We start from the raw sequence: 72,089 nt of genomic DNA on the forward strand, positions 1-72,089 counted from the left end.
ATTCAATTTAATGTTTTCGTAATTTATAGTCAGTATTTGCAGAAACAATTGTTGTCAGTTCGGTCCATTTTTGTGGGGGATGCGCACGTTTAGGAGGTTATGAAAGGGCTTCTTGTAATGCACTAACTGATACATGCAGCGCGTAAAGAAGAATCCACATTAAATTCCCAAATGTTTTTATTCTCATGTACATTTTCATTTCATAAAGATGAACCTCTTTGACCTTATTTTTGTTGTTTGTCTCTTAATTGTGCCCCTTTCTATATTTAGATGCATTACGAGACTCAGGTAACCGATCGATAATAGAGTCGCTAGCTGTATTCAGGCCGTTGCCTAGACGACAGTGCACGTGCTTGTAGAGCTGGACGTACAAATGTTTAACGCCCAACTGTTTTACTGTAACGGAGACACTTTGAATTGTTTCAGTACTGGGAGATGTGTTAATAAAATGGTTTCAATGCATGGTAATTAAACTCAACTTTTGTACAATACACGGCCGTCATACAAAGCACAATGTGTATTTCTGACATGACAAATGTACGCTGGCAATTTTAACGAACACGGGATTGCTTCCGATAGAACATTTCTTTTAAAGCAAAACAAAATACTGATTTACGATGAAGATAATATTATCATCGTGGAGATGATTTTAAAAAGGGAACTAAATATTCGTGTATAATATTATTTGAATCCAAAGCTTTATAATTGTACTCGCTATCTTCCATGAAAAAAAGTGGCATGGAAAATATGTTGTTCAATGTTCATCAAATACGCTGTAGCCTTAGCAATCGAACATGATTAACTCACTGTATCACCCCTGCGAATGTGTTCGGAATGTTTTCTTTATCGTTGCTAAGTATATAATAAATCAAGAAGTTCTCGAATGAAAGTTCACGAGACTTCACCGAGATTTGTTCAGTTCCTGTGAAATTTCGAGCGGAAGTATATATGTTCGGATAATATTCTCAAAATACGTAAGTTCTAGTAGTTTTCATATCATATCCTACTTTGATTTATGTTAAAACATGAAAATCTTTTAAGATGTATGTTTTTTTCACCATCTAGCGGTTATTTGATATTCAGAACAGAGTTATCGTTCGTGTTCAGCCATGTGTAGAGTGGTTGAAAATATAAACATTGGGTTGCTTAAAAAAAAACATAGCCATGTTTGATGCTTGTGGTGTGCAATATCATGGTTTAAAAAAAAATGGGTATCTGTTTTGCATAAGAACTTAGTATATCAAGACATTTTCAAGGAACATTCTGCATAGAATAGTATATTCTGTTTCACTATTGATGCTATTACTAGGTCAGGCGCGGATCGAAAACTAATCCTCAGGGGGATCTCTACAAGCATGTTAATTGTTGCAACAGCAGACAAAAACAATTTTTTGTATTGTCACATTTATATTTTCTAGAACACATTTTATCCATCAATTAATGAAGTTTAAAATCAATAAACCTCTAGATTTTATATTTGACTACTAGTACATGAACCTAGATTCTATGAAATAGACTATAAACACGAGGCACGATTTTTACTGCAAAACTGAAAGGGTCAAATAAAAACACGTGTCTAAAATTTAAATGACAATAACATTCGCAGGGGTGTGTATATTGATATGTATATGGCGAGGGTCGTACTGATACTGGTTCTGCAGTTCTACCCCAGATAGCATGACTACGTTGGGCCAACGTTGGCCCTTAGTTGTTCATTACGTTGTACCAACGTTGGCAGACTACGTTGGGTCAACGTAATTTTGCTCATCGGCCCTACATTTGTCCAACATGTTGGGCCTACGTTGGTCCAATATGTTGGACCAACGTAGGGCCGATGAGCAAAATTACATTGGCCCAACGTAGCCTGCCAACATTGGTCCAACTTAATGAACAACTGAGGGTCAACGTTGGCCCAACGTAAAGATTACGAGGAAAATTACATCGACCCAACGTCCTCTGTCAACGTTGGTCCATCCTAGTAAACAGGTGAGGGCTAACGTAGTGACAACGATCAAACTTTCAATGGCTAAACGTAGCATGTCGGCACTAATTCAATGTAATCCCAATTTAATTTCAAAACTCTTGTTCAATTAATTCCTGTTTGCTGTTTGGCTATTAAGATGCAGGAGTTCAAATATTCTATGCAACGAAAACATAGTATACAGATTTTATTTTTTCTTAGTAAAAATTTACAATACATTTAAACACTTTTTAGAAATAAAAAGAATCGCTAGCATATTTCTTTGTCTATGTAAATTCCTTAGTAACAATCGAACTGTAGGGTCTGATCACTGTCCGGGTAACTGGTTTCAGTGGCTTGGGTTACCTCCTTGCTTTTTTTCTTTCTTCCGTTTTTTCCCTTCACCTTTACGGTCTTTGAAAAACGGAACCCGTCCTTCCCTATCTCTACATCTGTTGCAGAGGCACACAGTCTGTTTTTTTCTTACTGCGGCTGAAAATGTAAATTTTAGTTGTTATTTTTATTGTGCAATATGAATTAACGTTATCTGTTATACTGTAAACTTAACAAACAAAACTGATCCAGATAAATATAATTACATGTATAAAAAAATAAACCTAAAAAACAAACTACACATTCATCCTTCACCCACAATATAGCCTTTTAGATATTTGTCATCGTTGTGTACCCGTGTAACAATCTATTAAGAAGGTGCTTGCACGACAAAGAACCCCTTGCTGTTCTACGTTTTCATTAACGCATATAAAGAAAAAATATATTTTAATTTATTCTTGAATTTCATTTGATGTAAAAAAAGGAGAACAAATTAGTTCTCAGTCTCTCTTTATGCCTGTTTGCTAGCAGTTAATCTAAATTCATTTTGTATATCCTTTTGTAATTTATAAGAAAATGCGATGTAAATCTTTTTTTCCATGCAATATTTCGGATAAAGCAATGACGAGTTGTTTCTTAAAATTTTATTAGACTATGAAATTGTAAAATGCTAACATTGAAAATTGTGCCCGATTTCTTTCTTTTTTTAAGGTAAAACTTTATTGATTAAAAAAAATGATTCTTTCAGACAAAACAAATTGACATAATCAATAAGTGTTTGACAATCTCTAACTGCAGGTCTGTACATTGTAGCTCTTAGTCTGAAAAAGAATCGGATGGACGACCTAGGACCTATTTTTTTCGTACGCGGACGCAATACTCACCGAAACTAAATGGTTCGTATCTTAAGTTTTAACTGCTTTGAAAGGTAATATTGGCATTCCGATAATTTTGAAAATGAATAATTAAATAAAAATGGTTAAAATTACAATAAAATTTCCGGCATCGGTCTTTCCAATGCCCGGATCTAGAAGGGAAGGGGAAGGGTTCAAGCCCCCCCCCCCCCGCAAAATTTCTTTCAATTTCGTGTACATTATAAACTTACCAAAAATATGCTTCCGACATCCCTTGGCAAACTCAAATAACCGTCAGACCCTCACCCCCCACCCCGGAAAAATTTTCTGATCCGCGCATGCCCCCCCCCCCTCCTTCAAAAAGAAAATTGTTCTTCAAAACCCCCTATAAAATTTCCAGGATCTCTGCATATATACTTAAAGATTCATTGGCGCTTGCATTCGATAAAAATGCGTGTAAAATGTTTGCCAATGGTCTTTTTACCTTCATTCCGGGCATAACCACAGTCCCACTCTGTGAATAAAATGCGGTGAATCAAACTAAAGACAACGTGTTAAGATCTATATTTGCTTATAAAAATGTAGTATAATCTTGGTTTCTTTTACTCAATGTTTATACATCTAATATTGTACTATTGTCAGCTATCAATTTTTTGTATTACGTCACAAGTATGACGCAACTACGACGGAAGACCTAATCGTTGCTTGCAACGAGCTCGTCTCTAGTTTCTGATGATTTTTCAAGCGGTTTGTAGTCTCGTTTTGTAACGGAATATGAGTATATGTCTCTATAATTTCCGGAAAGCACTCGTATATATAGAACACAATTATAAACCATAGAATACTTTTAAAATGACATAGGTGAATGAAGAAGAAAATATTCAACGACCAGTCAACTCGGGATACATATTTTGAGTCTCCACCATATCGATGTGAGTATGTATGTATGTGTGTGTCTTTAAAAAGTATTTTTAAATTGATACAACGCATGTTTTAATTTATAATACACAAATTTAAAATGTCAAGCGTTTAATAGCATTATGTTTACGCAAAATATTATTAAAGTTTTTTCGTTTTGTTGTTTGTGTGTAAGTTTAATTTGACTGTGTAAATGTACGTATAATGAAATAAAAACAGTTTGACGTAACCAAGCATAAAAAAAACAGGCAATCGTGTCTGACATATGTATTTTAATATTTTTTTTAAATTCTTAATGATTTCATAAGTTTTCTTGGCTAGAAAGTACATTTAAATTTAGAAACTTCAAAACCTGATGCAAAAATCATTAGCTAAAGTGTACTGTAACATCATTTGACTAATCTTATAAATCATTCATTATGATGGCATGCTTTGACAGAATTCGATAATCTTTGCATTATCAATTTGCTTAAAAATACAAAAAAGGTTTTGATATGTAACTTGCATTATGTCTGTAATAGTGTTCTTTAATTAATGTATCTATTGGTACACTTGTAGTTACCTCTGAATCAGACATGGGTATCATTGGATTGTCGGTCATCATTTTGATATCAGCTTTTGCGTCATGTATTTGTTCTGCCTTCTGCTTCTGTTGTTACAAAAGGTAAGACATTTTTTTTTCTTTGAGATAAAATATTGTAGAATGACATCAAACAAATGAAGTCTTTTACAAGTGTACAAATATCTGTGTATGATGAACGTAAACAAAGGTTTCCCAGATTAATTCAATAATGTTATATATATATATATATATATATATATATATATATATATATATATATATATATATATATATATATATATATATATATATATATATATATATGTATATATGTATATATATCTATCTATCTATCTATCTATCTATCTATCTATTCTCCGTGGGCTTTTTCTAACTATTGCTGTTTTTTCAAGGGGCTTTATACAGGCTCAAACATCAATTCAAAAGAATGATCAGCAAGAAGAGGAAACTCAGTACCAAGGTCAAAATACTAGTAATGAGATTTCTGATGAAGACCACGCTTACGAAAAACCTCGCCCACCGACGAATGAAACTTCACAAAACCATGAATTAGAATTATCAGCGTATGAGGAGGTCAAGGAAAACCAAATTGAAGAGTGTCAGTTTCAGAAAACTGATGAAGGTGTGTATTTAACACCAGTTAATCGACAACACCCTCTTCCATCCGTTGGAGCTGGGAATTAAGAGTCTGCGTATACACAGGCTACGTGTCCACTATACACATGGAAAACAACAAACAGTTTTTCGCATCAGTTTATATTCTGTTGCATTTTTGTTGCTTGAAGTTTCGACAAGAAAAGAAATCAAGAAAGGATTAGTTGACTGTTTATTCACATATATATTGGAAAAAAAAATGTATACATAAATATACAATGCAGATTTTAAGGAACGCTGGAATACGTTTTTTTGAAAAGTCTTAAAATAGTTCTATTGTTGTTATGTTGTATATTGTACATAATTTGTGAGTCTATTTATGTATATTATTCTTGAATATATTTAAGAAGCTGATAAAAGTTTCATTTAAATAAAAAAATCAAAAGGTGTATAATGTAAAACGTTTGATGTCATTAACTATATTGAGCGCTGTCAAAAGTGATACAGTAAATTATCATCGGAAGTGCTGAACATATATTAGCATCTTAATTTTCGTGCAAATTGGTCAAAATCTCAAAGTACAATGTTGTTGGCATTGTACGACCTAAGACTAAATTTTATAAATGGTACAAATTTTAGTCTTTTACTTAGAAGAGATTGTTCAGCACATGTCAAACAATGTTTTGACAAGTTTAAAACTTGCATTTCAGTTTCCATTAAATTCTTTGGCTGCAAGTTAGGAGCAGAAATAGATCGTACTATAACAAAGCAGTTTGTGGCTGCAAGTTACGAGCACAGATATATCGAACTCGTAAAAGAGTATTTTTGGATTTCTGTTCTCTTTAAACGTATACACATTTTGATTGTTACGTGGATAAAACTTAACTGAAACAAGGAAGTTAACACCAATGCCAATTTGTATGTAGCGCAAGTGCAAGTTATGGCACGCCTACAATGATTTAAATCAAAAGATGATTGGTTGAGCAAATACACAGTTTCAATCATGTTAGAAAGCAGTATAGAATGCTAGTATCATTAGATAAAAACGTAAAAATATGTTCAATCAAGAGTCAATCAAAACAAATGTATACATGTATTTTGATATACTTCAAGTTCCTTAAGTGATAATTTGTTAAATCTTAGTAGCATTTTTTTTCTTTTAACGGACTCTCGTTATTATATTGACTTTATATCTCTCTCAAGACCCACTTCTTTTTGAGAATGTTTGGTTTTAGTGGGAATCACACCTTGTGACTCACAATTGAAAGGTCTTTGATGACAGAGATTTCCTGTGTAATTTTTTGGGTAGCACGAAGTAATCATTTTTCTCAGAAATGGGAAAGTGAGAAAAAATTTTAACCAAATGAACTTCGTGAGCAGAAGAAAGTCCCAATAATTTCAGAAATGCCCATCGCGTTTAAAGAATGTGATACACGGGCGGATGCCGGTTGGGACATTGTCCAGAATCACAAGTGCAAAAAAACAACAACAAAAAACGACGACATCCTTACATCCAGACAAATCTTAAACTTCGCAGCACCGTTATGGCTTACTTTGAAAATATCAGCGAATTTAAACGTTCATAAAACAAACTGTTATTACAAAATATTTATTTAAAGTTATTTTTATCCTGATGTAAATGTAATATAAAATGAAACAGTATAGTAAATGCTACTTTGTATGACACTTACTGTGGTCCCCTGAATTGATAATCATGAGACATATGTTGATATTTCTCCCGAATTAAGATCATTAACAAATTTCAATGTTACAAAGGCATACCCTTATTTAAATTAAACATTTAAATGATAACTAAATTCTATTTTTCTGGTAGATTCTGAAAAGTGCTGCTGCTTTGTATAGAGTTCTTCTTTTATTAGAATAAATATTAAAGAAATGAGCTCCGGTAAGGATTTATATGACCCTCGACTTATATTTTACGTTATTATTAATTCATTCTATTGATTTCATCGAAGCAGCAGCACTTTGTAATTAATCAATATTAATATCAATTAACATTCTCTTAATTCATATCCAAAAGATCGTAATGATCTGTTAAGTGTATGCTCTTGTAAAACGCAGATTAAGATAGGCTCCCCGATGTCAAACACATCGAACTTGTACAGTAAACATTCTAGAAAAGAAATAGTACACGCTCTATAAAATAATCATATGCTAAATCAAAACAAGCATAATAGATAGGATTTAATGGTGTGATAAATGTTTTTAGGTTATCTTCTGTTCATTTATAAAATGCAATTTTCCATGTTAAAACATTGATTGATCCGCCTCTCTCTACACAAAATATGCGTCAAAATTAACAGTATGACGTCACATCCACAAGTGCAACGCGATCAGTCAGTTCTTTATATTTATCATTGTTGGACTTATTTGAGTACAAAGTTGCAAGCATAGGTAATTTTGAATTTATTTTAATCTTTTCGTACCCATATCATATTATTTGCTAATTACTTTGTTTATTAGCATTTTTGACTGACGACTTGTTGTTTTGTGTGATGTCATAGTTAGTTAACATTTCTCGCAATTTCTGGCGGCGAGACCACAACGTAAACCTTAACAGTGCTGCCTTATTAGAACCCGACACTCTTAATGAAGCATTTTGTCAATTGCTTATATGTCATAGCTAGTTAAGAGTGTTTCGGTGATATTAATAACACATGTCATTTCAAAATTGTAATAAGGTCCGCTTCGTCAGGAAATCACATAATCATAAACAAATAATTTTTGTGAACTTCATTTTGTTTTAATTTGGATCTAATGACTAGACCACCTATATTTTTGTGTTTATTGTATGCATCCAAAGTTAGAATACAGGTATCCAAAATCTTCATATGCATCATAATATGGTATATAAATTGTATATCTGATCATGTCTTGCATTGCAATTTTGCAAACCTGATACCAACAATTTATTTGATTGCAAGTTTTATACTTCATAAAAAAAGATTTTTGTATAAAAAAAATTTGCGGTAATAAAATATTTTGTATATAATTTAAATTGATTTTATAACTTATTTTATATTAAAGTAATAAATGCGTACATACTTAAAAGTAGCTGTGGTAATAGAGAAAGCAAGTATTTTTATTGATGTTGTAGTTTAATTTTTGTATTTTTCAATGAATTATGATATTATTTGTCCATTATTCTAGGTCAATGTCTTTTTATCTAGCGTAATACTATTGAAAGAAACCACCAACAACTCCCTTTTCGCTTGGCGAAAACCGAGTGCACCAATTTAACAAGCTGCCGCATTATGAGAGTGAGTTTTACATGTGTTTTTGTTACTTGTTCTTAAAGGTCTAGTGGGTTATAATTTTGCTCACACATATATAGTTGCATTTCAAATGAGAATTGGAAAATACAAATGTGTTCTTTACTTTATATGATTCTATTTTAGGTGGGTTCAATGTTTCAGCATTTTCTTTCAAATATGGTATCAATATTATACCATTACATGTGTCATCTATCTTTATCTAATTTATAATTGATTTTTGAAGAGGGCTTTGACAGGGTAAAAAGTATAACCATTAAAAATAAAAAAAAAAAGTAAGAAAGAACCGATTGCCAATGTTGTTATATTATTAGAAACCAAAAAACCCACAGTTATGAACAACATACATGTAGCCAGCCAACTAGTAAACCTTCACAAGAAACAACTTGAAACCAATGTCACAATAATGAATCTGACAAAAAACAAAGTTATGCAAAACCCTGCCCAACAAATCGAGCAGAGTCTGCATCGTATGAAGAGATTAAGAAATAGCGTATACAGTAATTTCATGCATATCTTTTACAATTTTATGCTATGCTATGGTATGCGATTTTAATAATATGCTATGGGATTTGTATGCTATGCTATGAGATTTGTATGCTATGCTATGAGATATTGAAATGAAGGGCTTAATTATATGGTATGCTATGCTATGGGATGCTATGAGATTTAAACAAAAACGCCTCCATACACAGAAGAGTTCCACATATATCGAGGTAAAATAATAGGAAGCCAAAGTTACCACAAATCTATAAAGTGAACATTTATTTTTTGTCAAATAAAAACATTTAAAACTGAGTTAAAATAAGGTTGTATGCTATGCAACGGTATGCTATGGTATGATATGACGAATGCGATTTTATGAGATTGTATGCTATGGTATGAGATTATAATGCTATGCTATGAGATTTCATTTCTATGCTATGATATTTCAATGCTATGCTATAGTGTATGATGTAAAAGATATGCTTGAACCGACTGTAGTGGGATTTGAGAATCCTAAAATGAGTACAGAATGAATGTAACAGATGATTCACATTAATTTGACTTTCGGGTATGCTCTGGAATGAAGGGAACATGTACATTTTAGCATCTTATAAAGATTTTAGAATCTTATAAAGAAAACTAAAGATAAGAAATAAAGAATAATGTCATGTTTTAGTTCGTTTGTAAAGTGCTTAAAACATAGGATCAATGAGACACTTTAAAATTAAGTTGTAATTAGCTTGTGGTTGCTCCTGGTCACTGCACTAAAGCAAGTTTGTCAGCTTACAGGGAGTAATCTAATGATGACATGAATTAGAAAAAAGTTATTTCTGTTTATTTCTCGAGTGGTTTCTCTTTTTTTATAACGGAATATGAGTATATATCTCTATTATTTCCGGAGAGCACTCGTATCTATGCCTTATCAAAGAAAAATTGACCAGAAAACTTCACCAATGCGCGTTGAGTTGAAAACAAAGTATTAAGAATAGTTTTCGAATCTCGATGATGAGCAAAAACATTTTATTGATTAATTACTTTTCGTAGATCACTTAACATTTTTAACAAAACATTTAAGAAAAATGCAGGGTTTGATGAAAGTGACATTGTATGATGAAAATGGGATAATGAATTTCGGAAGCTATTCGTTCCTTATATTTGTATGAAGCATCTGTATTCGTTATTTAAACCACAGTGTAATTACGTAAAATATGATTTATTATAGGGGGTATATTTTACATGTATTACCGTCAAGAATACTTGACCCAAGTTGGTACATTAGCATAAATTGAAAATAACTTCAATTTGTGTATTTTAGTCATTTAACCACATATTTCCTTTCTTTAAATTCAAGTCTCGCTTCACTGATTTATTTCTGCAACGCTATTCTACGGACATTGGTAATATCAGATTTATTTTCCTCTTCGCGTACATATATATGTACATTTTCAGAAAAAGACTGGTCTAGTTTTAAAACAGAATATCTAAGATATTCAGACGCTAATTTTATGCATAATTACCTAGCGTCTAGGACCCCACAGACCGCGGTTTTAATTTCCTCCTTTGGGCTCTGTCAGTAGAAATATGATTTGTTGAATATTATAAAATTGGCAGAACATTAACTGCATGTACGAAACATATTCATTTCAGATGTTTCACTTGTTAACACAGTAAAATTGGTATTCCTATTCAAAATTGCCTTTAAACTTACTTAGACGATCCTTCAATCTTGATAAAAACATGACAAAATACATGCACATCCACTTTTTGTTACAAAATTTAAATAAGCTGTTTTAAGGATTACGTTTACCCAGGAAGAAAAAAAAACAATCCACAGAAGATAATGAAAAATAATCTATTGTGTTTTAGACCTTTCCTTGTAGTGTTATTTTCCACTTTTATAAAAGTTGTTCAATGGCCTACTTTTTAAAATAATGGTAATTGAATATTTTTGAAAATTTAGGGAAAATCTCTTAACATTTTAGTTTATGATTGAGCTTTTCTTAAGTGTAAAAAAATACAAATTAATAAGATCTTTTAAAAATAAAATACAGTTTACAAATGGCTGTGGCACAAATAGAGACATAATATTAATTTTTCATTGACAATTTTTATAAATATTCCATTCCAAATTTCCTTTATCATTTTTCAAAGACAAACAAATAGAATGTTTTTTTTTCTTTTGGTAATTTGCATGCAATTAAAGCTTTACATGAAGCGGTCACTGCATAGTAAACAAAGTAGTGCGAGGAACAATGCGTGGGCAAATTGTAAAATGTGACGGATTCCTCATATGGATACAACACTGATCGACCGAAGCCGAATACAAATAACATATTTGTCAATGTTACAAGGAATGCCAGATTTTGCTTTTTTGTGTTTTCTACAGTTACAGAATATCACAAAATATGTTTGTTATGTCTTACATTTAATAAAAACAAATGACAATAGAATAGCAAGTAATGATATATCACATCAAGTTCATCTTTGTTAAGAATATTTGGCAACCAAAATATCTCTTGAAATTTTTTGCATCCTCAATCTCAAAGAATGACAAAAAAATGGTCAACAGCAAAACGATTGTAAAAAGAGCTTCCTTTTTCAATTGTCAAACTGAGAAACTTTTATCTATTGTTTATGGAGAGATATATGCCTTTGAGAAAAAATAAATAAATTTTAACAATGAAATATTTTGGTTTAATTGAATGAACATATTTTGTTCGTTACAAAACTGCTAATCGAAATGTCCAACAATTTTGTTTAATTTCTATGAATTTATGAAATCTGGTATTATTAAAGGTACTTATAATACTAATAAGTATATTTATTTTGTTAAATATAAATTAACGGTAAATTACAGACCTTATCACATCGAACATCATTGACCAGATTTTTAACAGAAATATTATTCTTAATTATTATCATTCGTTTTATCTTAATAAACCTGTCTATATTTAATATACTTCACATTTAACAAATGAAATTAAAAAAATAATGAGCGTTGAAATTATTTTTGTGTATAATTAAATGATAATTGTGTTTCATGTTAATGATTCAATCAGAGAACGCTCTTATGGCAATTAAACACATTTAAAAGACCTGGAAATGGGGTGACCCGGAAATTGGTGAACTACAAGTACATGTATCGATGAATAACTGTATTTAAAATGTTTTGGGGAGAGGGGGTCAAAGGTAATGGGATGGCGGAGGTTTATTGTCAGGCGGTGGCAAAAGTAATTTTCTTGTTTTTGCAAAGCAGTAAATTAAACGGTACACATGCAAAAAATGATCTATACGTATGACAAGGAACTATGTGCAATATAACACTATCTGGCTAAAATATCATTTGCAGCGATAAAACCACATATGCAAACTGCGTTTCATTAGTTTTTACACAAAACATGAAAGCAAAATATATATGTGAAAGGTTATGACAAAAATATTGCTCTCTATCTTCTGTTCAAGAAATCATAAACGATTTAGGCAAGAGTTATTACTGATATTTGAAAGCAGTTGGAATAAAAAACTCATTCAGTCGATGGTAATGATTTAAAAAGACGATCCTCACACTGTAAGCATCTCCACGTATGTATATATATTTTTATAATTTTTGCATGGAAAAGTCTTTATTGCTGAAGAAAAATAAAGAAAACAAAATTGGTTTTAATTGGCTACTCATGTACATAGATAATTTTTAAAAATGAATGCAGAAAAAGATCAAATACAAATCGTGAACAAAATATTTACAATATATAATTATTTCCTTTTTTTGAGTATGCTATTTCAATTAACAATGTCACTCAGTATTAAAAACTATATATTAAATATATATGCGACCTAACAAAGTTCTCCGGATAATGAGCAAATATACATTGTGTAAAACTTGGAATGGTGCATGTAGTACATGTAATTATGTATGTGTGTGAATCTTGAGAAATAGAAAAAAACCGTTCTAAAACTGACACAATTCATGCTTTAAACTACTATACACAAATTGAAAATGTCATTCGTTTAATAAGACGATGATAACGAAAATACTAATAGAGTGGGTTTTTGTTTGTTTGTGTGCAAGATTATTTTGGCTATATAAATATACGTATGTTGCAGTCAAAAAAAAAGGGGTGGCGAAGCAAAGCATAAAAAATAACAGTAACTTATGTCTGATATAATTATGTCTTTAAATGTTGATTTTGTACACAAGTTTCAATGCCAAGAACGTAAATTTACATTTTGCAACTATAAGGAATGGAGCAAAATAGATTTGACTTCAGCATTATCAGTTGTCTAATCTTATCATTCATTCAGATTACATGTTTTTAACTCAATATGATTTACGCTTTACTAAAAAAAAATAGGCTGTAAAATGTTAATTACATTGTGTATGTAGTAATTTTCTTCAATTTATTTATCTCTTGGTACGGAAGATGCAATGGCAGATGAACTTTCCCTCATCCTAGTGTTTATCATTTTGATAACAGCTGTTGTAATATGTTTATGTACCACCATTTTTTGCTACAAAAGGTAGAACAATTTTCTTTCAGATAAAGAATGGAAAAATGACATCAAACAAATTAAGTCTTTTACACATGCACGAGTATCCGTGTATGACTAAAGTAAAAAAAAAAGGCTCCCTTTGTTAATTCAATATTGATACTATTAATAATAAATAACAGTATTTGTCAGGTGTAACAGATTTTAAATTAGTGTATCTACGAAGTATTTTGCTATAGGAATTTTTTGTCGATATTATGACTTTAATATATATATATATATATATATATATATATATATATATATATATATATATATATATATATATATATATATATATATATATATATATATATATATATATATATCGTCTGTTGGAGCTGGGGATTAAGAGTCTGCCTATACAGGCTACGAGTCCACTATACACATGGAAAACAACACCAAAGAGTATTTTCCATTGGTTTATATCCTGTCACATTTTTGTTGCTTGAAGTTTCGACAAGAAAAAAATCAAGAAAGGATTGGTTAACTGTTCACTAAAAATGTGTATTGGAAGATCAAATGTACACATAAATATATAGTGCAGTTTAAGAAACGCTGGGATATTATTTTTTGAAAAGTCTAAAAAATAGTTTTTTTGTTGTTATGAAGTATATTGTACATAATGTTTTGAGTATATTTAAGTCTGTTATTCTTGTATACATGTATTTAAGTAGCTGATAAAAATTCATTTTAATAAAAAATCAAAGGGTATACAATGTAAAACGTATTATGTCATTATTATTGCATTAAGCACTGTCTATAGGGATGCATTAAATTTTCATCAGAATTGCTGAACATATATTTGCATCTTAATTTTCGTGCAAGTTCGTTAAAATCTCAAAGTACAAGGTTGTTGGCATTGTACGACCTAGGACTTAATTCTATAAATGGTATAAATTTTAGACTTTTACTTAGAAGAGATTGTTCAGCAAATGTCAAACAGTGTTTTGACAAGTTTAAAACTTGCATTTCAGTTTTCTTTGAATTCTTTAGCTGCAAGTTACGAGCAGAAATAGATTGTACTCTTAAAAAAAAAGCTTTTGGCTGCAAGTTACGAGCAGGGATATATTGTACTCGTAAAAGGGTCTTTTTTGGATTTCTGTTCTCTTAAAACGTCCACCCATTTTGATTGTTACGTGGATAAAACGCAACTGAAAGAATAAAGTTAACACCAATGCTAATCTGTATGTAGCGCAAGCTATGGCACGCCTACAATGATTAAAATCAAAGATGATTGGTTGAGCAAATACACAATTTCAATCATGTTAGAAAACATTGTAGAAAGCTAGTATCATAAGATAATAACGTAAAAATCGGTTCAATGAAGAATCCATCAAAACAAATGTATATTTTGATATACTTTAAGTTACTCAAGTGATAATTCGTTGAATCTTTGTAGCAATTTAGCTTTTGGTGGACGTTCGTTATTATGTTGGCTTTATATATCAAGACCCACTTCTTTTTGAGAATTTTTGGTTTTAGTTGGAATCACGCCTAGTGACTAACAATTGAAAGGTCTTTGATGACAGAGATTTCCTGTGTAATTTTATGGGATGCACGAAGTAATTATTTGTTTCAGAAGTGGGAAATTGAGAAATAATTTCTACCAAATGAACTTTGTGAGCAATTGCAAGTCCCAATAAATTCAGAAACGTCCATCGCGTTTAAGGAAGGTTGGGACATTGCCCCGAATCAAAAGTGCAAAAAAAAAACAAAAACAAAAACAAAAAACTGTATGCATCAAAAGTTTTCAATACGAGTAACCAAAGTCTTCATATGCATTATAATATCCTATATAAATTGTATATTTGATCATGTCTTCCATTGCAATTTTGCAAACTTGATTTTAGCAATTTATTTGATTGCAGGTTTTATACTTCATAAAAAAATTTTTAATGATAATAATTTTGGTAATACAATATTTTGGATATAATCTAAAATAATTACATAACTTATTTATAGTAAAGTAATAAATACGTGCATACTTAAAAGTAGCTGTGGTAATAGAGAACGCAGGTATTTTTATTTTTGTGTTAGTTTAATTTTTGTATTTTTCAATGAATAATGATAATATTTGTCTATAATTCTAGGTCAATGTCTTTTTATCTAGCGTAATAATATTGAAAGAAACCACCAACAACTACCTTTTCGATTGGCTAAAACTGGGTGCACCAATTTTACAAGCTGCCGCATTATAAGAGTGAGCTGTACATGTGTTGTCGTTATTTGGTTTTGAAAGCTCTAGTGCGTTATAAGTTTGCTTACAAATATAAAGTAGGATTTTAAATGTTAATTGGAAAATCCAACTGTGTTCTTTATTTTATATGATTCTATTTTAGATGGGTTCTATGTTTTAGCAGTTTCAAAAAAAAAATGGTATTCATATGTTTGACATTCATTTTGATAGTAACGTTCGTGATAATTATCGTACCTGTTACTGCTTTTGTTGTTACAAAAGGTAAGAAATTATTACTAAAAGAGACAACTATTTTTTTCACAAGTACTTTTAAAAATCTTTCGAAAGCATATATACACTGAATTAAGTAATACACGCAAGTCGTGAGGTTTAAGTGTGCATTCAAGTGTAACGAAACATTAGAGAATATGAACCCCTTTTTGGGTGTCTTATATTGTTCATGTTATACATAAAGCAATGAAATAAATGTTTGTCATGTTTATTTAGGAAAACTATTAATATATACAATATATGAATTGCATTTGCAAGGTTTAGTGTAAAATGAAGTACAATATCTCTAGGTTATTTTTTTATTTTAAGTGTCTGTCTTTAAATTGTATACCATTACCTGTATTATCTATCTTTATCTCATTTATAATTGATTTATGAAGAGGGCTTAGACAGGTTAAAAAGTTTAACCGCCTAAAATATCGCCTTAAAGAAACAACCCATTGCCAATGTTGTTATATTATTAGTGACAAAAAAAACCCACAGTTATGAACAATATATCCTGCTGCCAACTAGTAAACCATCACACGAAACAACTGGAAACAAATATCACAATGATAAATCTAACAAAGAACAAAGTTATGAACAACCCTGTCCATCACACCAACTACAACTATTGAAACCTTACAACCAAAATATCTCTAGAAATTCTTTGTATCCTCAATCTTGAAGTACGAAAAACAACAAACAAAACTATAGAAAAAGAGCTTCCTTTTTCAATTCTATCATCTAACTGAGAAATGATCACTCATTAAGAAATATTGACTTGTTTGTAGAGGGATATCTGCCTTTGAGAATCAAAAATAAGTTTTAACAATGAAATGCTTGGATTTAATTTGATAAAGAATTGTCGTTTAATTTTGTTTCATTTTGCCTTAATGGTTACATGTAATTATCAAACCTAATTAACCGAAAAAAATATAATTTTAACAATAAAATAATTTATTTTAATTCGATAAAAACATTTTCTTTCGTCACACTTCTATTATTCAAAATGTCCGACAATTTAGAAATTTCTGTAAATATATATAAAATTTGGTATTATTGAAGGTACCCACAATTTTCAAAAAGTATTTTGTTTAATTTTGCCTTGATGGTTAATGATCAATCATATCACATCGAACCTAATTAACCGTATTTTCAACATTTATTCTTCATTTATTATCATTTCTCTTCCGCCTTTTTAAATAAAAAACCTCTCGTTCAAAGTACTTCACATTTAACATTTTTTTTGAAAAATCTAAATGAGTGTGGGAACTGTTTTGGTTTTATAACAAAATAATATTATTGTTTCCATGATAGGTATTTAGTCAGAAAAAGCTCTTAGGGCAAAACAAACACATTTGAAAGACCCGAGGGTTAAATTGGTAATATATATAAGAACATGTATCGATGAACTATTTGCTTTAAAATTTTTCGGGCGGAGGGTTGGGGGGAGGAGGCCAAAGGTGATGGCATGATGGGGATTTATTGTGAGGTGACAAAAGTAAATAGTAAATACATTTCATATATATGATTACATGTATACGTTAACATAATATAGACGTGATTTTTTAGAAAGCGTTAGATTAAACACTATACAGGCAAAGAATGATCTGGACGTGTGAATAAAAAGTATTTTTATATTAATAAAACGCATGCTTTAAACTATTATACACACATTAAAAATGTCAAGCGTTTAATAACATTACGTTTACGCAAAATATTAACAAGGTTTATTTGTTGTTTGTGTGTAAGTTTAATTTGACTGTGTAAATATACGTATAATGCAAATAAATACAGTTTGACGGAACAAAGCATAAAAAAATAAAAGGCAGTCGTGTCTGACACGTGTTATTTGATAATTTTTTCAGTTCTTAATGATTTCATAAGTTTTATTGCCTAGAAATATATTTAGATTCAGACACTCTAAAACCTGATGCAAAATACATTGGCCATAGCATGCCGTAATATCATTTGACTAATCTTATTAATTTTATTTATTACTATTACATGCTTTGACAGAATTCAATCAATGCATCATGAATTTGCTTAAAATAGGCTTTGATATGTAACTTGCATTATGTTTGTAATAGTGTCCTTTAACTTATGTATCTATTTGTACACATGTTGCCACTGTTAAGAAACAGACAGACTATACAGAAACATATATATCCGCATTGTCGTTCATCATTTTGGTATCAGCTGTCGCGACATGTATTTGTTCCTCCTTCTGTTGTTACAAAAGGTAAAACATTTATCTTTGAGATAAAAGATGATAAAATGACATCAAACAAATTAAGTCTTTTACATGTGTATGATTAACTTGTTAATTATATATATATTAGACATTTACTGACAATGTACTGACATTACTGATAAACTTAGAAAATTACTGATGTTTTTACTGACGGTACTGAAAAACTTAGAAAAGTACTGACTGTACTGATAAACTTATAGACGAACTGACACTTTTTACTGACGGTACTGAAAAACTGTACTGAGAAGTACTGATAAGTACTGATAAGTACTGACACCATTGTTTTTACTCCTGTTAGAACTTAAAAGGTGTGAAATTGTATAAAATAATGTATCTTTCAATTATGACAAAGAATTAAACGATTATTAAACTTATTAATAACATTTTCCTTGAATGAAAATGTCAAATTTTTATGTAATTTTATAAGTGAAGGAGAAATTGAGCCTTGTTTTTTTTTTAAGAAAAAAAAGAAGAAAAGAAACTGGTGTATTTCATAATATGTATGTTGTTAGCTTCAGTTTTGATAATTATCTAGAAAAGAAAAGTCAGTAAAAAAAATGGACACTCTTTAGCTGAAGAGAAATTAACTTGATTACCCATAATAGCACCTAGTTATTAACATTCAATCTACCCGTATTGCACATACACGGATTTATGGGGATCTGGACACCCTCCCCTTTGCACCCTCCATGGAAAAATCTTATTTCTTAAATTGGAATAATTAATAAATATGGCTCAGACCCCCCCCCCCCCCCCACCTCCACCCCCGGGAAACATAAACAACATGTTTATTCTTTAGAAATGATTTTGGGGTCCGTGCATATTACATAGTACCGGTAAATTAATGCGCTGTGTTTCCGTATACTTATGATCGCGGTAAGCTTGAGCGCTTGGGACAGAGGCTGAACGTGTTTATCAGTTATTTTGTCTTTGTGAAATAATACAAATCTAGAAATGAACCCTATCCATCAACTAAAGCTGGAGGAGACTAGATTTTATCTAAACATCTGACTCAACATTGACACAAATCTAGTTACACGTGTATACCGATACACCGCTTATGTATCTTATTACATGCATTTAAACAAATGACCGTGTTTTGTAATTTGTAAAATAAAAAATCAGTGGAGGAAACGTGTAACCTTCCTGAGTTAACGTGCATAATAACACGTGCAGATAATCTCATTGATCGTAATGATCACGTATATTTTTACTGTTTTGCCTGGTGTAATGATGCATAGAATAACATAGTCTCCATGAAATGTCTGTTGATTTTATTTAGCAGGAAGTATATTAGTTAATACATGTATCTAAATCATGTAAATCCCAATCATTGAAAGCCATTGATTATTCCCTGATAAATCAAGAGAGAGAGAGAGAGGGAGAGAGAGAGAGAGATAGAGAGAGAGAGAGAGAGAGAGAGAGAGTTGATTTTTTCGGAAAGGGGGATTAGTCCGGTTCTAGGCACATTTAACTTTTCACAGTGTGCATTGTCCAGTTCAGTAATTCATATGCATTATTGTATGGAATTGTCTTCATACATGTACATATTAAGCAATGATACAGTTCATAAATGGTTTATTATTATTATGTATTGATACAAATGCCGGTAACGGGTAACGTAAATACACACATGCATTATTTTGAAACATTGTTTCGGGTTTAAGATTAGAAAAAAATATCATACATCTATTTCAATTTTATTTGAAAAATATAAAAGAGCAATTAAGTTTTAATTCATATCACCATGTCAAATGATGTTCCGAATTTGAAACTTTTCCTTTTCATGTTTGAAATTCTTAGAACTGATGAATAAAAATTTTCAAATTTTGTTTTCTTACTTGACAAACTTGGGAAAAAGTATTAAGGAGAAAAGAAAAAAATATTGCATTATTGTTTAGCAGTACCGAACATTCAGATCTTAGGACGTGTGTATAAACAAGTACACGTGTGTCTGTCACCTCATCGTTCCCAATCTCGCTACCGTGCACTGCAAATTGTCAAGAAGGGTTGTGTACAGCAGCCATTATATAATCACTTACTGGCCGTTCAGGTCTTAGGAAGTGTGTGTATATAAACATGTACACGCGTGTCTGTCACCTCATTGTTCCAAATCTCGCCACCCTGACTGCACATTGTCAAGAAGGGCTGTGTACATAACTATTATATAACACTGACCGAGTGAAAAAAATGTCAACATCCTCTTCTTTGAAAAATTTAACTTCAATCAACCAGTTATCAAACATGTGTTTTAGGTTCTTTGATCATCTGATCTGGTGTAAAATAAAGCATTGATGGATGAAAAATCAGATTGACCGCATTTCAGTTATGAAAATTGATTAGGATTACATGTTTACTTGTCCGACAAACTGAACCAATGTTGGTATAAAGTTAACACGACTTAACCATGTCACCATGCACCTTGTAATAGTTGTTTTGTTTTGTAAGTCTAACTACCGGTTAGCCTTACGTTGTATCCCGCATAACATTTTATATACAAATAATTTTTTTAACATGTGATTAGCTGCATATGGCAAAACATATTGAATTAAAACATTAAGATGTTTTACGTCTACAAATTGAACATTAAAAAATGGCATTCCAAGTCATTTGCAAACATCCAACTCCAGTTCCACCCCTTCCTATTTTTAGAACACAATTTTATGTGTAACAAATTAAGCCCCATATTACACATTTTTTAAATTATGACAATTTTTTCTAATCATAATTTTTGGTTAACATTAAACAAATTAAATAAAACAGATCCAGTTAATATTTCAAAATTAATATCAGTCTATATAAACGTTACACTGTATCTAGGTAGCTTAATTAATTAATGGTGAAAAATGATATAAAAGATAAAAGATCAGGTATAATTTCATTCAGTAGGAGTAAAAACAATGGGGTCAGTACTTAACAGTACTTGTCAGTACTTCTCTAAGTTGTTCAGTACCGTCAGTAAAAAGTGTCAGTACTTCTATAAGTTTATCAGTACTGTCTAAGTTTGTCTATACTTTTCTAAGTTCATCAGTAATGTCAGTACCTTGTCAGTAAATGTCTAAGTATATCAGTTAAAAATGGGAATGTCAGTACTTTTTTAGACTTAGTAGTGTATGGAACGCTGGAAAATGTTATTTTTTGAAAAGTCTTAAATAGTTCTATTGTTGTTTTTTAGTGCATTGAACATGTATAAAATGTATTTTTTCGTATAAATTGAAGTAGCTTATATCAGATCAATTTTATTAAAATTATAAAAAATGTAAAATGTGAGTCTTTGTATGTCCTTACTTGCATTTAACGTTTATACCTGTCTTAAAAAGTTGTAGACGACGGCTGTTCGTATAATTTGGGACTCCTTTTAAATCGAAGTCGGTCATTCAATGAAAATTGGGATATATTAATGTATTTAACAAGAAATATAATGTAAGTATCATTTCAAATTATTAACTAGTTTGTATAAAACGGTGCATAAACACGGAGAAGGTTTGGGCTATCCTGTGCAGACGTCTACACAGAAAATAGAAAGAACTACGTGCGGCATTATGTATTTTTTGATTTGTATAAAATGATACCTCAAACTTTTCGTAACCACAATTTTAATTCGAATGAAGATTTCAATTATATTTCGTTGAATTACTAAATATATATTAATGCTTCGGACAAAATATATGCAAGACATCACAGCGTCATGATTTTACGTCTTTTTTGTAAGGTTTTTATTTCAGAATAAATATCATGCTTCAAATCTTTAAGATGCCCCAACCAACACAGTATTTTAAAACATGTATTAAATAAACATTTTCTAAGTGTTTAAAAAAATTGGGGAACGTCACTTTCTATTTCGGATAACCACGCGGTATACTTTCTTTCTAGATCAAGAAGTAAAAATGCAGGGTCCAGAAATGACGTAGTTAACGTGCAATGACTATCCTTACCTTACATTTTAATAAAATTTATTAACTTAAGAGGTAATTATCATAATGCAAATTTTCTGATCTGAATTAAAATTGGTGTATATCTCAAAGCACGAAATGTTGTCACTTTACGCCGATTTTTTCACGATTATATCATATCTGTGACATTTTATTTTAGATCAAGCCTTGAATTTCAAAAGAAAAACATCATTAAATATGAAGTCAGACTGTGTTTAAAATTGCAAGATGAATTGAGTATTAATTGTTTTTGTAAGGTATCTCTTTTGTTTTAAATGTGTTATTTTCTGTCCAGTATTGAGTGTTTATGTAACCAAACACACAACAAGACACACGACAAGTACGTTGTTGACAAATATGAATCCGTGATCTCTACATCTTGTTTTAAACCGGACAATTTACATTTCAAGTTTGATTGACAATTAAATTGAGCTTATCTAGACACAGTACCAATTTTAATGGATAGATAAAATGAAATCAATAGGTATGACGCTAGCTAGTAGGAAGTATGTATTCCCTTGAAAAAGAACATTTTTGAAAAGTATACAATGTGCATATTTGGTCGCTATTTGTAGAATTTGAAAAAATAAAGTTTTAATTATCTCCTATCACCTTCCGCCTTATAAAAATGGAGCAGTGAAAATTGACTAGGTGTTGAAACTAATTAATTTTAAAAATATAATTACTAATTTTTTATTTTTATAAATGGCAAGTTCGCGAGGAATTTCCCTATGGCGAACAAACTATTTTAGAAAATAACAGTATCACAAGGCTTAGATACACATATCGAGGAAGAATTTGATAGTTCATGGGTTTTTTTAAATTTTACTTTTGTGGGGGGGGGGGGTGGTTTGGGTGTTTGAATGGTTTATTTTGAAGATGCAACAAGCAGCAAATGAATAATAATACTTAAATCAAATGAAGAGTTTAATTTTATGAATGTAGTAAACTAAGGTGGATTGCTACACCAAGCATTTGTTTCATGATATATGATTTCAATATTCAGAAAAGGATGCATAATTACTTTAGAAATATCGCCATTTGTTCAGATATTCAAGCCTATGAATAAATTGATTAACAGAGATATGTGTTTTATAAAAAGGAAAGTTGAGCCCAAAAAAAAAATGAATCAAAATTGCGATTTTATTGAAACATTCCTAATTTTCAAGACTTAACCGATCTAGATTGTAAACAAAAAATTTCAAAAGTTTGCACTTCTCTTCCTTTTTTTTTTTGATTTTCTTCTCAATAAGACACAACTTTTGTAAAGACACTATAAGGCGAAGATACCTTTAGTTGTTTTTGCAATCAAAAAAGATTTCTAATTTCTAATAAAAATAAATAGAACAAAAATCTTATTAATATCATTTCTGAACAACGAAATAATGTACCAAAAATTATACCTTAAAACTTCATGAAATGAAATTTCAGTTGATGGTTACCAATTCAAGAAACGATTTTTATACAAGATCGCCAGCATCGCCACGTATTTATGCCGATTAAAGAGACGATTTTTATACAAGATCGCCAATATCTTCACGTATTCATACTAATTATTTTTTTTACATATTTCAATACGTGTTTATATATTAGGTAATGTTACTGCTGAAGGATTTTAAGAACAAACCTTACTTTGATTACTTTAAGGCCGACAGGTTACAAAAAAACACCCCTATATTACAAGTGCAATGCAACCTGTCAATCATGTTTTAAAAAAAGCGCCCAGTCCTGATTGACATGATCATCCGAGCGTGTCCTGGCCGGTTCGTGTAATATTGTTTACTAGCAATTAACAACATTAACTTTGATATATTTCGTCACGTATGTAAAGAGTAAAATATGAATTTGATTTTTAATCATTATTGTTATAAATCATAAACAAATATCATGAAGTAATTGAAATTACATAATTCATTTGTGAATTTGTGTGACCTTATAAATTCCTCAAAGATGAGCAGCTATAAAATATATCAAAATTTCTATTAAAATAAACTTATGAGTAACTAAAGCTTTATTTACTAGTAAAACAGGCATTTAGAACTTTATGTACGTGTTTTGAAATAACTCCTTCGTCAAAGCAAGTTGGTGCCTGCCTTTACATCCCACATTCTTATTGATTGCATGGTTTTCTTAGAATTCTATGATATGTTAAAATTAATTATTTTAAACAATGCCAAGTGTTAAACTCATTGTACTGAGCTATAATTTTATTTAAAAACAGAATTTGTTACCGCAATTATTAACTTGTACTTTACACACGTGTGTATAGAGAACATTTGGACGACACAGACTTCGATGGAGAACGTACAGATAGGTTGTATTCATTTCCGTAAAAATTCGTTGATATGGTCATTTAGATCAATGCGAGAGTCCAGCTAAGATCCATTCTGACTAATGATCTATTTCCTGTGTATTAAAATTCTCCTTTCTGTAGAGATAAGCAGCGTTCACAGCTGCAGTACGACTTCAAGCCCAGGAGGCTTTCACACATTTATTAATAAAGCCCCGCCCTCACCTGAGATTTACCATCCGGTAAAATGTTCGGCCTTTAAATAGTTCTCATAAATGCTACCTTCTAATGTAATTAAAGTGATAAATATAATGCATAAAGATATCAAATATAACTAGAACTTTCCTAATTTTATAAAAATCAGTTCGACATTTTTTTTCCGAATTTTTCATCCTTTTTAAATAAGAATTGAAAAGTGATGTATTGTGAAAAGAAAGATAATTCCTGTTTTTTTTCGGAAGATATACTGTTACCTTCTAAAAGAATATTTTCTAAAAAATCTAATAAAATTAAATAGTATCACTCATTCTCAGACATAAAATTTGATATGCTTTATGTATTTATTCTTCACATTTGTTAAGAAAAGCGAGGTAATTCTTTCTACATAAAATTTTAAATTTTTAAAATATGGTGATGTTTAGGCCCTTAAAACCCCTAAAAGGAGTAAAAAAATGGTCCCTCGGACAATACTTTTTAGGTTGTACTCTTCATTTCTAACTAAAAAGATTTTGAAAATTGGATGAATAAAAAAAAAATTATAGCTAAAGGGCTGTTTTTAATGTTGACCCCTGCAGAACCCTTATTTTTTTTTTTAATTGTCTACCCAAAACCTTTTCTGGTCTGCACATTGTGTGTGTCATTATACAGATGAAATATTGTACCATTTACTTAAAAACATTTTGAGAAAACGAACGACGCATGCATTTTGTTTAACATTGAAACTCCCACAGGCGATTTTTATCGACCAATCAAACCGGAAGTAGTCAATATATGTTGATAAACCTCGAAATATGCGTTTATTACTTCTATCTTGATAATGTTAAGGAGTAATTGAATTTTTTTAAGGGCATTTAAACAATTTGTTTCATCCCCCCATTTCTTAAGTTTAGGACTTTATATCTAAAAAACGGTAAGATATAGAAACTTGTCTACGCTTACAATCTTGTACAACAAGAAAAGGTGCATCTAATTCCAATTTGTTTCATCCCCCCATTTCTTCAGTTTAGGACTTTATATCTAAAAAACGGTAAGATATAGAAACTTGTCTACGCTTACAATCTTGTACAACAAGAAAAGGTGCATCTAATTCCAAAAGTTTAACGTTCTAAATCAAAAACTGAACAAAGTCTTGCGTTTCATTCAATTTTTACAATTTTCCTTGAGTAAACCGGAATACCGGAACCGGATGTTCAGAACCTTACATTCCATAGATTGATAGATTTGCTATAAGACTGTTGCATAATTGTATCTATATTCCTTCAAGTTTTTGAAAAATCGTTGACAAAAAACTGTCAAAAAAATAATAACAATAAACTAGAACTTTTTGTCTGAATTAAAATGTAAGGGCTTTTCGACAGGCCCCTTTTCCTATTGATGTTTAAAAAAAGTCAGAAAACTCAATTCTTATATATTTCTCATTTTTTTTCAACGCCTAAGTTTAATATATTGCCTTATTCGACCGCTATAAGTAGTGCATTGTCAAAAGAAAGTTAGATAACTCCAGATCTTTACAAGGTGCTGTACTTTTAATTTCTGTTGGAATATTTTTTAAAAATAGTATAAAAGTAAGCTTGGATTCCTCGGTCACAAAACCTGGTACGCTGAGAGTGTTTATGCTTTACATTTTTGGAGCAAAGCAAGATAACTCTTTCGAAAAAAATTGGGTTCTTTTAAATGTTGTGATCTGTAGGCCTTAATACCACTATAAGGAGTCTAAAAGTGGCCCCTCGGACCATAATTTTAAGATTGTACTCTTTATTACAAACAATAGGCTAAAAAAATTTTTGAAAATCGGAAGAAAAATAAAAAAATTACAGCAAAACGGCTGTTTTGAACGTTGACCCTTACAGATCCCTAATGTTTTAAAATTATGTACCAAAGACCTTTTCCGCTCTGCGCATTGTGAGTGTCATTATACTATTGAAATATTGTCATGTTTACTTAATAACTTTTTGAGAAAACGTGGAAAGCGTGATTTCAATTTATCATTGAAACTCCCATCGACGATTTTCATCTACTCATAAAATCGGAAGTACTCGATATTTTTGTTGAGACGTAGAACGCATGTTAACTACTCCTACGTAAACAATATCAAGGCGTCTTCATTTGAATTTTTTTTTGTTTTTTTATCCCCCTTTTCTCAAGTCTGATATCTCAAAAACGATAAGATATAAAATAACAAACACTGACAAATTTGTACAGCTTGACAAGATACATCTAATTCTAAAATTTGAATGCTTTATCTCAAAAAGTAAGCAAGATATTGCGTTTAATTCAATTTTTAGTAATTTCCTTGTAAAAACCGGAAGTAACGGAACGGGAAGACCAAAACCTTATATACACGTGTACAATTGATTTAAGAGAGTTGCATAATTGTTTCAATATGTTTTTTCGCTTTCAAAAAATCGCTGACACAAATCCTGTCGAGAATATTAATAAAAAAGATGAAAACAATGGTTCTTTTTGACCGAAAGTCGAAAAGCCCTCACTAGAACTTTTTATGTCTCCAACAAAATGTAAGGGCTTTTCGACATCCCCTTTACCCTTTTTTAATTAAAATGTTAGGACAAATCATATCTATTTTTTTCTACACAGTATAACCCTTTCATAAATAAGAACTTATAAGTAATGCAATGTCAAAAGAAAAATAACTCCAAAATTGTATAAGTAGATATACTTTTAATTTTGCAAAAAATATTTATGCAAAATTGAATAAAAATAATTACATATTTCTCGGACCCAACACTTAATATCCTAAGAGTACTGATCTATATACATTAGTTAAGCAAAGCGCAATAACTCTTATTTAATAACTCTTTCTATTAATTTTACAAAAGTTGTGATCTAGGCCCTTATAACTTCTATAAGGAATCAAAATGTGACCCCTCTGACCATACTTTTTAAGTTGTACTCTCTACTTTAAACTATAAACTGAAAAAGTTTTAAATAATAATCGGATAAAAAATAAAAGTTGTTTCAGCTAAATGGCTGTTTAGGACGTTGGCCCCTGCAGACCCCTTATTTTTTCAAATTGTCTACCCAAAACTGTTTCCAGTCAGCGAACTGTGTGTGTCATTATAAAGACGAATATTGTAACATTTAATTGAAAAATTTTTGAGAAAACGAATGCCGCGTGATTTTTGTTTAACATTGAAACTCCCATAGACAAATTTCATCGACCTATAAAACGGGAAGTAGTCAACCTATCTTAATGAAACTCGGAATGTATGTTAATTACTTCTATCCATAAAGTGTCAGGAATCATATAAAATGTTAATGGTCATTTGAATGTTTTTGTTTTTTCATCCCACCTTTTCTAAAGATTTGGGGTCTATATCTCGAAAACGGTCAGATATAGATAGTAGTCAACGCTTACGATTTTGTACAGATAATCAAGAATCATCTTATTCTTATATTTGAACGTTCAAACTTAAAATATAAACAAAATATGGCGTTTTCTTTAATTTTTATAATTGTCCCTGTAGGTTCCGGAATACCGGAATCGGAAATCCAAAACCTTACATTCCATAGTTTGAAATGTTGGCTGTATAACTGTTGCATAATTGAATTAATAAATCTTACAGCATCTAAAAATTCGCTGTCAGAAAACTGTCTAGTATAATAATAAAAAAGACAAAACAATAGGTCTTTTCGACCAAAAGTCGAAAAGCCCTAACTAGAACTTGTTTTGTCTTCAACAATAAGGGCTTTTCGACATCCCATTTTCCCCTTTTTTATGTCAAAAAAATTTCATCTCTAATCTATTTCCCAAATTTCTGAACACCTTGGTATAAACAGTTGCATATATAAAATATATTTTTAAAATCGGACAAAAAGAAAAGTTACAGCTAAAAAATTGTAACTTTTTTAGATTTAGTTTTAAATGTTGGCCCCTGTAGACCCCTTATTTTTTTCAAATTGTCTACCAAAAACCTTTTCCGGTCTGCGGACTGTGTGTGTCATTATATAGGTGAAATATTGTAACACTTAACTGAAAACTTTTTGAGAAAACGAATGACACGTGATTTTTGTTTAACATGGAAATTCCCATAGACGATTTTTATTGACCTATTAAACCGGAAGCATTCAACATTTTTAGGAGTCAAAATGTGACCCCTCTGACTATACTTTTTAAGTTGTGCTCTCTACTTTAAACTATAAACTGAAAAAGTTTTAAATAATAATCGGATAAAAAATAAAAAAGTTTCAGCTAAATGGCTGTTTAGGACGTTGGCCCCTGCAGACCCCTTATTTTTTTAAATTGTCTACCCAAAACTGTTACCAGTCAGCGGACTGTGTGTGTGTCATTATATAGATGAAATATTGTAACATTTAGTTGAAAACTTTTTGAGAAAACGAATGCCGCGTGATTTTTGTTTAATATTGAAACTCCCATAGACAAATTTCATCGACCTATAACACCGGAAGTAGTCAATATATCTTAATGAAACTCGGAATGTATGTTAAATACTTCTATCCATAAAGTGTCAGGAATCATATAAAATGTTAATGGTCATTTGAATGTTTTGTGTTTTCATCCCATCTTTTCTAAAGATTTGGGCTCTATATCTCGAAAACGGTCAGATATAGACGTCTAAAACCTTACATTCCATAGATTGAAAGGTTTGCTGTATGACTGTTGCATAATTAAATCAATATATCTGACAGCTTTTAAAAAATCGCTGTCAGAAAACTGTTTGGTATAATAATAAAAAAAAGACGAAAACAATAGGTCTTTTCGACCGAAAGTCGAAAAGCCCTAAATAGTAAACAAAATAGCAAAAATGTGAAATAAGTTTATTAAGCAAATATATATAGTCATGATTAACTTGTTTTAGCCAATAGATATTTATTTGCAATTTTTAAGTATGTTTCTTCAACAACAATTGTCACTCTCAAAAATGCATATCATGCATAACGAGGGTTGAAAACACAAATAGCTTCCTTTTTAAAGGACGAATAATTTTGGTTTAAATCGAAGAAACCCTAACAAATAACTTTCAAAGAGTAAGATTATGAAAATATTATCATGTAACATTGTGTTTATGACGGTATACAAACAAGTCTGTGGTATGGGTCTCCGATGCAGGCATAATCGCAGAGATTTAAAAGAGCGCCTGCTTACTGAAATGTCGGCAGACATACAGTTTATGATTTGAAAGATTAAATTATAATTATATGTTCATTTTTTTTTTATTTAATGCGACCATTTTTTATAAATGTTTCATGTGTGTTCGCCAGCAATTTTACGATGAGTACAGAATAAATGTAACAGATGATTCACGTTCAATTGACTTTCAGGTAGAAACAACGCAAATTTTTTTCTCTCACAAAAACTCAGAAATGAAGGGAACATGTACATTTTGGCTTCATATAAAGAAAAAAAAGATGAGAAATAAAGAATAATGTCATGTGTTTAGTGCGTTTGTAAGGTGCTGAAAACATAGGATCGATGGTACACTTTAAAATGACAGTTTTTCCGGGTCACTGCACAAAGGCAAGTTTGTCAGTTTGTTTTACAAGGAGTGATAAAATGATGATATGGACTAAAAAACTATTCGATGATTAAACTGTATCCTGGGTTATTTCTGGCGATTTTTCAAGTGGTTCATTGTCTCGTTTTGTAACGGAATATGAGTATATGTCTCTATAATTTCCGGAGAGCACTCGTATATATGGAACACAATTATAAACCATGGTATACTTTGAAAATGGCATAGATGAATGAAGAAGAAAACGTTCAACGACCACTGAACTCGGGATACATAATGAACAGTAACACAACGTATGGATATTTTCATACATGGAGTGATTGTACATCATGTGAGTATGAATGTGTGTGGTGGGTGTGTCTTAAAAAAGTATTTTTATATTAATAAAACGCATGCTTTAAACTATTATACACACATTAAAAATGTCAAGCGTTTAACAGCATTATGTTTACGCAAAATATCATTAAAGTTTATTCGTTTTGTTGTTTGTGTGTACGTTTAATTTGACTGTGTAAATGTCCGTATAATGCAAATAAATACAGTTTGACGTAACCAAGCATAAAAAAACAACAGGCAATCGTGTCTGACAATTGTATTTAGATATTTTTTTTTAGTTCTTAATGATTTCAATAGAAGTTTTCCTGCATAGAAAGAACCTTTAAATTTAGAAACTCTAACACCTGATGCAAAAAGCATTAGCTAAAGAATACCGTAACATCATTTGTTAATCGTATTAATTATTCATAATGAGTACATGCTTTGACAGAATTCGATCATCTTTGCATTATGAATTTGCTTAAAAATACAAAATAGGCTTTGATATGTAACCCTCATTATATCTGTAATAGTGTTCTTTAAGTTATGTTTTTATTGGTACACATGTAGCCACCTCTGAATCAGGCCTAGGATTGTTTGCCATCATTTTGATATCAGCTGTTGCGACATGTGTTTGTCCTTGCTTCTGCTTCTGTTGTTACAAAAGGTAAGACATTTTTCCTTCGGATAAAATATGGTAAAATGACATTAAACAGATTAAGTCTTTTAGAAGGAAGCGTACAAATATCTGTGTATTATTAAAGTAAACAAAGGTTTCCCAAGTTAATTATATATATATATATATATATATATATATATATATATATATATATATATATTTATTTATTTATATTTATATATATTCTCCGTATTTTTTTTCTAACTATTGCTGTTTTATCAAGGGGCTTTAGACAGGGTTTCAAATCAATTCTAAAGAATGTTCAGCAAGAAGAGGAGGCTCAGTACCAAGGTCAAAATACTAGTAATGAGATTTCTGCCGAACACCACGATTACGAAAAACCTCGCCCACCGACCAATGAAACTTCACAGAACCATGAATTAGAATTATCAGCGTATGAGGAGGTCAAGGGAAACCAAATTGAAGAGTGTCAGTATCAGAGAATTGATGAAGGTGTGTATTTAACACCGGTCTCTCAACAACACCCTCTTCCGTCTGTTGGAGCTGGGAATTAAGAGTGTGCGTATACATAGGCTACGGGTCCACTATACACATGGAAAACAACATAAAGCTGTTTGGGGTTTTTTTGGCAATGATTAACATTCTGTCACATTGTTGTTGCATGATGTTTCGCAAGAAACGAAATCAAGAAAAGATTAGTTACATTTCATTTACAAATTATTGAAAAAACCAGATATATACACAAATACTTAATCCAGAGTATATGGAACGCTGGAAAATGTAATTTTTTGAAAAGTCTTAAATAGTTCTATTGTTGTTGCTTAGTGCATTGAACATGTGTAAAATGTATTTATTGGTACAAATTGAAGTAGCTTATAAAAGGTCAATTTTATCAAAATTATCAAAACATGTAAAATGTGAGTCTTTGCATGTCATTATTTGCGTTTACGTTTATACCCGTCTTAAAATGTTGTAGACGACGGCTGTTCGTATAATTTGAGACTCCTTTTAAATCGAAGTCATTGATTGAAAATTTGTATACATTCATGTATTTGACAAGAAATATAATGTAAGTATTATTTCAAATTATTAACTAGTTTGTATATAACGGTGCGTAAACACGGAGAAGGTTTGGGATACCCTGCGCAGACGTCTACACAGAAAATAGAAAGAACTATGTGCGTCATTATGCATTTTTTGATTTGTATAAAATGATACCTCAAACTTTTCGAAACCACAATTTTAATTCGAATGAAAATTTCAATTATATTTCGTTGAATTACGAAATATATATTATTACTTACGACATAATATATGCGGGACATCACCGTGTCATGAATTTACGTCTATTTTTCAGGTTTTTTTCCGAATAAATTCCAAATCTTTAAAAAGCCCCAATCAACACAGTATTTTAAAACATATATTAAATAGAAAATTTCTAAGTGTTTAAAAAATGGGGAACGTCACCGTCTATTTCGGATAACCACGCGATATACTTTTTTTCTTGACTAAGTAGTAAAAATGCCGGACATGCAAATTGTAATACGATACATTATATGCTTCGATAGAAATCACTAGAGAATGTTATGGAATTGATATATCAACCTTAAAAAGAAATCAAGTGAAAGAGGATACCCTTAACGTGGTTCCATTATTGTTCAAACATATTTTAATAAATAAATAAGTCGTACGACATACCGTTGGAAGAAAAACTAAAGCTACTGACCAAAAGAGTAATTAAATAACAAAATAAAAATGTGAATAGAGCACCGTGGTTAATCTTTTGTAAAAGACTAAATAATAAAGTTCTATCAGAACGCCAAGGGTCAAGAAATGACGTCGTTAACGTGCGATGACTATCCTTACCTTACGGTCAATAAAATAGATTAACTTCAGAGGTAATTATAATAAAGCAAATTTTCAGATATGAATTAAAATTGGTGTATATCTCAAAGCACGAAATTTTTTCACAATTATATCATATCTGTGACATTTTATTTTATATCAAGCCTTGAATTTCAAAAGAAACATCATTAAATATGAAGTCAGACTGTTTTTTAAATTGCAAGATGAATTGCGTTTTAATTGTTTTAGTTACATGTAGGTATCTCTTTTGTTTTAGATGACTGTGTTATTGTTATTTTCTGTCCAGTATCGAGTGTTTATGTAACCAAACACACGACAAGACACACGACAAGTACGTTGTTGACAAATATGAATCCGTGATCTCTACATTTTGTTTTAAACCTGACAATTTACATTTTAAGTTTGATTGACAATTAGAATAAGCTTATCTAAGCACAGTACCCATTTTAATAGAAAGACAAATGAAAAGCTGTCAATGTGACAGCAAACCAAGTTTTCTTTTATGTAAACTATATATATAATCTATGTCAACCCTGGATTGATAAACACTACCAACCTATCCAGTGATATGGATTACCTTATATGCAATATTTTGCCAAAAAATGACTAAGTTCAAAGGCTGGTATTATTTTCATTAATCATCATAAATCAAAATTCTAACAATACGCACACCTCTGATATATGTACAATTGATCTCCAAAAGAACAACTTTCCATCTTGAAAACTGTAGGAGGAGTTATCCGTACAATAAGGTACCCTATATGCAATATTTTGTCAAAAAGTTCAAAAAGCTGGTATTTTTTCATCAATTATTAGAAATCAAAATCCGAGCAATATGCACACCTCTAATATGTGTGCAATTGATCTGAAAATGAACAACTTCCTATCTTGAAAATTGTAGATGAAGTTTATCGTACAATGAGGGTACCCTATATGCAATATTTTGCCAAAAACTGACTAAGTTATAAAAGCTGATATTTTTTTCATTAATCATCATAAATCAAAATCCTAGCAATATGCACACCTCTGATATATGTACAATTGATCTGCAAATGATCAACTTCATATCTTAAAACTGTAGGAGGAGTTATCCGTACAATGAGGGTACCATATTGGCAGCCGCCGCCCGCCATTTTCTTCATTTTAATAATCGGATTTTTCGGTTGGAAAACCCGGTTAATGAACTGAAATCAATAGCAAGGACGCTAGCTAGTAGGAAGTAAGTGTTCCCTTTGAAAAAGGTCGTTTTTGAAAAGGATATAATGTGCATATCTGGTCGCTTTTTGTAGAATTTGAAAATTATAGTCTTAATTATCTCCTATCATTTTCCGCTTTATAAAAATAGCGCAATAAAATTGACTAGGTGTTGAAACTAATTAATTTTAAAAATATAATTACTAAATTTTGATTTTATAAAAGGCATGAACGCAAGGAATTTCCCTATGGCGAACAAACTATTTTAGAAGTTAACAGTATCACAAGACATAGATACACATATCGAGGAAGAATTTGGTATTTATTTATTTTTTATTTTATTTTTTTTTTATTTTGGGCGGGGAGAGGAGTGGTTTGGATGTTTGAATTGTTTATTTTCAGGATACAACTCTGCATAACTCGATAAAAAAAAAATGTCATAAATAGAAGACCCCTCTTACTTCTTTTCTTGTTGTCGGAGGAACTATACAGAATTTTAAAAACTTAATGAACAGCACGAGTTTGAATTTACCAGAGCTTTTGATTGACATCAAGAATATAATCTGTCTTCTTAATTTAGGGACTCTAGCATGGGTCTTTATTCTTACATCCACAGCTTTATTGCTGTGTAAACAAGAGTCTGACCATTCAAACGAAGTCAGTGGCCCAATACCTAGATCATGGTTCGTTATCGTGATTCAAGGTTAAATTCTTATTTCGCATTCTGAAAATCTGACGGAAGACAGCTTCGTTGCTTGTAGCGAGATTGCGTCTATATCAATGTATGTTTATTTCTACAACTCTTGTCACTCTCAAAAATGTATATTATTTATAAATATAGAAAACAATTATGAACTATTGAATAATTTGATAATGGCATTCCCTGAGTATGAGTTTTAGAAAGGTTTTTCAACCTACCAACTCACGAAAAATAATACGTAATCAAATTCATGGTGTGAATGCAATATAAGTATGTAGATATAACATCATATATATATATATATATATATATCATAAACAAGGACACAACAATGTTTTCAAAGTGAACATATCAATCTCAAAATAATTTTAAAAATAGAGAATGACATGCGTTTAATTACATTTATGTTACACTGCGCATCTGGAATGGGTTGACTGAACAAATTCTTATGTGTTTCATTGGATCTCTAATTTCTTATTTTATTATCCAATAGTAAACGTTTCTTTTAACTACAAATGTACCGCGTTTAACTTAGGTAATTTAGAGCAGTCATACGTTTTAAATTCGAGTATCCTGAAGTCATCATATGCATCATACGGTATATAAATTTTATATTTGATTATGTGTTTCATTGCCAATTTAAGGTTTGATAATGTCAACAATTAATTTGATTGCAAGTTTTATACTTCATAAAAAGATTGTTTTTTATATTAGTAATTTTTGTAATGTGTAATTTAAATAAAATTTAATTGCAAAACTTATCTATAATAAAGTAATGAAAGCGTACATGCGTAAAAGTAAACTGTAGGTAAATAACGCAGCGTATTTTTATTTGTGTTGTGGTTAGAATTTTGTATTTTTGAATGAATTATAATATTACGTGTCTATAATTCTAGGTCAATGCCTTTTTATCCAACGTAATATTGAAAGAAACCATAAACATCCTCCTTTTTGCTCGGTTACAACATTCTCTTTAAAATTTTTGCTTGGTTACAACTGCGAGCATCAATTTAATTAACTGCCGCATCATGATTGTGAGCTTTTCATGTGTTTTGGTTACTTTCTTTTAAGAGAACTCCCCCCAATGCATTATAGTTTTGCTTACAAATATAAAGTAAGATTTGAAATGTGAATTGCATAATGCAATTGTTCTGTGTTCCTCACTTCATATAATTATATTTTAGGTGCCCTTCTATTTTTCAGCAGTTTCTGAGAAAAATGGAATTAATACCATTGATAGTATTTTTCATAGTAATTGTTGTGATACTTATCGTGGGTACATGTTGCTGCTTCTATTGTTATGAAAGGTAAGAAATTATTACTTTAAAATATTTGATACATGAAGTCTCTTGCAGAGACAACTATGTGTTCTCCGTGTTAATCGGTTGCGATTTAAACATAAATTTTATTCCCTTTTTCTAAGCTTAAGCTAAAAGAAACAAAACCTCAAATGTTATGGTCACTGCATTATATTGAATGCATATTTAACAATGAATTTATTACTTAGTTAGTAGTAATACACGTCGGTCATGAGGTTTAGGTGTGCAATCAAGGGTAACGAAACAAAAAGGTTTATAAACCCGTTTTGGGGTGTCTATTATTGAGTCACGTTAAACATAAAGCAATGAAATAAATGTTTTCCTTGTTAATTCAGCAAGAACATTGATATAAACAATATACAAATTGCATTCGCAAGGTTTAGTATGAAATAAAATACTATATTTTTAGGGTTTTTTTTTTTATTTAAGTGCCTGTCTTTGAAATGTATACCGTTACAGGTATTATCTATTTTTATTTAATATATAATTGATTCGTTTTTTATGAAGAGGGCTTAGACAGGCTAAAAAATTTAACCAAGAGAATTTTCGCCTACAAGAAACAATCCATTGCCGATGTCAAAATATTGTAACTGACAAAGAACACAGTTATGAAATACCCTGCCCACCAACTTGTAGTTAATATATAGACCTTTGCTTGTATTGTTATTTTTCACTTTCAGAAAAGTAGGTCAATGACCTACTTTTTGAGTTAATGGCCTTTGAATATTTATTGAAAATTCAAGAAAAATCCCATAAAATTTTACACTACGATTGAAATTTTCTTAACTATAAAAGTATTACAAATAATTAAACACTTTAAAAAAAAAATACAGTTTACGAATGGTAGTGGCACTAAATAAGTACACAACATTAAGATTTCAGCATCAATTTTTAAAAATAATTCAATCCGAATTTCCTCTATCAGTTTTGAAAGCCCTACCCATTTTTTATTCAATTTTACAAAAAATTGAATGATGATAATACAAAAACATTTATGATATTGAACTACTTATATTGACCTTATTCTGTTGGCATAAAATTTATATGAGGTCAATGATCAAAATCTTGAGATATGATGTATTTTATCGTTTTTAAGCATTTTTCAATATTATTATTATTCGTGCCATAAGATTATTTTAATGAATAAGTGAGGTAAAACCAACGGAAAATATGCAAAATTACGTAGACTTAAATATAAAATCATAACTTTTAATATTAGACAACTGCCAAAAAACTTTTAGCAGAAAACAAAATCTGCAAAATTTAGTCCGAATTTCCTCTGTTTGGCTAAAACTCAATTTTTGTTTGAGCATAATTCCAAAATGAAGTAAAACTATTGAATGTTTTGTCAATAATAATTCATTTCATAAACACTTTTTGTGTTTAGAACAAATTTTATTCATTACATTGAACTTTTTAACAATCGGAATTTGAGAACTCAAACCCTGAGTAAATAACACCCTTAATAAACAAAGAAGTTTTCACTAGATTTATACAATTTTGACACTTTAAGCTTCAGAGTTCGTGGTATATATATTGAGAAGGTCAATAGTCATAAAGTACATTGTAAAAGATCCAAACATCTCTATTTTAACAAATAGCATCTAGCATAAAAAGCATCATAAGGTGGGAGGGTATGGTTACTTATAATGTCGGAAAAACTTTTGAAATTAAAGTTATTTTTCTTAGATTGTGTTGTGTCAAGAGACTTTCATTTCAGAATTGAAAAAAAATTTGTTGCATATTAAAGCCATTTCTTCCCCTCTAATCTTCATACAAAGCATTAACAATATATTCGCTATCATTATTTTTTTGAAAGTTCTTTTGATCGACTTATTGGAAAATGAATTGATTTTACATAATAATGATTTAAATTCTGTTTACTGTCCTAAATTATAAAATACATGATGGAAACAATGATTTGTCCATGTATCCCATATTCGAGGTAATCACCGCTTAGTAGGTTGATGGTCTGTATATGGAGGTTTTCTTGAGAATGTCTTTCAGATATTGTTCTTCTAGTACTGGTCTTGTAGGAGGCTGATACTCCATTCAATTACTAAGATGTCTCCGAGAAGCTATGATGTAGATACGTGAATAACACCAGGACACTACCAGAAAGACTTAGTACTGTTAATTGTTCAAATACATACTTATGTCACAAGGTGGACACCATACTAACACATGGCATATACACAAACACTTCATGTGTCAATGATAGACATTTTACTTACTCGTAGCTTCTGTTACGCATTACATACATGATATACTTGCGTTACTTTACACGTGGATACACACTTACTCACACTTTACTAACATGAGACCAACGGAACATATGTTATTCATACACATAAAAACATTAACGGACCACCATAAATAAGACTGCTAAATATAGATAAACAGCTGGTATAGATTTGTAATGATAAAAGTGAATAGTTTTAACTTAAAGTTGAAATTACTGAGAAACTTCGTAACTAGATGTTTGAAGAAATTAACTGCATTTGTGAAACAATAACATTAAAACCACAATGAATATATGACGAAAATAAGGCTTACCCCAGAGAAGCTGGACCATAGGCATAATAAATAAAGAGTGCTTTAAGCAAAATAAAAAATGTGCCAGGACCATGTATACAAGAGACGGGAGAAGTTTTGGTTGCGTTCTTTCCCGTGGACTGGCGTGTCCAAACCTTTGCACGGACTAGCTTTAATTTTAAAGGGCCAGTGAGTTGAGGCTCGGTACCGGTGAATTGTACAGATAACATTTGGATAAGGGGCTCACCACAGGATAAATACCAATATCATTAATTCAACTGAACTAATGTGTGGCTTTTATGTGACAGCAAATTTCTTAGACCAATATTACATAACTTTAATATATTCCTATTCATGAAGATTTGAACTAGCGCCATAAGATCATTCTATGATTTAAAAAGTACGTATATCTCTTGATACGTTAAATGGAATTCCATTTCGAAATATGTGATATAAGGAAATCCATAAAAAGGGTCGCCTAGATACATTATCATTAGTTTTTGAATGTGTTACTACGGTGGCCACTTTATTGAATTTTATCTGTATTTTTTTCTATAAATTGTAATATAAAATCACTTTGCAGGAAGTTTTTAAGAATGTTCAGACGCTATTATGTAACTTTTTGGACAATGAATCCACGTGTCATTATCAAATCAAACAGGAAGTAAATTTGTAGAGTTTTAAATATAGATGTTATTAAGTCGAAAATAACAGGAGAATGCACCAAGTAAGAGAACATTTGTTATTCATTATTTTAACTATGCTTATATGAAACTATGATGTGTCTTAAATTGACTGTGGACAAAGATCATCAAGAACTGTCATAAGATGTTTGCTTACGCGTCACGTAGATCACTATCATGCCAACCTAGAAGTAAAATTATTTTGAAAATTACGTAATTATTTTTTTTCTTGTATCCTACATATTTTAATACAGTCAAGGATACTTGACCAAAGTTAGTATATAAACAAACATTTAAAATAGTTTTAATGTGTGTATTTTTGTTATTTTACAAAATATTTCCTTTTTTTTTAAATACAAGTCTTGCTTAATTGAATCTATGACACAATACTCCGGGTATTGATAATATCAGATTTTTTTCCTCTTCGCATACTGATACATTAGGTATATACGTACCGTTCCAGAAATACATTGGTCTAGATTTAAAACAAAATATGTGAGGTATTCAGAAGTGTATTTTGTCATAAATAGCGGTGTCTATGTATCGTTACCTAGCGTCTAGGGCCGCACGGACTGCATTTTTGTGATCGGCTTCGGCCGATCACAGTTGTGTCTATATGAGGCATCCGACAAATTGTACAATCTGCGCATGCATTGCGCTTTGCACTATTGTATTTACTTTGCAATGACAGCCTTATTAGAATCACATATATTACTATAAATTGTACTCTTATGCGTTTGCCTTGAAAGTAATTCAATTATACAGTTACATGCATGATGATTCAAATCACGTTTTTCCTCACGTATGCGTAAGAATATTAATCGGAAATATAATTTGCCTACTAAAGGTAAAGCTAATCCATGCATTGCAAATTCGGAAATGAACAAATCAGTGCTGTATATCTTGTTTATCATGTTTAATGCACATACCGTAATGCTTTCGCATTACATTTACATAGCTGACCAATGATATAACGTGCCGATCATTCCTTTAAAAGGAATACTTGTTAACCTCTTCCTTCGAGCTCTGTCCTTAGAAATAGGATTGTTAAGCATTATAAAATTGGCAGACAATTAATTACATATAATACGTATTCTTTTCAGATGATCCATTTATTAACATATATATTTAAAGCGGTATTCACGTTTAAAATTTCATCACAGAGGTTTGTTCCTCTCTTTTAAGGTAACTATTTTATGTCAAGTCTAGTCTAAAAATTATGTATCATACATGTATATTAATTCTATTTGTATATTTATATTTTACAATGCCAAAAAAAAACCTATATTGAATAAATTGTGGAAAGAAAATTACATTTTTACAGAGTTTTGTAAGGGACTATATTTACATTCAATTTTGTTGCGGTGTTCTAGAAGAAAATGAACAATTTTCATAGCTCAGTAGTTTTAGAGTACTGTTACTTTGATTTCCTAGTTTTTCAGCGCAGAACAGACTTTCAGATAGTTTGTGTATATATTCATGTTGCTCGGAAAAACAGATTTGAACAATATGTTGTCATTTCTATCGATATATTTTGGCATATTTAGCTTATATTTCAGAGAAGTGAAAAAAAATTAACTCCAATTTTTGCCTAGAATTAGCTCATTTTGTGCCGTATCTCAAATTATTTAAATGTGACTCCTTCTTTATTCACTTTTACATGAGACATTAAATACATGTCTATTTGTAGACAAAGTTTTGGAAAGATGGCATTACTAAATTTTTTTATTTGTGTTATTTTTTAATTTCTCCAAAATTTTGTAACAATTTTAACATTTGCTGTTTTGTTCATTATAAGCTGACATCAGAAGCTACCAGTAAAGGAAGATTTTTTAAACGTTGACTGAGATTATACTTTTACAGTCACTACATGCGTTCAGCTTTATACTGTATTAAAATCATAATTAAATAATAGTTCAAGCTATAAATATGTGTTTGATTTCTTCAAATAATCAATTTGCCAGCCAAATTTTAACAATAATTTCAGGAAATTTATCCTTTCTGTTTTGGGCACCATATTTCCAAAAATGACATGTCAAATGACAAAAATGACAAATACAAAAAATGAACATTTTAAGACTCCATCTTTATATCCAAGTGGTTTCCGAATGATTGACATTACTAGTATTTCAGGTGCCAACCTCCTTAAACCTTACAATGCCAATTTCTGAATCTTGATTGAATATGGCAAATTACATTCAAATGTTGGTAGATGATTATTGAATAAGCTGATTTAAGTTCCTAAATCATTTAAATTAAAAATAATAATAAAGAAATGTAAGCTTAAATCGTGACTTTGTTCATTTAATAACATGTTTTAGGATCTCAGTCCTATTCTAGCTACTTATATTCTTATATAATAAGAACGGAAGTGCCCCTTAAAAAAGATCATTAACGAGAAGTTGAACTGTATATATCTGTTCGTTATTTTCAACAACAGAAACAATAGCAGCATTTGATGAAATTTGTGTTCAATATTATTACCCAAAAAAAAAGCAAGTCGAATGATTACCTTAACGAGTTCTTTATGTATTTTTTTTAGTCGATATTGCTCATGGGTACTGATAAGGAGTTACCAAACACTGGCATTTACGACGTGGCCAAAATGATATAATTATTTAGGGGTGTTTTTTCTACAGAATAAAAACCCTATGCAATATGTATCGGTATTATTTTCCTTGAGCATTTTACAACGAAACCACAACTAGAGTGACTATTCCTGTGGCTGATATAAAGAAGATGCAATACTCCTCTATCAATACATTGGACTTTGACACAACCTATAACATCCTAAGAATTAAAAAAACATAATGTAACATAAATGGTAAATGAAAATGGGTGATGAGTTCCGAGAGACACTCTGAAGTCGCAAACGCCCGATTTTTTTATTGTTCCGAGTATCTTATATCACGTGATCAAATGGTATAAATACGAGATGCCGTGAGTTTGCAGTCAGTCACCGTGTAGACGCTGAAGTGAATACTTCCAGGTAAGCTTATTGTTCGTAATTCAATATTGATTTGCAAACAATAATACTGGCGTATAGAAGCAACTTGTCTTCGTGACCGTTGTTTGTTAGATTCAGCGGGTAGACGTTTGTTACCAGTTACGAGCTCGAGGGTGCTTCGTGGAGTTGCTTTGAAGTGACCGATAGAAGCGACGGGTTGTTTGAAGCGACCGATATAAGCGACGGGTCGCTTGAAGTGACTGATAGAAGCGACGGGGTGTGTCGGAGCGACGCATAGAGTGCGGGTAGGGCCCATACATTCAAATATTTATATTTAATTGAGTTTTAAATCAATAAACGCTAGGGAAGCGACAAGGAAAATTAATATATATCTTAAATAATTATCATAAAAATCAAACACCCCAGCAAGGTATCTGAGGGGACCCGTAATAATTATTAGCGTGTTTAGGCAGACACGTTACAATTATATCGCATATTGGAGCTTGTCTCAGATATGCGCATTTATCTCAGTAACTATTCGCCGGAAATTTTGGGTATGATTGGGTTGGGTTTTAACGGGTGTCTTTATATTAGTTACTTCCCTTCTAGAATAATCCCTTTTCTAAAACAATCGTAGATTAGGTAAGACGTAGTAAATTTGCTAAAATAAGTGTTTACCTAATCTTGCTTTTTTATGGCTGTTATAACAAAGCATTCAACTCATATTGTGTAATGATGTAAGCTGCCAGAAGTAATAAGTATGGATGGTCTAAATTTGTATAGATTTTTGATCGATTGAATTTATTTACATGGTTTTTATTTATGTTCGGCTGAAAACCACGTGAGGGTATAATAGTCAGAACGGAATGCAGCACTAATAAAACATCGTTCATTTTACCCGTTAAGTATTTACTATTTATGCTAATTTTATTTATTTCTTATTATTCCGCGCAAAATGCCCAAAACAAAAAAATCGGATTTATCGGCGACGAGGAGCCAGGAGACAACAGAGGCCCGAGAGGGCAGGGCGTGCATGCAGCAGTACAGCAGCAGAGCATGTAGCGCAACCTCCAGTGGAAAATCAGATGGTGGCTTCCCATTCCCCTCAGCCCTCCACAGCACCCTTGATGGTGGCGCCATCCGTCACAGTGCTAGGAACAACACATGCTATTGGCTCAACCCTGCAAGAATCGGCAGAAATGGCACAAGGTACTAACATTGGTGCTCAATCTCAGTCTTTAATGTTTGGCGATAACTTTAGTCAACCTTTCATTAACAATTCAACACAAGTAGATTTAGGCTACCATGTAGATAATGCAACCAAACACAAAATTGTCAATGGAGAATACGTTAATTTAGCCACCCTGCTTGTGCGTGATGCTATAAGTTACAACTATCCACATTGTCAATGGACTCGGCCAAATTATAGCGCAGCCCAAACACAATCATAGATTGACAACCATTGAGAAATGGACAGATGCCTTCATCATTTATGCATGCATATATCTTACAGCCCACCCTAGCAAAACACACCAGCTATTCAAATACATGCATGACGTTAGGTTGGGGGCCGAAAAATCGCAGGGTTGAGTAACATATGATGAGCAATACAGGCTTCAGATGGCAATTAACCCATCAAATAACTGGGGGTAATAGATAGCGAATTGTGGCTGGTGTATATGACGCCCACGATCCAGTTCAATACAAATCGTTCATCAATTTCGCCAAACAAGTGCTTTGACTTTAACTACAGAGATTTTTGTACCAGAATCCATTGTGCATATCTGCACCAGTGCATCAGATGTAACAATAAACATCCATTAATCGCTGCATGGACACTCAAACTCCTACACACCCAAATGGTCAGTCATTTCGGGGACAAGGATTTACATTTACACTGTTTCAGTTTCAGTCCACCTATCAACCAAGGCAAGTCTTACCACAATCAAGACAATTTACACCACAGCCAAGACATGTTGCACCACAGTCAAGACATGTAACACCACAGTCAAGACAAATGGGACTTGGGCGTTTCCCCACCAAAGACACAACAAATACTGGAACATTTAATTAACTACCCAGATAGAGAGGCAGCACATGCTTTAAGGGAGGGTCTAGTTAACGGGTTTAAGTTGCAATACGAGGGTCCCCAGTTTCCAATTTTTAGTAGCAGTTTAGTGTCTGCAAAGCAGCATCCAAATGTTTTACAAGAAAAAATAGATAAGGAAATTACAGAAGGGTGTATGGCAGGCCCCTTTCAGTCTCCCCCTATGTTAAACGTTCATGTGTTCCCCATAGGTGTTGTTCCAAAAGCTGATGGCGGTTGGAGAATGGTAATGCACCTTTCATACCCACCGTCTGCAAGCATTAATCACAACATTGACCCTATTCACACAACAGTAAAATACACACCATTCGACACAGTCATTCAAACAATAAGTCAATTGGGGAGAGGGACAATTATTGCAAAATCTGATATAAAAAGCGCCTTTCGTTTACTTAGGATATTCCCATGGGATTTTGAATTATTAGGATTACAGTTTGAAGGTAAATTCTATTTTGATAAGTGCTTGCCATTTGAGTGTTCCATTTCATGTAAACTATTCGAAATGTTTTCAACATTTTTAGAGTGGTTAGCTTAGGAAAGATCAGGGTTCAAGACCATTCATCATTACTTAGATGATTTCATCTTCATAGGGAGTGCTAACACAAGTCAGTGTAAATTTATTATGCAAAATTTGGAGGAGTTGTGTTCGGAAATTGGTGTACCCTTGAACGCAGAGAAAACAGTTTTGCCCACTACTAATTTAGTGTTTCTTGGTCTGGAAATAGACACGGTCAAAATGCAAATCTCTATTCCACAGGAGAAAGTATATCAACTTTCTACTCGTTTAAAATTTTGGGTAGGTAAGAAGAAAATTAAGTTGTCAGAGCTACAATCTCTAGTGGGCAAGTTAAATTTTTTCAGCAAGGCTATACCAGGTAGTAGAGCATTTAATCGCAGGTTTTACAATGCTATGATAGGAACTAGTAAACCAAATCATCATATTCGGATATCTGGGTCCATGCATCAAGATATGAAAACCTGGATCCAATTCTTGGATAGATATAATGGGGTGGTATACTTTCCGGACAGTGAGTGGAGTACCTCGCGATCGGATACACTGAAACTCTTCACAGATAGTGCAGGGTCAGCAGAATTAGGTTGTGGTTGTTATTTTCAGGACCAATGGATGTTCCATCAATTACCAGAACAATGGGCTTACAATGAAATTTTGCGTGATATTACTTTTATAGAGTTAGTTCCAATTGTGTTGTCATTGAGGGTCTGGGGAAGCCTCTTGCATAATAAAAACTTCTCCTTTTCATAGACAATATAGCTTTGGTTCATATTATAAACAAACAGTCGTCTAGGTCAGAGCGTGTCATGTCATTAGTTAGGCCCTTAATGCTAGTTGCTTTAGAGTACAATATTCAGTTTAAAGCCAACTCCATCCCAGGCAAACTTAATCAAATAGCTGAGACCGTGCTTTCTCAAGTGAAATAGAGCGTTTATTCAGTGCATCTATGTCAGTGAACACTAGCAAGGCATACAGGGTAGGGATCCAAGCGTTTGAACAGTTTCGTATTGACCAAGGGTTGTCACTGGTTTGGCCGCCACCAGACACACACTTAAACATGTTTATTGCACATCTGTCAATGAAACACTACAAACACTCGACTGAAAAATCATACATTGCAGTGATAAGCTTCAAATGCAAAAGTCATACATTATATGATCACACAAAAAACTTTGTCACCCAAAAGCTACTCCAAGGTATGAGAAGATCCACCAATACAGCAGACACACTGTTACCAATCACACTGGACATTTTACAAACTATTATCCCAAACCTTCAATGTGTTTGCTATAGCAATTATGAAACCTCAATGTATAAGGCTGCCTTTTCCCTTGCATTCATTACATTACTTAGGATAGGTGGAATTGCTCTATCTAAGGCTAATTCACATGAAACCATAATCCAATGCCAAGATGTTTCACTGTTAACTAACAAACTTATGGTAAGCATTAAACACTCCAAAACCGATCAATGGGGTAGGGGAGTGACATTGTCAGTTAATGCATCACATGGAATGACGTGCCCAGTAAATGCAATGCAAGAGTTTTTCCAAGTGCGCCCAAGCATTACGGGCCCATTATTTTGTCATTTTTCGGGGAAACCACTAACACGGTATCAGTTTAGTGCAGTCCTAGCTAAGGTTTTGGCAAAGTCATCCATTGATAGTAAAAATTATAAGTCGCACTCCTTTCGGATAGGAGCAGCTACTACATTAGCGCTTCAGGGCGAAACACAACATGTCATCCAATTGGCGAGTAGATGGCAATCTAATGCCTATCGCACATATATTCGTTAATGATAAGAATTATTGGGCTAGTCTTATATACCATGATACATTCATCATTTGTAATAAATACTAATTAAGCTTAACATATATTCGTTAATTATAAGCATTATTGGGCTAGTCTTATATCATACATTCATTATTTGTAGTAAATAGTAGCTAAGCTTAACATCTACCAAGTTTTGTGCACATAAGTGTCAATAAAGCGTGGGTCATAGGATCCTCCATAGTCAAGAGAGCAAGCATAGAGTTCAGGGAACGAAAGGGGGGACTAAACCTTGGAATAGCTAAGACCGAAATATGGTGGCAAGGCTATGGAGGTATGGTCCTTAGTCAGTTAATTCCCAAGCTTTGAGTGCTGCGAAGAATTGAGAATGACCCGGATTTATTAATTAATTATACACTTCGGAGCAAATAGTTTAGGTCTCATTGAGTCAAAGTCATTGCTGGAAAAGCTCCAAGACACACTGGAAGAAATGGCCAAGCTTTTCCCTCGTTCTAAATTGGTATGGTCAAAACCTGCTCCCTAAATTCAATTGGAGGTATTCAGAGGACATTAGGGCCATGGAGGACTCAAGAAAAAGAGTCAATATGGGAGTAATATTGTCTCAGATATGTGCATTTATCTCATTAACTATTAGCCGGAAATTTTGGGTATGATCGGGTTGGGTTTTAAGGGGTGTTTTTATATTAGTTACTTCCCTTCTAGAATAATCCCTTTTCTAAAACAATCGTGGATTAGGTAAGACGTCGTTAATTAAAATAATGTTTAACCTAATTTTGCTTTTTTATCCCACCCACCCACTACCCATACTTGTTAGAATGCACATGGTCTTTGTCCTTACTTGGTATGATTTACTTGATTACATATAACATGTATTTTATGTTCATGTGAATCTTTTAGAGCGTATTCTGCTGTTTTTTTTCCTTTGCAGCTGTACACTGGTTCATCAAAATGGCTACACTGGTCCGTGGATAATGTCGCGGTGAAGAATTTCGACCGCACCTCAACACAAATGGAAGAGTCGACACATATTCTACGCACATGACGTCATATTGGACAGTTAATCCTAATTCAAATCCATAATGATGGATATGCACATGTTAAAATTTTATTCCATTTATTTGTCATTCAAGGTTGCTTATATCATGGCTTAAGTAATGTTAAAATATTCATTATAACGTAAATGCACTTGCGTTTACCTAGTGCATGATTACGTCATATTTGCTTATTGATAATTTGCTTGTTGATGACGTCATAATTACGTCATAGTCGCTTATTGATTACATCATGTTTGCTTAATGCTTGCTGCTTTGCTTTTTGCTTGCTTGTTTTTGTTGGGGCGGCCCTACGGTAGCCCCCATAATTTTACCGCGGCCAGAAGCGCCAAATAAACTATTCTTAGATAACTTGGTTTTCATGTTATTTATCAGGTATCTGGGATAATAAACAATCCAAAGAAAAGGTTATTTTAACATAAATTTTCAATTTTATAAGTTCCATCGGCAACCCAAAACAAAAAACTCTGTGCGCAATTCAATCAAACCGGATGTGTTCGTTCTATCCAGATCAAGGTCCTTGGTCGCAACCAGAGTTCAAGGTCAACAAATTGTTCTTAACTATTTTAAAGTTAACTGGAAATCAGTCACACCGACGGCAAGACAAAGAACTGTTTTTATTTCATATAGTAAAAACATTCTACTGGGTGAAAACTTTGGTTAAGCCTATATTCCTGATTAACTTGTTTTCGCTAATAGATAATTATTTCCTTGTTTTTTAAGTTTTAAAGTACTTCCACAACATTTGTCAATCATAAAAATGTATACTATGCATATATATGGAACACAGTTATAAACATTTGAATATTTTAAAAATGACATTGGTGGATGATGAAGTAAATGATAAACGACCAATTAAGCTGGATACATAATGTACAACTATACATCATATGAAGATGACTACAACTATCCAGCAGTTGAATATAGATATACTTGTAAGTACATGTATGTCTATAGTATTTGAATCTTTAAAAAGTAAAAAAAAAAGTTTGGAAAGTTAACACATTTTGTGCTTTAAACTATTTTATACCAATTAAAAATGCAATACGTTATAAAATTACTTATTTTGTTGTTTGTGTTTAAGTATGGTTTTAATTATCTAAATCTACGTACGTGTATATTGCAATTAAATAAATGTCGACGTTATGAACATAAAGCAATAACAGTTACTCATGTTTGAGATGTGTCTTTTAATAATAAATAATGTTCTAATTGTCCCACTGATTTCATAACTATTATTGTAAATTTAATATTGTAAAATAGTAAAGACAAATGATAATGATACAGGTATTTTGCAGTACGTATATACTAGAAACTCTGAAATCTTTTGTAAATTAGCATTGAAGTCAGCATTCTTTAAACAAATTCTCAATAACTGTGGAATCACTAAAATTCGTGGGGGCCAATTTTCGTTAATTGCCTAAATTCTAAAATTTAAGGTGTCGCAATTTCGTGTTTTATTTTATACATAAAAAGGAAATATTACTTAATAACCCTAGGTAAATAACTCGTGGAATATGTTTATTCGTGGATAGTGGTACCCACGAATTCCACAAGAATTGGGCCACCAGGAAATCTAATGATTCCGCAGTAACGTTTTATAGCCACCAAAAGACAAACTGTTGATAATCCTACTTTTAAACTTAGAATTGCCTTGAACAACCATTTACTTCATCTTATAAAAATAAAAAAAAGTTAAGACGTAACAAGAGAAAACACTTACCTCTGTAGATACTCCAAGTGTAATAGTTTTATAAAGTTTAATTTCCGTTCACTATTGAATTTCGAAAGGATCATTTTGTTTAATGCAATTTCCAAAAATAGATTCACTAAAAAATGACGTTACAGATTGTTATTTTGGTAATGCGTATTTGTTTACTAAATACCTTAAACGGCCTATTAGATTCTAAATAGGATATTATCATTAATTTAAGAAGAATACTATCAATACTATTTTATCATTTTTTATAATATTTAATGAAATGAATTTTCTTTAACTTCTATTACCGGTGTGGATGTTAATATCCGTTTTAAAGTTCCGCGTGATGAATGACGTCTTTTAACAAACATGTTGAATAATGGCAAATTCCTATGCGGAATAAAATTTGGTGAATTCCAAAAAAAAATATTTAAGGAATGAATAAAATGGTTGGGGCAGTTTACGCTTTATAAACCGCGAAGCGGTTTATAAAAAAGCGTAAACTGTTTCAAACCATTTTATATCGTATAAAACTAATAAATATTGAATTAATTGCTTATAATTTAATTTTTTACTCTTTATTGTAGATAAAAACGGTCATTTGACCTTTAAAATGACGTAAAATTGTACAATATTCAAACGTAACATCAGGCGTATTGATACGTTTTTGACGTTAGTCTTAGTATGACGTAGGCAAAATTTTTTATACGATATAAAATAATTTTGTAGTCAATCAGAAAGCGCGTTACAACCAGAATTAAATTATTAATTAATAAACTTCTGTAGAGATTTTTAGAAAGACAATGGTTTTAACATAGATGATATATGAAGATAAATTTATTTTAGTTAATGAGAGAGACAGTTCCTGCCTACAAAGTCAATGGAGTATTTTTTTCCTAGGCAATGTTAAAAAAACCCTCGTTTGACCCGCCTTTTTGAATAATATTACTGCAACAATACTGAAACAAAAACATTTTTAAAAAATCAAAACACTTTGTTTTATCTGACATTAAAACTATTACAAATTGCAATTATGAAATCATCGGTGAGTAATGCATTGCAAAAAATCAAAAGTTTTACCGTATTGATTTCATTTTACTCCTTTTTATTGTAAAGGGTACAAATATAATTTGATATCATAATTTATCAAATCTATAAACAATTTATTCCTCAATTTGAAAACGTATAAACATGTACCTTTGAGGAAAAAAATACGTATCTCAACAACGAACATTTTTTGTTTAATTTGACCAAAAAATATCGTATGTCTTTCTACAATTATTCAAACTGTTTAACAATTTAATTTCTATAAATATATTTAAAGTACTTAAAATCATCAAAAAGTATTTTGTTCAATTTTGCCTAAATGATTAATTATCGAAAACATTGCACCAAACATACAGGAATTTTAACAGAATTATTAATTAAAAAATAACGTTTAAGCTTCCGCCTTATCTAAAAAAAAAAGCAATGTACATTCAAAATACATGACTTTAAACAAAATAAATAAAACTTTAATGGACGTGAGAACTTAATTTGTTTCAAAATAGAATGATTATATATCGAACAGGGAAATTTCGAATACATGTACCCCGCTTATCTCGAAGTAAATTTACGGCCCCAGTCACTAAAACATTTTAGGGCCCCGCAAGGATTTGCGGGTGCCCTATAGTAATCACTCTGTCCGTCCGTCCTTCTGTCCGTCCGTCTGTCACTCTTCCGTCCACAAATTTTCTGTTTTTTTCTAATAACTTTTTTGATGGTTGCCCAATCAAGTTCAAATTTGGTATGGTAGTTCAGTAGGCAGAAATACATATTTTGATGCTAAGTTCGGCTCTCTATGTCTTCTGGTTTGGAGCTGGGGTGGTGGAGAAGATTCCTTAACTATGCATAAGAATGAATGGGCAAAGAGAGATAACTGCTGAGAATGTTACCATAGTATACTAGGAATGCTGTGCAATATTTGTCCTTTGGGGTTAATTAACCTTCCACAGGAAGAAAATCCTAAGCTTTATCTTTATCTGTCACATTGAGATTAATTACTGCACTGTCTGTGTCTGCAAATGAACTTTGTTTTGAAGTTAAGGTCAATTTTGAATGAGGTTTAGTATTGTGTACATTCTTTGAAATATTGATTTAAAATATAATATTCATACTTTATTTTGGTAAAATACTGTACACAATGATTTATGATAACTTTTATTGAATTCTAAAATCAAGATATATATTAAGATTCTTTGAAATATGGATTTGAAATATAATATTCATACTTTATTTTGGTAAAATACTGTACACAATGATTTATGATAATTTTATTGAATTCTAAAATCAAGATATATATTAAGATATCCTTTTTCACTATTTTATTTTTTAATTATTTATCTTATTTTTTAATTATTTTTTTTATTTTTTTTTCTGCCTTAATGCTGTTAATTTTAACAGGTAAATAGATAATAACCCCATTCTGTCATTTCTGAAAAAACAAATCTTATTGTAAATTTAGAAGAAAAGGATGAGAGAGCAGAACAATTAACCCCCTGGGGTTAATTATCTTGCCTGCTGCAGAAAATTTAGAGGATTATATCTATCTGTCATATGAAGATTAATGAACACCTTTGTCTGCAACTGATGTTTGTTTTGAAGTTGAGGTCAACCCTGGGTGATACAATGTATTTGCATTCACTGACGGCTTGCATTTTATAAAACACCTGTTTAAATCTTTTTTAAATACACATTTAATTTAGTTTGTCTTTTTTAAGACATGAGGTCATCCCTGTTTTATGCAGATACAAGGTTACTATTTAAAGTTTTTGGACATTCAGGAATTATCTTGAAATTTTAAAAATACAGTTGTTACTTAAAATTTTCATATTTTTTTTTTTTAATGTAATCAAATGAAACTCTCATTCCATGAGCTGCACCCTTATATTTTTACCCCTCAGTTTAACACTTTAATTGTTGGATGAAAATCATATCCAACTACAAATCATGAGATCCTATATATTGCAGTTCTTTACATCTTATGCCGGGCATTTATTTTTCATCATTGTTAATATAAAGAGGATGGAATTCAAAGTTTTTTTCACTTCTGTATATTAATTGTCATAGCGGGGCCCTTCCTGACTGGTCAGTTTTCTAGTTTATCTTGAAATCAAGTGAATTAACCACCCCAATAATTACACGCCTTCAGTACACTGTCTCCACGTAATGCCGATTTTCCGGTATATTGCACAGGTCAGTAAACCATGGTGTATTACTGAAGTTACCTATGATTTCCACGCTTTAATTGCCCCAAGCTGTTGAAACCCTTTCCTTATATAATAGGAGCAGAACATATAACTTGTCAACATTCAATCTGTATGTACATGTATACACGAGTTAAGGTCTTATTTCTTTATAAATTCAATATGCCAATTAAATATTATGCAGACATAACCGATGATTTTTCAAGCTCCAATGGCGTGCATTGAGAAAAGAATGGAAGGGGGAGGTGGTGTCTTAAAATTCCAGAAACTGCTCATTCGTCTTCATTTAATGCAGATGCAAATTTGACTATTTGGGATAAATATAATCTAAATTACTAATTTTAATTAAACGCTATTTATTAAATTGGCGGTACTTTAAGAAAAGTTTTGTCCCAAGGTATTATAATACATCTGTGAAATATGAAATTGCCTCACCAACTCAAAAATTAATTAGTTTAATTATTTGCGGACAAACAGATGTACGAACAGGGCAAAAACTATATACTTCCGAATCTTCGATTAGGACGGGGCTATAAAAATAAGCTTAAACTTAAATTTATGTCTCTGCGCTAACTAACGAATCGTGTACCTTTGGCAAGCGAACATGTATATCACGGGAAGGCACAACAGTGAATATTGTATCAAGTAATCAGGAACAGATCAACTATCTATTTCCACCCCATCCCTTTTCCAAAACCAAGAAATAAGAATTCCTTTAACGCTAAAAGGGTATTTCTAAGAGAATAATTAAAAATTTTGGCAAGGTCCTAGAAATATGGATAGAAAACTTAACCTTAAATTATGAATTGTGATTTGGGCAGTAATGAAATAATTTCTTTAAACTTATTTGGTGAAAAAATGAAATAGACAATGTGCAGATCTATTTTTAATGCCTTATAAATTGGAAATATTTACTTTAATCCTGACCAAGAATTTAAAGAATGTTTAAGCAGGGCTAAACGAATAGCATTGCCCGGCAATGGGTACATCCATCTATAAATTGAGCAATTTTAAGGTCCCGTAAAATATCATCCATTTTTTCATAGCACGACTTCCGAAAATAAGCTTCCGAAAGATCATCATCATAAAGATGAAGGCACAACATATAACACTGTGTCTACATCACAACGAAATGCAAAATCTACCGCATGGAATGCGAACAGGACCGGACATAATATTTAACACTCATCATAATAACAGAAATACATGTACTATATGTAGTAATGAATACACTGTATGTAATGTGAGAAGTACATAATATATTGTTGGGTTTACCGCATATAATGTTAGAACGACCGCATATAATGTTAGAAGACCCTCATATAATGTTCGAATCACCTCATATATAATAATTAATGAAAATAATATAGTGATTTAACTACATCATATAATAAAAGAAATACTGTTTAAAATGGAAAATGTACACGATATAATTTAAAAAAAAATTATATAATGAATATAATACGAGATATAATGAAGAGAACACTGCGTTTAATGTTTAATCCTCATATAAGACAGTCCCGGTGTTCCCTAGAATTACATTATTTATGTAATGCCGTTTAATTTATTAACTCTTCGCAGCCTACAACAAAAATAATTATGAAATCTTCCCGTGGTTGATCTTCATTTTGATACCAACTGTTGTGACAGGTCTATGGGTTTGTTCCTGCTACTGTTGTTACAAAAGGTAAGACATTATTCTTTCAGATAAAAAACAAATATGAAATAAAAAAAAAAAAATGTATTTCACAACAAGAAACATTTACACGTGCACAAGTACATATTACTACTAAGTCATAAAAGTACTGACATTCCCAATTTTTACTGATTAACTTAGACATTTACTGAAAATGTGCTGACATTACTGATAAACTTAGAAAAGTACTGACGTTTTTACTGACGGTACTGAGAAACTTAGAAAAGTACTGACAAACTTAGACAGTACTGATAAACTTAGAGAAGTACTCACACTTTTTACTGACGGTACTGAAAAACTTAGAGAAGTACTAACAAGCACTGATAAGTACTGACACCATTGTTTTTACTTCCGCTAGAGCTTAAAAGGTGTGAAATTGTATGAAATAACTCAGCACTGTCTAAGTTTGTTAGTACTTTTCTAAGTTTCTGAGTACTGTCAGTAAAAAGTCAGTACTTTTCTTAGTTTATCAGTAATGTCAGGACATTATCTATAAATGTCTTAGTTTATCAGTAAAAATGTGAATGTCGGTACTTTTTGGACATAGTAGTGTATTAAATAAAGGCGTTGCTCGTTAATTCAATACATGTAATGATAATATTAGCATTATACATGACTGTATACATTGCATTTGTCAGGTTTGACAGAAATAAAGAATGTATCTAAGAATTTTTTTTTTCAAGTTTTCAGTCTTTTTTGTGTTTTCTTCTCAAGTTATGTTTTTGATATTTCTGTTTGATTAAGAGGGATTAGACAGGGCCAAAAGTTAAACCAAGAGAACGATCAGCAAGAAGAAACAGCTCAGTACCAGAGTCAAAATATTGAGTTTCCTAACCAAGAAAACGCTTACGAAACACCTTGTCAACCGACCAACACATGTGAAACTTCACAAAAACAGGAATTAGAATTGGCAGCGTATGAAGAGATCAAGGAAAACCGGTTTAAATGGCTTCAATATCAGAATATCGGTGAAGATGTGTATTTAACACCGGTCACTCAACAAAAACCTCTTCCATCTGGGAATTAAGAGTCTTACTACACAGACTACGAGCCCACACATACAAATGGACAACATAAAGCTGTTTTGAAGGGTTTTTTTTTTGCATTTATTAATTTTTTCTGTTGCTTTGTGTTTCGGCAAGAAAATAAATCAAAAAAAGATTAGTTGACTGTTCATTCACATATACATTGTATATTGTATATTAGAAGACCAAATGTACACAAACATTTAATGCAGAGGTTAAGGAACGCTGGAATATAATGTTTTGAAAGGTTTTAAATAGTTGTATTGTTGTTGTGTAGTATATTGTACATAATTTTATGAGTATTGTGATATTTATGTCTATGCTTTTGTGTATATTTCAGTAGCTGAAAAAAAATTCATCTTCATAAAAAAAATTAAAACGTGTACAATGTAAAATGCTTTTTTTAAGTGCGTAAAGGGATATACTGGGCTTCAAAAGATATATACGATTAGTGTTTGGAAATTATTAGACATCGGATTCACTTTCCTTTCTAATCGACGGAAGGTAGGGAAAATTAGTACACAAATTTAACAAACAAAGGATTTAATTTATTTGAGTATCATTTTAAATTCTTGAATACCTCGTTTAAAACGGTGGAAATCTATAAGACCAACGGTATATGACAAAACAAGTTAAAATACATTTGAACAGTTTGTTTGTAATCGTGTCTAATGTGTGTCTGTTTTTATGTGGGGGTCGTTTAATTAAAATACGGTATAAATATGCCTTCTTTTTATTTGATGTTACTCTTCGCGAATACTCCAGATTTTTGTGCTTAAATTTTATGTTCTATGTTCTTTCTACCTTACTTCATATGAAAAAAGAACGAGAGCATGTATAACTCACTACTGCAATACTAGTCATTATTTATAAAATTCTCGATAGATACTCTACCACGTTTAATGCAACCTTTGATATTAATGACTTTACTACTTACCTGCCATGTTCTCAACCCGACGGATGACATTGTTTCCCAATTCATTAGTTTTACCAGTAGAGCATATAATTCATCTTTGAATTTTTCCTTTCGCGTATCTCTTCTTCAACCTTATTGCTTGTATTGTTTTTGTCGATGCAAAATTTCTTTGCTTAACGCATATGAGAATGAGAATGCAAATGATTAGAATAGTCCTATTTGTTTACAGTCATGATTTAATATCGTGTTATAAAGTTGGAAAGAAAACAAAGTGTGTCGGATAATAGGGTGTGGAGGGGGGACGGGGTAACAAGGTTATAGACTAAATAAGAAAAAAAATCCATTCCATCTATTGTCCAAAACAATAGTTTAAATACCGTGGAATCATCAACATTCGTGGGGGCCAAATTTCGTGGAATGCTGAAATTTTATAGGTTGAGGTTTATATGTTTTATATGACAGCTGACGGCTAATTGCTGCAGATCATCCGAAACCATTATTTTGTTAAAGCTTTTTTTTTTATTGCGACAATTCTATTCAGAAAAGCTAAACCTCTCTTGAGTTCTCTTGTCAGTGTAGCATTGAGTCAAACTAGGTTAAATCAATTACCTATAATATTTGAGGGTCTTAAAGATTTCGAATGAACCCTGCACAAAATGTTTTTTCACAAAGGCTTTAATATCGCCCATATCGACGCACCAATTTTTTTTAAGTGCGTTCACTTGGTCCCGAATTTAAAGCACTTAAAACTTTTCAAAGTGCGTTGTAAAAAATATGTTAAGTCCAAGATGAACATTTCACACCTACGGAGAAGATATAATTATTGCTGAATATGATTCCTACATGTATACGTGTTTCCGTTTGCAATAACCAATTTCTGAATGTTTTAATCAAATCTTTCTGAATTGAATACAAATAAGGTTTGATACAAACCAAAATCTCTTAGACTATCATCACATAACTTTTTTTATTTATATTTAAAACTATTTTAACAAGCAAATGAGATCATGCTCTTCAGAAAATGATAAGTGCTGCTCCTTTTTTAGTTACTTAACATTATATTCCACAACAATACGTGTTTCTAACACTGTACCTCTAACTGATCTACAAATAAGATCGTCGTTAATATCAACATTTCGTGTGTGACTGTGATTACTTCGTAAATCTAACTATCGATTTCTATGAGATTTTGTTCATATAAACTGTGATATGGAATACTGCAGATTTCTTTATTTTACGCGAGAACTTTATTCCGCGATTCAACGGTTTTGCATCAAATCGCAAGAATATAAAATCGCAAACGCCAAATTTTTATCCTGATTCCAAATAGTTTACATCTGTCCGAAAAATTAAAGCATCATTTAAGGCTTCGTGAGATGTTCTTCCGGCGATTTTACGCGTATATTTATTTCTTGCCTTTAATTACGAATTTACAATAACCTGATTTGCTGATATTAATACATTGATAATATACCACAAGGACGTCATTACCAGGAGAAAAAAAAGGAAGTAAAATTTATCGAGCTTTAAATATGTTATTGAATCGCACAGGACTGGAAGAAAACACAAAGTAAGATGAACTTTTTTTTTATAATTAAACTATGCTTATTAGAACCTATGATGTAGTTTAACTATACCATGAGCAAAATTAATTTAGAATTTTTGTTCGTTATCTTGTCTCATGCATGTAGATCACAGTCATCCAACCAACAAGTAGAACTATTTTGAAAAGTACTCAAAAATTGTATGTTATCAGGCATATTTTGATACAGACAAGAATACTTGGCAAAAGTATATATATATATATATATATATATATATATATATATATATATATATATATATATATAAATAAATATATATATATATATATATATATATATATATATATATATATATATATATATATATATTTCTTTGCATATTTAGAGTACCTTTACCCTTTACAGAAATGCCATGCTTGAATTAACACAAAATAAATTGAGTATTCTGCAGTTAGAATTGTAAACTGTTAAGGCTGACGGTTTAATTCTACAATAAGTTTAAAGCTCTTTTGATTTGTAATAATAAACATTTAAATGCATGTATAATATTATACAATTATTTAATACTTGAGCAGTCAATAGACCAGAGTATTTTTCCCGAGGTGCAGGGAACAGCCTAGTATGATCTATTGCCCGAGGCCAACGGCTGAGGGCAATGGATCATACTGAGCTGTTCCCTGCACCTCGGGAAAAAATTCTGGTCTATTGACTGTTCAAGCATTAAATAATTGTTTTATTACCTAATTCATTTTTTAGTTTTCCGGGTTTAAAATCTGCATATTGCAGATGGTTTTCGTGCCATTATGCAATATACTAAGATATTTTTTTCATCTTTTACATGCACCAAACCTTGCATGCATTTCATCTCATTTTAATATTAGTTTACACAAAGAAGGGGGAGTCTTCAACCCATTAGATTTTTAAGAAATAGTATTTTACCTTATATGAGGCTTTATTTGATACTCCATTTTGATAACATTGAATTTGGTTTTACCAAGTACTAAAACAGCGTCTATGTAAAGGAATATACATTCCCTGAGAACGGATGTAATATTAAAACATACACGCGTTCAGATATACGTTGCCGGTCCAATGGATCACAGTCTATTGACCGGTGGTTCAATAGATCAAAGTTTATTGACCGGCGGCCTAATAGATCGCAGTCTATTGACCGGCAGTTCAAAATAGACACAAATACTTAATTTGTAATAAAACAACAAAATCCCTTAGATTACATGTAGGTAATAATATAACTAAATCTCTAATGCCGTGATACAAAGTTGTTTAGTTATAGTTATCATACACAAAACTTGTCAAGGATATCAAGGACAAATGCAATAGAACCCATAAAAAGAACGTACATGTGTATCAAGTAATGTTGTTTTAAGATACCGTGACTTTAAGTGTTATTTTCAAACCAGTGCAGCGCATTCTGTGCTCGTTCATATTTTACTTATTATCATCTTTCCGTTCATTTTGAGAAGCAGATTGTACATACATGTATTATTCCTTCATCGGCTTTTAAAAATCATATTACATAAACAACAAAGTTAACATGTTTCTGTTTTTATACGTGTCGGAAACATTTCAGCCGTTTTCAAACACAAGAAGCACAGAAAGTCTTACACAAACCCACAGCCTTACTATTGTTTCTGTTATGTTTGATGTTGGTTTATCTTTTTGGCAGACAATTTTTTTTTTAATATATCGAACTAGCGTACCATGTTTACAAGCTTTGTGTTACCCTCATATCAAGTAAAACATTATGTCTAAATAACTGAAGGAAGTCCAACCTTGCTTATTTTGCACCACCTTAACAAAAACATGTTCTTTCCAAATTATCTCTTTTAAAAAAGTGTTTTTTGAAAGTTGATCGTACCAATACATATCTGCAAAAATCGTTGTCATGTCGCTTTATTACGTAATTAGGGAGTTTTAGGGGCCACAGTCCTCACACTTTGACGCAAAATATCGATAGAAGAAGATATTTTTTTGTTAAGCAGATAAAGAACGAAAGAAAATGTTTGTATTAATGATACTAACCGATTTCACTTGTCAAAACGCCGATACATGTCGCCATAAAGAATCTAAAGGACTGGTTCCTTTAATGTCTAACTCTTGTATCTCAAAAATGAACAACAATTTTAGATTGGTGTAAGAACATAAAAGATTAGTATTCAAGAAACCTTCCGGATGATATGAAGAGAAATGAGTTTACCAAGATGCAATTACTTCATAGGAAAAATGGGTACAAATTATAAAAAAAAAAACATATGACATGCTCCAAGAAGCATATCATATCATAATAATCGATGTGTATATTTGTATGGTAAAAATCATCGTTAAAATAAACGAATTGTTCAATATTTATTAGAAAATATGTCAAGTTTAAATCTAAAAGTTTCGCTGGTATCATGCTAATAGTCCTCTCTCAATCAAACTTGTCCGGAAACTTTTAAAACGACCCATATGACAGTAAACATAGTAAAATATTGAATTCCCATATCTAAGCAGTAAAAGAATTGAAAAAAAAACACGCATCAGCCAAGGGTCGCAGTTTATACTGAATTAGCGAGTACTTGTTACACGTACAGCACAGCTGCTTGATCTATCTCTAAATTTATCGGAAAAAATTAAACCGCAAGATAAATCTGACGTTCTACACAATCTTTCTTTTACTCTGTTTACGTGTTTTAACAAAATAAAAGGAATGGAGATGGGCGTGTAATAGCTCTCTTTGTTCAGGAGCTAGAAGGATTACTGGAATGCTGCCAATTTTATTTTCTTTATGAATCCAACACTTTAGCTTGTTCTTTTTCACACCCACAGAAGACTGAGCCGCCTAATTATGCTAGTGCCGAGGTGGCATTTTTGCACCCGTCTGCGCTGCATACATTTAAAAAATCAAATATGCTATAAGATAAACCATTGCTTAAAGAGTTTATAACCGCCTTTGTCAACATTGTATCTCAACCGTGAGATATTAACCTCTCAAAAATAAATTCCTGTAAAAAAATATTTTCCATAGGAAAAACAATATTCCAATAGGAACTTTGAAATGTCTCATCGTAATACAAGAACTTCCTATAGAAAATTAAATTCCGATAGGATTTGATTGAATCCGATAGAAAATCTTCATTTCCTTTAGGAAAACTACCCGTCTGAATCAAATTCCTACAGGAAATACCTTTCTCCAATAGGAAATATAATTCCAAAAATTGTGAATATTTCTTCAAGGAGAATCATTTCTCCTATGGGAATTACTGTTTTCCTATGATATATTAATTTTTAAAGGTAAATATTTCACCTGTTAGGTGGAACACAATAAAAACAGAAGGTGTTGTTTACTCTCTCAACAATAGCCTGTCATTTGATATATACGAATTTATCCGAAACTGCATGTTAAGTCGCACTGGCATAAATATCCGGCACATTGTTACAGGTTCTTAAAGATCACATCGCTTGACAGCGCTGCACTCGCTAAAATAATCCTTTCCAGCTGTTAATTCTTTTCAATTATAGCCTAAGTTATGCTAACTTGCATCATTTAGACTTTGGCCTCTCTTTTCCAGTTTGCAGGATTTACTTGTTAAATATCTTGTAAGTTGGCATTTGTTTTAAGTGATACTGGATATTCGCTAATTAATGCATAAAAGTATTTTAAATGGTATGCGTCTTATTTTGGCGCACAATCCGGTACTTTTTAGTTTGTATTACTTTATTGACAGCCTTAACTTTGCTGAGTATAACATCGTGTTCTATTTTAGCACTAAACATTGTAGTCAAATTTTACTTATTACAGAAAATTGTAAAGTATTTTGGTGGGTTGATTCGAAAAAATATAGAAATCAACATGACGATGTTTGAAGCATTTGTATTCATTTTGCTGCTTAATTTGTCTATTTCATCTAAAGGGCAAATCAATAAACAATTTGAAATTGTTCTCGACAATCCTTTAGAAAACTACCTCAAACACATGGAGATCTGTAGATAGTAAAGATCCAAAGAAAATGTATAAAAACATTCCTTATTTTGTTTTTCAGAGGAGGCAAATTTGACTCATGTCAAGTATGGAATATTTATTTCCGTATCTGGAAAGAGATACTTAGTGGGTCTCTTTTCAAGTTCAAAACCCCACTTTGTCTGCATTATGTGTTTCTAAAGAAAATGGTATCTACCATGCATTTCAAGTCAAGTGAACAAAGAGTCTGATATATTTTTCCGAAGAATGTTCTTGAACTAAAAGATGTGATATTTGATAAAAATGTGAACCTACAAGTCTGTACATGTATCAGTAAGGGTCATAATTTCGTTGATCAGAAAAGGCTTTATAATTATTTTAAAACTAAAACATCCTTTTTCATATTTTTATGGCCTATGAAAAGATCATTAATAGAGATATGTGTCTTATAGAAAGTAATGTAAAGCAAAAGGAAATTGATCAAACTTGCGATATTATTGAATTATTCCTAATGTTCAAGACTTAACCGATCTAGATTATAAACAAATCATTTAAAAAGTTTGAAGTTTTGATTTATTTTGAAATAATTACCTTCTTAATAAGATTCATCTGTTTTAACGGTCTTTTAGCCTTGTAGTCTCTTACAGTGTACTTGCAATCAAAAGAGATTCTCTTATTTCTCATTAAAATACATGTTAATAGAAAAAAGTATGAGTAATATCATTTCTGAAAAACTAAATAATGCACCAGAAATAATACTTTAACAATTGATAAAATGTAATTTCAGTGTATCATTCTACCTTTAATAGTACACAGGTAATAGAAATCTAGACACGTGCTGAAGAAGTGGTCAACAATCCATTTAATAACACATTAGTGAAGCATTCCATGTTCAATAGTACCCATGTACAGGTATAGAAAGTTCTAGATGTTTGGCGAGGAACTAAGGTTTTTAAAAGTCTTTCCAACACAATGCTTATTATAAGTTTTACACAAAGCATGCAAGCACAAAATATATTATATATTAAAAAGGTTGTAAATTTTGTTTTAATACAACGAGACGTCATTTTCCCATATTTGTAAGATAATTATTTGCATCGTCAGCACTTTCATATTCCGATGTGGTTTTTTTTATTTTAAAAATAAAGATATTGTTTGAGAATATATAGAATAGAAAAATTCTCAGTGTTCGTATCAATATGCTTTCATAAATCGATAAATAAAAAAAATATCATAAATAGTCGGACCTTGTATTTCTTTTCTTGTTGCCGGAGAAACTATACAGATTTTTAATATAAAGTTAATGAACAACATGAGTTTGAATTTACCAAAGCTTTAGATTGATATCAAGAAAAAATAATATGTCCACTCAAACTAGGGCCTCTGACATGGGTCTAAATTCTTCCATCTATAGCTTTATTGTTGGATAAACAAGACTCTTGCCATTTGAACGAAGTCAGTGGCCCAATTCCTAGATCATGCTTCGTTGCCGTGAATCAAGGTTAAGGTATAATCTCACATTCTGAAAATCTGACGAAAGACAGCTTCGTTGCCTATGGCGAGATTGTGTCCAGTTAAATGTATGTTTACTTACTTCTACAACTTTTGTCACTCACAAAAATGTATATCATTTAGGAATAAAGAACATAATAATGAACTATTTAATAATATGAAAATGGCATTCCCTGTGTATGAGTTTTAGAAAGGGTTTCCAACCTATCAACTCTCGGAAATAAGAAGTAATAAAACTGAATTCTCAAATTCATCGTGTGAATGCAATCTAATCATGTATATATTAGATAATATATCTCCTAAACAAGGACACACAAATGTTTGCAAAGTAAACATCATATTAATCTTAAATGATTATAAAATTACAAAATTGCAGGCGCTTAATTACATTGATGTTATATTGCGCATCTGGATTGGGTTGACTGAACAAAGTCGTTTAATTGTTTATCCTATTTCTTATTTTATTATCCATTAGTAAACGTTTCGCGTTCATCAATATAATCTAGAGCAGTTATACGTTTTGAATTCGAGTATCCGAAGTCATCATATGGTATACATTGTAAATTTCATTTTGTGTTCAATTGCCATTTTAAGATTTGATTTGATTGCAAGTTTTACGTTTCATAAAAAAGATAAAAACGGATTCTTTTTTTTTTTAATTAAATGACTTTTGTTATAGATAATTTGAATTATTTACATAACTTATTTATTATGAATTAATGAATGCGTGCATATTTAAAAGATAACTGTGGGTAAATGACGCATTGCATTTTATATATGTTGCAGTTTGATATTTGTATTTCTGAATGAATTATGATATTATATGTCTATTATTCTAAACCTTTTTATCTAGCATAATAATATTGAAGAAATAAACAACGGCCTTTTTCCTTGGTTACAACTGGGTGCACAAATTTAACAATTTGCCGCATCATGACAGTAAGCTTATCATGTGTTTTGGTTTAATGATTTTGAAAGATCTAGAACTAGTTTATTTATTTATAATTTTGCTTACGAATATAAAGTAGGATTTAAAATGTGGACTTGCATAATGAAATTGTGTTCTTCACTTTATATAATCACATTTTAGGTCCCTTTGAATGTTTCAACAGTTTCTGGAGAAATGGTATTAATATTATTGATAGTAATGTTCATACTAATTGTTGTGATACTTAACGTGAGTACCTGTTGCTGCTTCTGTTGTTATGAAAGGTAAGAAATTATTACTTCTTACTATACAGAAATAACTAGTACACGCATTACAGATGTTTGATCCACCTCTTAATAATACACAGGAAATATAGCGCGAGTTCACTATGACACCATACGTTAAGATATATAATCATTTGCTTACGTATCTCGACAATGCTGAGAAAAACTCATGAAAATAACAGTTCAAGTTCAACGTAATTCGCTACACAGATGTGACCTTTGTTGACGTACATCCCAGATTGCCATGTTACTCGGTTGTGACTAAAGCATCAATTCTAGGCACTTATTCCAAGCTTAAGCTAAGAGAAACAAAACCTCAAATATGTTTGTCAATGCATTACAATGGAAGTATATATGATACTGACTTTACTACCAAACAAGTAATTATACACGTCAAACGTGAGGTTTATGTGTCCATTCAAGTGTAACGAAACAAAAGAGTTTATAAACCCCTTTGTGTGTGTCTATTATTGACTCAACATAAACATAAAGCAAAGGAATATATGTTTGCCTCGTTTATTTACCAAGAACATTAATATAAACAATATACAAATTGCATTTGCAAGGTTTAGTATAAAAGAAATACTTTATTTTTAGGGGTTTCTTACATTTTAAGTGCCTGTCTTTGACATAGATACCTTAACATGTATTATCTATCTTAAAGTTTATCTAATGTAAAATTGATTCTTTTTTATGAAGAGGACTTAGACAGGCTAAAAAGCACAACCAAGAGAATCATCGCCTAAAAGAAACAACCCATTGCCAATGGTACAATATTATAAGTGACAGTTTTGAAAAACCTAGCCAGCCAACTAGTAAACCCTCACAAGAAACAACTGGAAACAAATATCACAACGATGAAACTGACAAAGAACAAACCTTTGTAAAACCATGCCCACCAATTACAACTACTAAAACCTTAGAAGAAACAACTCGAAACCAATGCCACAATAATGAAACTGACAAAGAGGACAACTATGAAGAATCCTTTCAACCAACTACGACTAGTAAAACCTTACAAGAAACAATTCGAAACCAATGTCACAATAAGGAAACTGACAACGAGAACTGCTATGAAAAAATTGGCCCATCATCAAATAAAGCCTCAGAGACAAATCGAGCAGAGTCTGCATCGTATGAAGAGATTAAGAAAAAGCAGTTTGAGGGAGTCGAGAATCAGAAATTTGGGAAAGAGGTCTATTTAACGATGGAGTGCCAATGATGCCCCCTCCTGTCAATGAAAACTGAAAATTATCGTTTAGCCTAAAAAAGCATTTATTCGAATGAGCACAGAGATAACAATCTATGACAGTTTTTCCTTAAATAACAAATTATTTAAACTGTTTATTTTCTTTTATCAGTGTGGACAACCATTGTTACATGTATTTAATTTCGAAACAATTATTTTTGATTTTTTGGTGTTTAAATATATGACAACAAATAACATGTTATTTTTATGAAAAAGGAGGTTTATTTTTTCCCATTTTGAGATTATCATGTGTATGTATGTAATATGTTTTGTCAAAGTCAAATTTATAAAATGTTCTAAAATATGAAACAAGAAGACCCTTTTGAATATTACCTTTCTTATTGTACCTTTCTTATTGCAAAAATGACGGCTGCGCTCTTGTTGGGATCTAGTGCTTATGCATTTATTTTAGTGTATAGCTAGACAACAAAGAGACCTTCCAATAGTTTGAAATCAATAGCCCTGCGGTTAGAAGTGCTGGTATAAGAGCGACGCCTTTTGGATAAATTTTGAACATCTATACTTATAAATTAAGGCATTTTGCAAATAAACTACAAAATGCCTGCACCAGAGTACTTGCTTACACCTTTGTTATTTCAACACATCCGTAGTGATGTCCATTAGGTATAACTGAATTTTAAAGCAATATGAATTTTTTTTTTGCTGTAAAAACCTGCTAATATGCTAAGGCTGCATGTAACTTAATCTTTTATGATAAATAAGGTTGGAAAAAATCATTAATTTTTGTCAAGGGAAAGATATCTCTTCTAAGGAACATATAGCACATCAATTTTTGTACAGGACGACAATAATCCAATTTCGCTCCAATTAAGGCTCCTTGGCGGCCCTTTTTAAATAAAATTGGCGTAAAGAAATTTAAAAACCATGATATATTTGTCATTTTAGTAGAAAATAACATTTTCCTTAAAAAAAATTCACCATGAAAATTGCAGCTCATATTGCTTTAACTGATAAGTTATTATTTGGAAATTAATAAAAACATACTTTCATTTTCGATAAACAAGCCCGAAATAGCAAAAATGAGAGTAAGGTGGTGGATACGCTTTCCAGAACGGGGTGCCCAGAAACAGTTTGACTAATTGAGACCATGGCGAAATGTGTAGGGCGAGTTAACCAGATACGTAGAATCTGACAATTTTGGTTCAAAATATGTACATGCAAATGGATAAAGATGCATAAACACCAGGACAGATTATTGTATTTTACGTCTATAAGTTTAATTGGGATGCCCCCCTCTCAAGATTGTTTTTCAAAAGTCTTTTTTCCGAAAAACTTGTTTGGGAAATGTGTAAAGGATATGAAATTGGTTGGTCAAGTGATCAAATCCTGTGAAGCACAAAGATTTTATCACGTACAGTGTACCAACCAACTTCATATCCAGGTGAAGCTTGCGCGGGGTATATTATAGTTAGAAAATATTTTAAACAAAACAGTCACAGAACTTTGTATCTAGTAGGCAAATAAAGAATAAATACCTTTTCTATAGATATGTACAATTTTGACACGTTAAGCTTTATGAGTCGAAGATTTGTATTGGAAAGGTCAATAGTCATATAGAACATTGTCAGAAATCTAAATACTCTTTTTTGGCGAATAGCATCTAGTATTAAGAGCATCATAAGGTGAGAGGCTGAGGGTTTATTATGGGGCTTTACCTATGTAACAGAGAAACTTTTGCAAATAGATTTATTTTTCTTATTGTATTGTGACAATTTGATTTCAGCATTGAAAAACAAATCTGGCATGAGTTTTACTAAGCTTCTTAAGTTTAAGATTTCATCGTAACCGTAAGTTACGATGAATATCTGTTTTACCAAACTTCTTAACTTTAAGTTACGTCAAAAATATCGTCGTAACTTACGACAGCCTATGGGCTACTCTAAGTTAAGAATTTTTCGTATTTTTCTAAATAAATGAATAAAAATGGCCGCCTGCTTATTGTTTATTGAAGTTTTGAGAGAAAATGAAGACAAGGCTTTGCGTCGTGAACGCGTTTTCAGAGACAGGAGTCAAGTTCTTTTAAAAAATGTTGACCGACAGCGAACTAATTGGGCGATATAGGTTTCCAAGGCGAGTTATTCTGCAGCTGACAGACGATGTCAAAGACCACATACAACCACAACATTTGAGGTCGCATGCCATTCCAGCTCACATCCAGATAATTTTATGGATATGACCTTTAAAAAAAAACAGAGGAAATTCTAAATGAAGCTGGACTTATAAAGCATCCTATCAATCAAATTCTTACAAAATATTAATATCATAAAACATCACACTCATGATATTGATAAAAAAAAAATACACTTACTATGTTGGTTATGTTCAAAGAATGATTCCGAATGATATCCTTACAAACATTTCTATTTGTCCACTATTTTGAAAGAAGGATGAAGAGTAAACAAAAGGGCAACAACTGTATTATTACTAATTCATCGAGTTGTTCCCCTTTAACAAGATTGTGTGTGATGAACCATACAAATTTAAAATAAAATTTAAAATAAATATTGCCTAAAAGATATATAAATAATTTTTTGATTTATTGTGTAAAATTCATATAATTTCTTGTTGATAGTCAAGTATAGTTAGAATATATTTCCATACCCATACTAAGCAATATTATAGTTCAAGTATTAATCATAATATAGCAAAATGGTGATCAAGGAAATAAATGAATACATTATTAAAGAAATAAAAGAAGATAGGCTTTTTTGTCATGGACTTTTTTTTAACTAAATGAATAGACCTATAAAATTGTGTTAAGCCTAATGGAGTAGCCGATATAAATGTATATGACACTTTTATCCGCTACTTGTGTTAATGTCTGGTTAAAAAATTCTGAACCTTTTTGCCCCCCACCCCCTCCCCCGCATCAAATAATGTTTTTTTTATCTTTGAAAAGTCTTTATTTCATTTAATTATTAGTACATGTATTGTAACCGGGTCTTGATGCAGATGACATAATAACACCAAGTCGATTTTATACGGATCGATTCCTTTTTCAATAAATTGTAGGAATATGGTAATTGCAGGAAATCACAATAGAACAACACATACATAAAACATATAAGCACACGACAAAGACAATACAAACACAATCATCGCACAGACATTGACATAAAACATTTATTTACTTAGGTCACCTATTAATATTATCAGCAAAGAGCGATAATTTGATAATTTATATTTAAACTATAAATTCCAAATGATCAGAAATATTTACGGTAATAAATATCAATAAACCTATTTACAGGAATGACAGAAACATATAGTTACCAATTTATGGAACTGAGTGCAGGTCCTATTTACTGGATTTCATATCATAAATCGATCACCATATTCAGTATACAATAAATATCGTAAATTTACTTTACTCCATTTAATTATATTCCTTTTTTCACTAAAACTTCTATCAACTTTGTAACTCATGTGCTGTATTTATTATTTGTGTTAAAATGTTATTCTTCATGCAATCTCCTATTGGAGGAAATAAAGATAATTAGAATGAATGAATGAACAGTCTGGGCAATTTAATGAATAAAACATTTACATGTAGCTTTTCATGATAATTCATTACAAAGTTACACACATATACTTTATTAAAAACATTCACTCTCCGCACTCATATGGGTTAAACATATTTATTTATCATTTCTTTATATCGTAAACCTATTTTTTCTCCATTGTTCAAAACAGTTTCGCAGACGATAAAATGTAAATAGCCGCGAAAACGAAAGTGCCCTCTGCGCGTTCATAACTACGAATATTCACACCTCCCTTATAAGAGAGTTCCATTACAGAAACTTGCGAACGTTTCGTAAGTTAAGGTTACGAATAAAATTTACGAACACGTTAGTAAAACAGAACATTCTTATCTTAGGTTAAATCTTACGAAGTTCTTAAGTAATAATATTTTTGCGTAAGATAAGAAGCTTAGTAAAACTCATGCCTGGCATAAAGAAGCCATTTCTCCCCTTCTCAACCATCAAAATGATTAATGGAAGTAAATCCTAAAAGTACAGAAGCCCATTTAGGACCTATCAAAAAATATTTTTGAATTTGATATAACCAATTCTTGAATTTGTTAAAACGAATTTAAATCGTTATAACGAATTGTTGAATCCGTTGTAACGAATCTAAATTGTTATAACAAATTTTAGGAATTCGTTAGAACGAATTTAATCTGTTATAACAAATTCGCTGAATTCGTTATGTCATTGAAATCTGTTTTAACAAATTAAATTTGAATTAACGAATTCTTGAATATTCATTTGTCCCATATCGGCGTACGACTAAATGTGCCGATCAATTGATCGGCGTTAAACGGCGAAATGGTAAATGAAGTGAACTGGCCTAAAAACAAAAGTGGAGGGACATATTGTCACAGCTGTTGCTGTAACCATGGTTACAGATGTAACAAATCCAAAAGACACCTTACTTTATCGGCTTTGCTAGATAGAAACTCAACATTTAAGAACTGCTTAATATTTTTACAAAAAATACCATGCATGATATACAGATTTGTTTCGACGCTTTTAATCAATGAGCATGTTGATTTATTAATGGGTACCTGCAGTTCATCTAATGTTGAACTTATGTCATAGAATTTATTTACCAGAATTAAATGCAAAAACCGCATCGAAATCGAAGCAAAAATAATAGAGTTACGCCTTTTCAAAGTGCCTATTTTTACCTGCTTTTAGAAATCTGATCAAGAGAAAATGAAGTAAGGCGACAACGAGGCTTCAGTGAGGTCACGAGGTCAACACGAGGGAAATTTCCTTATAAAGCTATGCAAAATAAATTCGAATTTACAGCAAAAATGATTGATAGAGGTCTGATGTTATGACGTACATGTATTTAGTTATTCTAAGTATCGTAGATTTGGAAAGTTGAATCCATATTTATTTTGTTACAGACAGATTTCTTTTTAAACGATTTTAAAAATTGCTATTCTAATCGCCTTATACCGATAAATACGATATCCTTAAACGCTTGAATGGGCAGATTTATGTTCATTATTCAGATTTATTTTGGTCAGTGCGTGTTCAAATCCAATAAAGCTTAAAGGGCTGTATAATAGATTTGATATGCACGCTCCGACCAAAATTACCACATCATAATATTCAGAGAATTGTTTTGCTTATATTCATATTATTTTCAATTTCTACACTTCAAAACAACATTTTAAAATGTTGTTTTCATGTATAGCACATGTAATGTATTATTGCAGCAAATACTGTTTTTTGGTTATGCTGTAGGACACGCCCATTTTGTGTCGCTCATACTTTATGAAATTATTGGGCTAAAGTTATCAAAATTGATTTGTAATGTTATCACAGTAAAGGACACTTGAAAAATATAAATATGTTTTTTTATATGACAAAGCCAGGTATTATAACAAGATGTGCGTATGCGAGAACCAACGTTCCATCGGGATTGGTAAACGTTTGGGAGGAAATCTGATAGGTTCTTGGAGGAACTTCGAACTGATGATAGGTGCCCCCCAAAATTTTCTTTCCATGGGTTATTGGGGAGGGGTAAGGGTGGTAAAAAAACGACCCCATTTAGCTCTATCCATAACCCCTCACCAAGGTCGATCTGTGTGCCCATCACCAGGGTCTGTATACCCATCACAAGGGTCAAAATACGTATTACCAGACTCGGTGTACGTATCACCCGGTTCTGTATATACATAACCAGATTCAGTATACCCATCATCAGGTCACCAGGGTCTCAATACCTATACCGAGGGTCAATGTGTCTTTGTGCTCATCACCAGGGTCTGTTTATCCATAGCCAGAAATCCACGTAAGCATCACCAAGGTCTCAATGCCTATCACCAGGGTCAGTGTACGTTTCGCCAGGGTCTAAATGCCTGTATACTAGTATTTATTATTAGGGTCATAGTGCACATCACTAGCGTCTGTATACCGATATCCAGAATCAGTATACCCATCACCAGGGTGAGTTTACCTATAACCAAGGTTAGTGTACCCAATTACGAGTGTATGTACATGTATACGAGTAACCAGAGTCAGTATACCCATCACTTGGGTCTCAATACCTATAACAATATAAGTTTTGAGACCCTGGTAATGGGCACCCCGACCCTGGTGATATGTATACTGACCTTGGTGATATGCATTAAGACCCCGGTGAT

The 72,089-nt window shown here is 31.5% G+C and overlaps 3 protein-coding genes and 1 long non-coding RNA gene across 4 annotated transcripts; all 4 read left to right on the top strand.

Moving 5' to 3' along the window:
* Nucleotides 1-4,003: 4,003 nt before the first annotated feature.
* LOC117682195 (uncharacterized) lies at nucleotides 4,004-5,538 on the top strand. Its single transcript, XM_034449304.2, has 3 exons — nucleotides 4,004-4,079; nucleotides 4,624-4,729; nucleotides 5,041-5,538. The coding sequence occupies exons 1-3, from the start codon at nucleotides 4,013-4,015 to the stop codon at nucleotides 5,330-5,332; spliced, it is 465 nt and encodes a 154-aa protein (XP_034305195.2). The 5' UTR covers nucleotides 4,004-4,012; the 3' UTR covers nucleotides 5,333-5,538.
* Nucleotides 5,539-30,244: 24,706 nt separating this feature from the next.
* LOC117682194 (uncharacterized) lies at nucleotides 30,245-33,390 on the top strand. Its single transcript, XM_034449303.2, has 3 exons — nucleotides 30,245-30,518; nucleotides 31,073-31,169; nucleotides 31,405-33,390. The coding sequence occupies exons 1-3, from the start codon at nucleotides 30,416-30,418 to the stop codon at nucleotides 31,694-31,696; spliced, it is 492 nt and encodes a 163-aa protein (XP_034305194.2). The 5' UTR covers nucleotides 30,245-30,415; the 3' UTR covers nucleotides 31,697-33,390.
* Nucleotides 33,391-35,827: 2,437 nt separating this feature from the next.
* On the top strand, nucleotides 35,828-36,856 carry LOC117682193 (uncharacterized). The gene is made up of 3 exons (XR_004596650.2): nucleotides 35,828-35,936; nucleotides 36,106-36,209; nucleotides 36,729-36,856. It is a non-coding gene; the product is annotated as an uncharacterized lncRNA (long non-coding RNA).
* An 11,813-nt stretch (nucleotides 36,857-48,669) lies between these two features.
* On the top strand, nucleotides 48,670-55,928 carry LOC136274364 (uncharacterized). Its single transcript, XM_066080965.1, has 3 exons — nucleotides 48,670-48,784; nucleotides 54,375-54,480; nucleotides 55,234-55,928. The coding sequence occupies exons 1-3, from the start codon at nucleotides 48,721-48,723 to the stop codon at nucleotides 55,514-55,516; spliced, it is 453 nt and encodes a 150-aa protein (XP_065937037.1). The 5' UTR covers nucleotides 48,670-48,720; the 3' UTR covers nucleotides 55,517-55,928.
* The last annotated feature ends 16,161 nt before the right edge of the window (nucleotides 55,929-72,089 follow it).

Source organism: Magallana gigas, chromosome 4 (assembly GCF_963853765.1).
Source record: "Magallana gigas chromosome 4, xbMagGiga1.1, whole genome shotgun sequence".
Lineage (NCBI taxonomy): Eukaryota > Metazoa > Mollusca > Bivalvia > Ostreida > Ostreidae > Magallana > Magallana gigas.

What these genes read in the sequence shown, in the direction of transcription:
- LOC117682195 (XM_034449304.2), top strand. Translation starts at nt 4,013, where the DNA reads ATGAAGAAGAAAATATTCAACGACCAGTCAACTCGGGATACATATTTT. An exon ending in TGAGTCTCCACCATATCGAT is followed by an intron (nt 4,080 to 4,623) that starts GTGAGTATGTAT and finishes GTACACTTGTAG; the next exon opens with TTACCTCTGAATCAGACATG. An exon ending in TGCTTCTGTTGTTACAAAAG is followed by an intron (nt 4,730 to 5,040) that starts GTAAGACATTTT and finishes TGTTTTTTCAAG; the next exon opens with GGGCTTTATACAGGCTCAAA.
- LOC136274364 (XM_066080965.1), top strand. Translation starts at nt 48,721, where the DNA reads ATGTACAACTATACATCATATGAAGATGACTACAACTATCCAGCAGTT. An exon ending in AGTTGAATATAGATATACTT is followed by an intron (nt 48,785 to 54,374) that starts GTAAGTACATGT and finishes AACTCTTCGCAG; the next exon opens with CCTACAACAAAAATAATTAT. An exon ending in TGCTACTGTTGTTACAAAAG is followed by an intron (nt 54,481 to 55,233) that starts GTAAGACATTAT and finishes TGTTTGATTAAG; the next exon opens with AGGGATTAGACAGGGCCAAA.
- LOC117682194 (XM_034449303.2), top strand. Translation starts at nt 30,416, where the DNA reads ATGAATGAAGAAGAAAACGTTCAACGACCACTGAACTCGGGATACATA. An exon ending in ATGGAGTGATTGTACATCAT is followed by an intron (nt 30,519 to 31,072) that starts GTGAGTATGAAT and finishes GTACACATGTAG; the next exon opens with CCACCTCTGAATCAGGCCTA. An exon ending in TGCTTCTGTTGTTACAAAAG is followed by an intron (nt 31,170 to 31,404) that starts GTAAGACATTTT and finishes TGTTTTATCAAG; the next exon opens with GGGCTTTAGACAGGGTTTCA.